The following is a 72,089-nucleotide window of genomic DNA, read 5'->3' as shown; positions in this document are numbered from 1 at the left end:
CTGTTTGGTCATTTAGGCTACGTGATTCAATTTGAAAAAATTACTTTCTGGGAAAGTGTAATTAGAAGTTGATAGGCACAGTTATGGGAGACCAGTACTGGATATTCCCCTTTGTGGCTTCATAATATAAAGTCAGCATGTAAGCCTTTTCAAAACCTCTCCTCTTCGTCCCCCCTCCCCCCGGGGGGAACAAAGGCACAGAATGACAATCAGACAGCAATATTTTATCAAAATGTTAGATAAAAGCATTATTATGCAAAACTTTGGATAATCTTATTAGGCAGTGTTTGAAGAATAAACTTATCCCAATATGAGCTGCCAACTAGTCTGATAAATTGGATCAAGTTCACTAGATGACTGAATTGACTGCACAGTGGATATACCTACTGAATGTCCCATAAGAAATTATTGCATTAGACTCTATTCTCCGATGCTCAAACTTTGCAACCAACATCATGGAGGTCTCCTGGTCCCTTTTATCAATTATTGAGTTCCTAAGATGAACTGAAGTATAGATCACTGCTGGCTTTATGCATTCCCATTTTCAAAATTATGAATCCATCATAGATCCTTGACTATTTTGTTAACTTGCTATTGCATGAATATAATAGCTCCAGCTATCCTTATGAGTGTCCAGAATTCTTGTGCTACAATGGAGTTTCCAGGACAGCTAGTAATATTCTCTGTACTGTTACTCACGATTGAGTTATCTTGACATGGCTGCAATACTACTCACAACTCAGATTTCTCTCTTTCTCTTTCTCCCTCCATACGTACCTCTATGCCTTTTGGCCCTCTTACTGCAGTTGGTTTGAAGTTGTTTTTTCCCATGGATAATTCAACAGACCACATATTGGTAAAACAAGAATGTTGAGGCTGCTATGCATTCAATGCAGGATATCTTTTCCGAGAGGGAGGGAGGGAGGGAAGGAGGGAGTGGGAGTTAAACGAACTTGATAACCTTGGTGTTTTACCAAATGCTTGTTTGTTAAACAGTCGTTACTAATTATTACTAGGATGTTCACATTCACATGATTAAGTTCTGTACTTGAATTGGTTCTTTGTTCTTTCTTATCATTAATGGATACTTTCTTGTTGAACTATTATAATACAGTGCATATCTATGTGTACTTGGTTTGTTGGATGTTGAGCTTAAAAATGCTGCACTATAACCAACATATGTATTTATCTTTTTGATATTTACAGGGTTTTAGTATTATTTGCTTTGGCATTCACTGGAATCCTCTATCCCCAGAGTCGTGGAGCTCTTTCTACTTCTATTATCATAGTTTATACTCTTACATCTGCAGTTGCTGGCTATACCTCTGCTTCTTTCTATAGTCAATTCGCTAAAACTGGATGGGTAAGGGGCCCCTACTATTTGCTCTGCTTCATGAATTTAATTGTTGTCTTGTTACTCTTGATGGAAATGTCAACTTTTCAGGAACGGAGTGTTTTTCTTGCTGGAACGCTTTTCCTTGGTCCATTCATATTCATAGCCTTTACCCTTAATCTGGTGGCTGCATATTTTGGAACCACTGCAGCCCTTCCATTTGGCACTATTTTTGTTCTAGTTTTTGTGCATATGGTTATCGGGATTCCCTTACTTGCACTTGGTGGGTTGCGTGGCTGCAATTTTAGGCCTGAATTTCAAGAATCTCATACCAATAGGAAATTCTCCAGAGAAGTCCCTCCATCAATTTGGTACTGCAGAATCCCTGGTCAAATGTTTATTGCGGGTCTTTTACCTTTCAGTGCCATAGTTATGGAGTTACATCAATTGTATGCAAGCATCTGGGGATACAAAATCTTTACTCTTCCGGGCATCTTGTTTATCACATTCATGATTCTTGTTCTAGTCACTGCTGTCTTAAGTATCTTGTTGACATACTTTCAACTGACTGTGGAAGATCCTGACTGGTGGTGGCGGTATGTTTAAATACAATTACTTGTGCGCATTATTTTTGTGAGCATTTGTTTACTTTCTGTTGCATGTTGGCTTCTTTTTGACACTCTTGCCCATTTTATAGTTGTTTACCAGATTTGTGATTCTTGTGGGCTTAATACGAATTTTATGATAATAATCAGCTGTACCCATAATTTTAACAAGTTGAACCACATACTTATGATGCGGCAAAAAGCAAATGTTATCCCAGCAAACCTTGATTGGAGAAACGTTTCTGTGTCTCCTGATAAAGTTTTAGACATTGGAGAGGAACTCGCATATTGGATTTTGCCCCTATGCATGGCCTTTTGTTGTTCGTTCATTAACACGGTACTAGCATTCATTGTCCAGTTTTAGTACTAAATAAACTGGCTGAAGTTAACATGTCAAAAACTTTATTCTAAAAACAAAGTTTTCCACCATAGTTTTGGGGTCTGCATTATCTGCATTGGAAGACTTCCTGCTCACATTCATATTTTTTCTTCGCATGAACCCTTACTCCCAAGCACAGGCAATAATGTTTAGATGTTTATGTTCCTTCTGCAGTGTGTAGAAACTGAGTGAATAAGGCTATCATTCTAACTATAATTTGCTGTTCTAATTGAGCTTCAGCAATTGCTTTTATTATTGTCATACTCAGCTGTTAGAGCTTAAATTTCATTTGGATCTCTCTGGTATGATTTTCTTCTGCTTTGACATTTTTCCCCTTCACATTTTCATCATCTCTGCTTGTAGCCATACATGCGACCTTTCGTCTTCTTATGGTAAAGCTGTCCTTGTTTGATTCAGGTCTTTCTTGCGTGGGGGCAGCGTGGGGATATTCATGTTTCTGTACAGTTTCTACTTTTATTCCAAATCAAGTATGAGTGGTTTCATGCAAACAGTGTTCTATTTTGGCTATAGTGCTTCTATGTGCTATGCATTTTTCCTCATGCTCGGCACAGTCAGCTTTTATACTTCCTTGACATTTGTCCGCCGCATCTACCATACTGTCAAGAGTGAATGAGCTTGCTGTTATGTCTGGCCTTCGGCTACCTATTTTGCTATCTTTCTCCTTCAAAAGCATACACAGCACAAAGGCAATCATTGTTGCGCCAGTGGTAGTCTCCTCCGATGAGGGGTTGCGCAGCAGGAGGAGAATTGGTCGGAACCTGAAATCAAGTTGGAAAGACTAATTTCAATTTAAACTGTCTTTTTAGTATAGCGGGATCCGCTAGAAATGATGTTAAACTTGGATTCCCCTGCCTGCTTTTGTTCTTTACCCCAGGAAAAGGAAGGGGAAATACAGAGCAAAGAGCCTATGCTTGTAGCTTACAAATGTTGTTGGTTAAACTTATTGACACCCCGGAGCAGAGGCCACTGCCAAACATTGTCCTGTTATTCTGATTTAATACCATAACTTCAGGTACCTGTGAAGCATCGACTGGGCATTGCTTTCCCACGTTGCAAGATTTCTTGGCAGCGCCCATAATAACCACTATATCTTTAAGGTTCAAGAAGAGATATTTCGGGAGGGTCTCAGGGAACAGGATTCGGACTTAAATGTAACTTTATTCTTGGCAAACAAAGAAAATAGAAGAATACAATAATTGTTACATCATATGAGATCGATGTGGCATGCGAACCATGAGCAAGGGGCAAGAATGCTTGTTATGACAAGCGTTCCCGAACAGTATGATATTTTAATAACGGTATGATATTTTGTCACTGTTCATGTGGACGCCATTTTTATAAATTGTAAAATACGCTTAGTTACCTATACAACTTTACAATACTAGTGTAATATTCTATCACTGTTCACGTGGATTCCATACATGATAATTACGTCTATATTACAAATAGTTATGCATATCTTATAGTAATATGTTGATGAGCTGTTATACATCTTTACCCATTGAACGAACAACTTCAATTGCAATACGGTGAGAAAGATGCAAAAAAATGAAGATGATTATTATTATTTTTTTGAAATTAATGTCGTGGTATTATTTACTTAAATTTGTATTAAACAACACAAAAAAGCTTGTGCAAAGCCCTCTATCCTATAGCTTATAATTTAGTTCAAGGTGGTCCATACAGGTGTGGCCACACTTGAATTTGGTCTGCAGGAGATGGACCGACGATGCTTTAGGAATTTAAGGACAGGAGAGAGCTGGTGATGCCATCACCCTGAAACAAATATCTCTCATTCTTTTTCTTGCATAAACGTACGTCCACATCTTTGCCTCTTCAAGGTTAACTCTTCCTGTTCACTTTCCATTTCAGTACTACAGATTTTTATTGTTTTTTTTTTTCCTTGTTACAAACTTACGACGGTGCTGATCGAATTGTGTCATGATGTTTCAGTATTCATGTCAATTTACACTGCTACTCAAAATTGGAGACAAGTGTATTGTTAAGCAGCAATACCCAAAAACATATATATAAAGATTCAGTACATTATAATCAACACAGAACCAAAATACATAAATTTTAGCACGTCATTTGTTTATTTAAAATCCAACAAAAATAAGATACTCAATCAATTTGAAAATGCCAACTACTATTTTCTTTATCCCATTCACAGTTCATATTTCATCATCTTAAGGAGGAGTTCTACATTATGCTATTGGTTACAGATTCTGAAACTCCACATGAAGAATTTCTGAGTAACTGTTTTTAAATGGTATTAATACGATGCCTAATTTGATTAAAAACAAAAAAAGGATTTCAGTAGTAGCACAGACGTTAAAAGCTCCTTCAATCATTGATCTTTACTTGTATCGATTAATAATTTAAATAAATGTGAAAGTGTTGTTTAAAAATTAAAGATGCAAATTACTAAATGTAAGGATAACGATAGATTTGGAAAAAAAAAAAAATAATGTAGTACTTTGCCTAACATGGTTCCATTCCACCACACATTTGAACCAACAAAAAACTAGGAAAGACACGTTCTGACTTCAAAAGCCATAAAAGCAAACCCTACCTACGTGTAATGCAAATTCCCCACGCATTCCTCTATGCTCTCTTTGTATAAATCCTTGACTGCAGACCTTCTAGCATGCAATGCAAACATTGATCCAGATACTGTCATTGAGACCGTCAGTTATATCTTAGTAACCAATATCTATGGCCAACTGTTCTTCATCTATTGCTGCAGATACTAAAACAACCAATATGGCCGCTGATCATCTCTCTAAAACAAGCAAAACAAGTAAAGCCCATGAGGGTTCTTCAGATTTCGACAACTATCGACCAGTGATAGCGTCGCCTAGAGTCAGATGTCAAGATGCAAAGGCGAATGGCACATCATCATCATCAGTGCAGCAGGATGCTTTGCAACCGATGCCAAAGAGTCCAATTCAGCAAGAGGAATCTGGCCGAGAAAAACTGTTTCGGCATTGGAATGAAGTGGCTGGAAGGGTTTGCATACCCGAAATCTGGGGTCAGGAGGCTTCTCTGAATGATTGGATGGATTGTTCTTTGTTTGATTCGTTGCTTGCTCCCAAAGGAGCTGTTTCAGCTCGTGAAGCACTGATTGCCGAGAGAAAACGAGACAGCACGAGACACTTGATGAAAATGGAAAGTATGTACTGATCATTCCTACCTATTCATGACTAAGCTCTAATGGCGGTAGTAGTTTGTAGATCTCACGGGAGATGGCAAATTCTCCATGTTTTCTAGTGATACTCGATGCTAGCTTATTATATATAGGTTCCTTATGAATGTTAAATCTATCTGTACAAATTCAAGATGTCGGTGTTAATTAATCTTGCTGATGGTACTTTTTGATTAATTATGATGAATTAGGATGTATTAGTTGCATATCACATGTATTATTACCAATCTCTTGAAGCAATATGACCGAATCTAGAGATGATCGTCTGCTTATGTTGAGGAGAGCTTTCTTTCTTCTTCTCAAACAATTATATGTGCATCTCCGTCTAACTCAGTTTAAAGATATAGTAGCTATGCTTTATTTTCTTTTCTTGGTTTGCTTGCAGCCGGGGGGAACAATTCATCTGTAAGGCAGGGAAGTGGTCGATCTGGAGATCCTAAACCATCTATCGATGCATATATAAAATACTGAAGTATTTCTTTTCTTATCTTTTCTTTTGCCCTTTTCTTTGTTCTCAATTTGAAAGATGGTGTATCTAATTCGACTTCCAAGGGACTGATGCAGGAATGGTATTTATCTTGAAAATTATCAAATATTTAGCACAAATTTAAAGAGAGAGAGAGAAATAGCTGATTCTTCACTCTATCGGAAGAAAATCCAAAAAGTGCAGTGTCCCTTGTTTTTTTCTTTGAACAAAAAGGCAATCACTTTAATTTCTTTATATAACTTTAGATTGGTCTCCCTTTATCTTAATTAGGAAGTCGAAGTGGAGATCTTTAGATTTCAGAATGGAGTTTCATCCATTTTGTTGATCAATCTTCTACGTTCTAAGATCACACTTATGTTGGCATCCTTTCTTGGTGATTCTGAATTCATAGCTTCTCAAAGAAATCCGTTCATAGTCCAGTTTTCAAAATTTTTTGTTACACAGTTTCACTTTTTGCTTTGAATTATTTGTTAACCGTTTGCTTTAGCTTTTCCTACATGAAAAAGCTAAGAAAGAAATCACTCGGCAGGCAATATTTTGGCAATATCAAGTAGCATGAGAAATTTTGTGAAGTTACAGACGTATACAAAACTCACTTAATTGTTATTTCTATCGTTCGATATTTAAAATATTTGTGAAAGTGTCTAAAAGTCAGGACTGAAAATACTTGTAAAATCAAATCTAGCCTTTTGCTTTCTGATATTTTGCATACATTAAACGTATAATTTACGTATTTCTTATATTTATAAGATTCTCTTGTGTTCATTACAATTTTTTCTTTTACAATTTTATCCGGGAAAATGACGTTTCATCCTTTATATTTTGCAAAAATATTCTTTTCGTCCCTCACTTTTAAAATGAATCAAATTCGTCCCTGACATTTAAAAACTAAAGCTATTACATCCCTAAACATAATTTTCAATCTGAATCAAACCATTCAATAACCTAGTAATAAATTTCGGAAATAGAATTGATAAATTACTTGGTCAATTTCATCATATTCACATGACATTATTAAACCAAAAAAAAAATAAAAATTATAACATAAAAGGCCATTCTTTGTCTTGGAATAGTAGAGTTTTTTTTTTTTTTTGGATAAATCTTTTCATACACCGTTAGTATATCCGCTTGCGAATCTAGATTCGTATTATAAATATAAAATTTGGTCTTTAAATTTAAATTGAAATGATATGGCGGTACATAAAACCGTCAGTGTATACAATGATAATGTAGGAAAGATTAATCTTTCTTTTTTATGTTATAATTTTTTATTTTTTATTTTTGGGTTCATTAAATTTTACATGAATATCAAGTCGAGTTAACCAAGTGATCTATCAATTATACCCCCAAAATTTGTAATCAGGTGGATTGGTGGTTTGATTCAGATTGAAATTTGGGTTCAGAGATGTAAGAACTTCAGTTTTTAAATGTCAAGGACGAAATTGCTTCGTTTTTTAAGTGAGGGACGAAAAGAATATTTTTATAAAATATGAAGGATGAAATTGATCATTTTCTCATTTTATCCATATGAATCAATCAAATCCAGTCTTTTTTGGTATTTTGCATGAATTTAATTATTCTGTATTTGTTTTCGAATTTGCACGAGGGAGAGAAGAAACAAATTATTTGAGGACTCCTTAAATTTGTCAAACAAAGAATGTTATGGTGCATATAAGCACCACAAAAAAAAGGGCAAACTCCAATTTACCCCCCTATAGTTTAGTATTTTTTTACATAACCCCCCTATAATTTCAAAAGTTATACATAACTCCCTTATGGTTTGGATTAAAGTGTCAAAGTGACGGACATGATCATTTGTAACGGAGTCATCTTAAATATCAAAAATACCCTTATGTAAAGTTGAAAATTAGTTATTAACCAAAGGAGATTATGTATATATTTTGAAAACCATAAGGGAGTTATATGGTAAAATATCAAACCATAAAGGGGTTATGTGGTAAAACATAAAAATCATACAGGGTTAGTGGGTCATGTATTTATAAGGGTAATTTTGATATTTTCAAAAGTTCCGTTACGAATGACTATTTCCATTATTTTAACACTTTAATCCAAACCATAAGAGGATTATGTATAACTTTTGAAATCATAGGAAGGTTATGCAAAAAAACACTAAACCACAGGAGGGCAAATTATAATTTGCCCAAAAAAAATGTTTGAGTATGGTAAAGTTAAAAGATTCATTAAATTTGGACCAAAAGCTATGCGGGTTCGATGTTGATCAAGCATGCCATAGCTAATTATCAAGCTCAACAAGTTCTTTGTTCATTTTTTGAAGCGACATAAACGAAAGGAAAAAAAAAATGCTGCATACCGAAATTCAGTACTTTTGCTAGAAAAATTTACTGTAAAGTTGTATGAATTCCCTTTGTTTCTGAATTTATAGGACAAAAATATATGTTTGGCTTTCCTTTAATCTACTTAAAAATATGTCATCTTAAATCTTAATCTACCTAAATATTGTTTACGTATAATTGTTGGTATTGTTTAACAAACAAAATTAAATATTGCGTTGGACGGAGGCTCGAGGCCCAAACCAATGTGTTTTTACGCTGCTCTTCTATGATGGGCTGTGTGCAAAAGTGCTTCTGCAAACTACAAGGGCTAACTTCCTTCGATGAGACCAGCAAAACACAGGCCTAGGCTCCGTTTGATAACACTGAATCTGAATTCTGAATTTTGAATACTGAAATAATTAATTTGCTGAATTTTAAGGACTGAAAAGAGATATATGAATGTCTGAATCTTAATGCTGAATCTATTTATACTGTTTGATAAATATTCATAACTTAATGCTTAATAAGCTAAATTGTACAATTTTTCCCTTCTATCTTTTCATCCAAAAAGGAAATAGAACCTATGATTTAATTAGTTTAAAATTGTTAGGTATGAAAAAGATAATATTTATTTTTAAATCAAATTAATATAAAAGAAGAAATATATTATGCAAAACATTAAAAGAAACGTTACAATCCAATAATTCATATAACATATAAATTTGACCTAAAAAATTTAGAAATGACTGTTTGAATATAGAATATCAGATTGTTTTGTTTAATAAGATAAGGATTTCGAATAGAGAATATTAGGTTGTTTAATTAGATAAAGATTTTGAATGTAATTAACAAACATGGATAGATTTGGTAGATAAGATAAAGTAGTTGAAGTAAATCTCTTGATTCTTATCAAATTAAGCATTCAGTTACGATTCTTGTGCTGAAAAAAATACATACAAATTCAGCACCACTTAATAAGTTCAGCAGGTGAATTTTTATTTATCAAACACCCAAAATCTCTTAATGTCTGAATGAATTCAGTTTCAGCACTTTTTTATGTTATCAAACAGGCACCTAGTTTGGGAGTTTTGCAGAGAATTATAGAGGAGAAAGTTTAAATTACCGGAGAAAAGAAAAGAAGGGAAAGGAAGAGAATAGATTTTCAAGTTGTTTGGGAATTTAGGAAAGAAATGGAATAATTTTTGAATATGTTGGATATTAATAAATTTTTAATGGTATTTCAAATAAGTTTGGAAGCATTGCGGCCACTTTCCTTCAATTTCTGTTTATTGAGAAAGTTGTTTTAATTATTCAGCCACTATTTTCCTCTCTTTCTTCTCTTTTCCTTGAAGGTGTAAATGAGTCTAATTAAATCGAACACTCTAGTATTCAAATTTATTTAATTATTTTAATGAGTTTTAAATTTTTGTTCAAGTTTGATTTGTTTAGTTGCTAAACCGAATTTGAGCGAGTTTTTTTTATTGAATTTCAAAGTTATCAAACACAAAAAATTGTTCGAGTTTGGTTCGACTAGTTAGTGAATCAAGCAACCTCTTACAAAATCGAACTCGATTTAAGTGTCGAATAATGTAATTCATCTTTCAACTCTACATTCCTACCACTCAAAAACTTCGAAACAAAAGGAAGATGAGGTCATTCCTTCCTTCCTCTTCTCTTCTTTCCAAATCCCTCCACCCAAAATAGGCCTCACACTCCTCCTTGCAGACTTTGTGAAATGCCAAGAAGCCAAGCTGAAATTCCAAATAAAGATGCTATTATGTTCAAAGCTTTTGGAGTTTAAAGTTCCAACATCTATGGATCTATTATTACATTTCTGAAAACCAGCAAGTTCCAGGTTGAAAAGGCTAGTTTGGTTGGGCCGAAACCATTCATTCAATTTCGCCCTATAGAATTTAAAATGACCACATGATTACACCCCATGAGTCCATGTTTTGTCCTTTGCCTTCTTATGCTTCTATATAACATTAATCATGTCTCTTGTCTTCTTTTCTTTGTGTTTATGTGTCATTTTATGATATCAAACTTTGCAATACGAAAAATTAATCAACATTCACCACCTGAATAATTCACCATAAAAAAATAATGAGTGTGTTTGAATATAATATTATTTAAAATAATTACTGTAATATATATGAAATAAAAAGTAATTAAAAATATAAAAAAATGAATTGAAAAATATATTTATAATACAAATAAAATATCCTTTGGGATAAAATGCTCTATTTGGATCTAGGAGTTTTTCAAATACTATAAAATTTAGAATAAAATAATTATCCCCCTGTCCAACTTTCCCTTGTACTAAAAAATCCATTATTTGGCTGTCCAGTTCGAGTTGCCTTTTGAACCGGAGTCAAATATCTCCAGCCGGTTCAGTCACCCATCTAACCCGCTCCGTTGGAAAAATTCCCAAAACCAATAAAATCTCAACTCCCCAGCATTTGTTTTTTCTTTATTGACGCCGGCTGCTGAGAATCCAAGAAAGGAAAAGCTAAACCCATCTGAAATCAGAAGGTTAAAAAAGGGAGAATTTGGTCGAAAATTTCCAGAATGGCTTCCCCAGCTGCAGCTCGAAGAAATGGAGGGGGCGTTCTTGAAGGCCTCTACAAAGTTGTTATGCGCCGCACTCCTGTTTACGTCACCTTCGTCATCGTCGGAGCTTTCGTCGGTGAACGGGTCTCTGCCTTTTTTTGCTTCATCATTCACCTTAGATCTGAAAAAAAGAAAGAAAGAAAGAAATATAATTTCTGGGTTTTTTGCATAAAATCACAGAAAGGAAAAAGTTTGCGCCTTTATGTGATAATTAGTTAAAATTTGTCTATTTAAGTAATGGGTTCGATTCAATTTGACCTAATGGATTAAGGGATTTTTTTTTGAATTTTTTAATTGGCTGCAGGTGGTGGACTATGGGGTTCATAAGCTCTGGGAGCATAATAACATTGGGGTACGACAATTTTACTCTTTTATTTCTTGTATTGTTTGCAAGTTTTATGTTGTTTCAATATTCTTAAGGTGCACAATCGGTTCTTGGGTTGCTGAATTTTCTTTTTGGGCGTTAAAAGTAGTTTGATTGGTTTATTTGATTTGAAAGATTTGACGTTAGTAAAAGACATTGCGGAGCCTTGAAATGTGCTGCTCTACATTGTTGTTCACTTTATAGTTGAACACAAATGTGAAAAATTCTATGTATATGGTTATTTCACCCTTTGATATGCGAATGATACGATATGACTTAGCACTGAAAATGCTTGGATCGAATGATGCTGATTACTGTTGAGAGCTGCATTGTTGCACAGGTTTCTGAACTTCATTTCCTTCATGTAAGAGATACATTTTTTGGTGCATATACATGGGGTTTAATTTTTTTAGGCTTGGTTCTTTTGAATGTGTTGTTCACCTTATTTTTGTGCATTGAGAGTTAAAAGCTCACCCCAATAATGTACCTTCTTCTGTTTTACATGGACTATTCTTGTCCCCATCCATATATGTGTTGCAAATGAGATGACCCTGGTTAAGGTATGCGATGTTTGTCCAACACTTCAGACACCATAAAGTTAATGAACACAAGAACAAAAATAGAAAAAAAAATCAAGGTGCAAAGATTGTAAATTGGTTGTGTGTGCAAGAGTTAGGTTGGAATTCCACGTATAATGTTTATTTTCTCCTCCTCTTATAAGTTTTGTGTGGTTTTTTGGCAACAGTGGAGATAATTTTGAGACACATACACGCAGAAATTTTCTTTTAAGCATGAGCCATTTCATAATTTAAGATGTATTTCAGTCATTACATTTTCTTAATACGCTACTTACAGATAGGATACAGGACAGACCCCCTCTAGCCGATTCTAGATCTTTGGCCATGTACCGATACCCTAGTTTTGAAAAATTCAAAATCACCTAGATACATAGACTGAATATGACATCTGTACGGTCTGGGCACTGATGGTAACATTTTCAGACAGAAGAGAGGAGATTTGGGGTAAAGGATTTAGGGAAACCGTAAGAATAATCTGAACGGGTAGTTGCTAGATATGCTTTCCTGGCAGTTTTTTTTTTTTTTTTAAATCTCCAATGACCTTGAGTGCTTTTTTGTTTCTATTCTTCTATGTTGACTCCTTTATAGCTTGATATCCTTTATAGGGCAATAAAGAATGTCTTGTTAGTTATATTTGGTTTCTGATGGGTCATGAGCTATTGGAAGGAAATGATTTTCTTTAGCATTTTTGTTGTGATGCAGCTATTGGGATGGATCCCTGAATCTTTGGTACATATAATTTTTGGGTTCTTACAGGATGTGGATAGTTCCTTTTTCTGTACTTGTTTTCCAGCTAAATTTAAAGATAGTACTGTTGGTGGTCTTGGCCCTTCTTCCCTTGATCTAACATGTTGGCCACGCTAGTTTTTAGAATCTTCCTGGGACCTGTTATAAGGTTGATAAATTCGGGAAAAAATAAAATAAAATCATGGTTGCAGAATGGCTTTGATACTAGAGGTACAAGGTATATAAATAAGGGATGAAGCATGCTGGGAGAGGTATATTTCTTTGGCAGAGATAGACATTAATTGAAGATGTCCTATAGTTAAGTGATGTATGGTACTTAGCCATGTAAGTGGATTTTGATTGTCATAAGGAATTAGGAAAGATTGTTGCTTGGAAGTTTGATCAGTTCTATTTTTTTCCCCTTCTAGGTGATTGTCTAATGTTCCTTTGCTTTATTTACTTCAAATAATGCTAATCGAGACATTGTCAATTGGGGAAGGGATGTTTTCCTTTAATTATTCATTGCATTTTCTCTTTGAGAAAAGGAAAGTGAGAGTTGAAAATGAGGTGGAAATACAGTGGAGATTAAAACTTGTATTTTCTCCTGGGGAAAAGGAAAGTTTTTAGGGGCTGTTGGAAATTGAGAAGGACGAGTTAAATATGATGTGAATAGTCACTTAATTTTTGATCATTTTAGAGGTTTCTGCAATTTCTTTTTGCAAGATTGTAGCATGCTATATAAACAAGACACTGGACAATAAACCCAGCCAACTGATTCAAGTTAGATAGCACTAGCTGAAATGCCTAGGCTCAACTTCCTGTTGTGTTAGGAAATAGAGAGAGAAGAAAATAGTCATTGTGGTAATTCTGAACTGATGCTTGAAGTGTGTTTTGTGCACGCTTCTCATGATAGATGTTGGATAGTGTATGTTTAACTCGATGCAGCTGAAATTCATTTGAGATACTGTACAGCATAGCTCTGACAGGCTCAAACATGTATCATATACAAACAAAGGAATTCTATTATTTAGTCTTTCTTGTGCCTCGTATTGTCTACAGTTTTGGCATATTGTTTAGTAGTTATCTGCTTAAATTCACCCTTTTGATGATTTAAGATGCTTGTCACTCTTCTCATGACTACGATGTTATCCAGTGTGACACCAAATGATGATTTACCATGTGTTCCTTGACCTTAGACTTGTACCATAGCTTGATTGATATATGGGAACCTTTGAATTTAGATCCATCTTTTCAAAGATTTATTTTCTGATTTTAGTTAGCTATTTGACTAATTGAACATTCATGAACACTTAAAAGACCAAGTCAAAATGTTGATTACTAAAGAACATGCAGTGAATCAGCTGAATTAGATTGAACTCTAATTTTCTATGGTTGCTTCTTAGTAAGAATTGTTCGGATAAGTTATTTATTAGATCACGCAAAACAGCATTAAGATTCTTATGTGTGATGCTATAGCTGAAATGCTTATGATGTCATGCTAATTATTATTTTCAAAATCTGCCATCGAAGTTTCTATTGAGTGATCATAGGTACTTGCCGGATTAAAGTAAGCTTTGAAAATTGTGTCTAGAACTGTATTTGGTACCCTATTTGAGTGCGGTTGGTCAGTATCATGATTGAGTGAGCATTTGAAATTAAACCTGCGTGTTATTTGGCTTGTGTTCTGCAAATTGTGTCTTTTATAGTCAATATTCTTCTCTGCTTCTAGAAATGGATGCTTCTAGTCTTTTACTTTCCTGCTTTATGTAATAATAGATATGTCTGCTTTACCTTCGTCGTGGTCTTCATGGATGTCTAACTGAAATTCATAAATATTGCATTACAGAAGCGTTACGAAGATATTCCAGTTTTGGGTCAGAGGCAGAGTGAATGAATCAGCTTTTGTACTTGATAGTTTTGGTCGTCCATCATCATTTCAGGTCAAAATCAGACTTCTTGCAATGATCCATTAATAATTAGTTCCTTAATTGGACTATGCAGATTGGAGACTTGAGGTTTCTTTGAACTGTTAGAATACCTTTTATCTGTCAAGATATATTTTTCCCTTGTGTGGAAGTTCATCTGATAACCCGATGTGCTTTTGAACATTGATTTTCACGAGAAGTAGAAGTTTATTTGATTAGGTGTTACTGAAGCTACTCCTTGGAGGCTAAGTCAATGGTAAAACTAACATGGTTCCAATTTTAACTACTACATTTTATTCACTTCTCCACTAATCATATCTCCATAAGAAGGCAATCCATTGGAGACTTGGGAGTAGAAGCGTCTCATGACCCAAAGTTACAAATAATATATATTTAAGAGTGGCACATTTGATGCGCAGAAGTGATCAAAGATGTCCATAATCCATATGCCAACTGATTAGAGAGGCTGATGCGATATCCATCTCTCAAGCATAGTTCTGCATTCGGCAGGCTTCAACTCATAAGCAACATGGCCTCCTCCCTTCACCCAAAAAAAAGAAAAAGAAAAAAGGGGTGCTAGTTAGTCCCAAGAATGTTCTAACCTTGTTGTTAGTCGTTACCATGTGAACAAATCTTGCACTGAAGCAATAGAAACAGGAATTTCTTGCCTTCACTGTTGCAAATGTCATCTTATTTGTGTAAGTCCTTGTGTAACTGGAGGCAGGAAAACAGAACAAATTTAGATGAGTCGGGTAAAGTCATCTTTTTATCTCGTGCTAATGGTGGTGTAATCAAGAAAAGAAACATTGTTCAATTTTGAACCAAACCCGGCAACTTGGCCTTCATGAATCCACTGTCTCCAATCGTCAATAATTGGGTAATGTAGAGATCTTATCCACGCTTGAGTTTCAATGTGCGGTACCATCAGATCATGGTCACCACTGAATCACAAAGTACTCCACTTTCAATACTTAAAATCACTGCTGTTAACCTACATGCATCAAGATTCAGAGTTAGGTACCAAACCTGTATATAAGGGATCTATAACCTTTAGTGCTAAGGTTTGCGTGATATGGTACAACACTCTCTGCATTTTTTGTGTATGGCAAGGTATCGTTGCATCTTAACCACTGTCCGATAGTTTCCTGCAATGTGATTACAGAAATCAGTTCAGGCTTGCTTCGGCATTCTTCAAATGCTACATACCATAGTGCTCGATTTAGACATACCCTTCGCACATGGAGGGCCTCTTGGACGCTCTTGTTGTTAGCCCAGTGCTCAACGAGCTTAACCCATTCCATCTACGATTGCCAGTGAACAGAAGAAACGGCGATCAGTTGTGCTACCAAGAACTGATGCTCTTATTTCCCAAGTTTACATAGAACGATACTAGTAGTATCTTACTCGACATTTGACTGGAGTAGATTCCCGAACGTCTAGCTCTTCAAACTTCTTATACAACATTTGTATAATGGATCTCCCACCAGTAAATAATTTATTTGGCTCTCGTGAAAGAGGAGGACATACGGGCATCAAGATCTGTTCATCGTCAATATTACGAACCAACTGCAGAAGAAAATTATTTACACCATCATTCTTGTTGCCTGTTCCTTTATTCTGATTCTTCCCACCTTTTGTAGCCCTCAAATTAAAGGGAAGGGGTAGGAACCAATTGTCAGTACAACCGTTTCTGGAAAGTGTGTTATTGTTTGAATAAATCAGAGTAATTCATTGTTAACTTCTACAATTTCGCAACAGAAATATGATGTTCGATCAGTGCTCGTGTAAGCCCCTAACATTAACTGCAACTCTGTTACGAAATTGTACGAGTAAGTTACAATGAATTACTGCTTCTTCAAATAATATTACACTATTCAGAAACGGTTATACTGACAATCCTTTAACTCTATCCCTCTTTCTTGAGTTTAGGAGGCGCTTTAAGTAAATCCATTAGGCCTTGCCAAATTTTTGAAAATATAGTCACATAAAAATTGCATAGATATGGTTGCTTGCCTCATTGTATGCCTGCATATTTTTCAAACACACTGCATTACTGGGATCTATGATTTCATATTCCCCTTTACAGCTAACTTTCAAGGACTGCATTGTAAATATACAGGTCAATTAGAAAATCACGGGTAATTTTACATTGTAAAAATGCATGTGACAAATGACAGTGTTCTAAGATATCAATAGGTAACAAACAAAAGAAATAAGTTACCTCATAGAGTTCATCAGAAATCAGCCCCATCCCATAAGCAAACGGAACCCTATAGTTCAGAATTTCTGAAACCTTCGTTATTGGATTTCCGAGTATGTATCCCTGAAGCCATAAATGGAAACGTCTCAGTTTTAAACTCAGGATGGTAAATTTTTCTCCAAATAATATGTAATCAATCAAGATTAGGTAGACTAGAAAAGAGAAGATCATCAAAGGTATACACCTTAAGATCAATACGTGGTTCAATGCCGTCCTCGTTTCCTGGAATAACTCCAAAATACATGTAAGTTTTAGGTCTTAATAGTCATAGAGCAACAAAGCATTGATCCTATACTCTCTGTATTTAGCAAACTTCAACTGATCATCTTGTGGCAGGAGATAATGTAAAACTCTGAACTGGTCAAAGAAACATTTTCTTGCTTTGTTCTGGAGCGTTTTATAACTTAACATATGGACAGAAAAGAATAAAAGGCCTGCAAATTTCTGAGGGAACTTTTAACCTTTTTTCCCCCCTCATAAAGCTCTGCATTATGTTAACAAAACCCATTTAGCTTAAGGTGGCAACTATATTCCTACCTAAAGAGACTTCGCATATACAACAAGCTTACAGAGAGCATTTATAGTATATTCACATCTCTTACAATGCCTATGTATCTGCATGACAATTTCAATAATCAGATTGTAACACAACCAAAAAACTTCCCCAAGGCAAAGAGCCACATTGAAAAAATCTTACCATTTGATATAAGTTGAGTTAATATTGGAACAGGAATGCCTCCATACGAGATTCCACCAACATAGAATGGATTCGACTTGTACTCTGGGTGATCATGTAGCCACTGCAGTATAATCAACTATCAAAAGCAATCTTGTAAAAGGTAAACATCTTTTTAACTATAATTTCTTTCCCATTTCAAGGGAAATTAAGCTTTTAACTCGAGGTTCAAATGGGTAAAAACGCATCAAATATCGCCTGCCCAAGCCTTTATAAATGGCAGTTGTAATTGCACTGTGTACCATAGGCACTAGCAAACCAATTGTAGACATTAAGATACAACAACATGCAAAAAGACAACAAATTGCCTCGCTTATTGAAATTTGTACCCAAAATTGAATTGTAAGCCTCAAATTCAAAATTAGTCATCTTCCACTATCTTTTCAAGGTAAAATTGTAAGTTTACCGATATGGGACAAGTTTGTACAAGAGATATAATATCTCATTATACATGTTAAGCTAATTATCATAGGAGCCTGTATCACAACATTTCACTAACTAAACACTGTGAATGGGATATTCTACTCTAGAGATTGCCGCCTTTCACGAGACTTTGGGATCTTTCCCCATGCAAGAGCCACATGCCTGACCTCCTCCTCTACTATAGCTCCCATGATGCTAACTGCCGAAACTACTGTTACGTTCATGAGTAAAAGATTACGTCCCACAATGATTCGAGAGATGGAGAAAGAGCGGTTAATATATAAGTAATGGCCCGACATCCAATGACTTAAATTTTTGGGTCAGAGTTAGATTTCTGATTTATATATTGGGCTCTTTGATGGGTTCTTTCGAGATGTTTCACCCTATCAACTACCATAGCCAATTATTATTGATGTCACTTTTATTCATCTTCCACTGTCAACTGTTCTATACAATCAAAACCGTGTTCATTGAGAACTTGAATCCAATGGAGGCAATTTTGGGCAGAGCCATGCAGGATTCCACTATTCAGAAGGAAAATAATTAAATGATGGTACACTGGTCTTTTTGCATAATAAAGGGTCTAGAGACAAATATGGCATTTTCCTGATTAGTAATTGTCCAACGTTCCGTGAAGCCTTACGATTCATTAATTAGCTGAGTGATGGGCGTGTACCTTCCTGATAAATTCGTAAGCTTGATCAGAGGCTAGAAAATCTGAAGATTGAGAAGCTTGTGCAGTCTTAGCATAAGAAAAACCAGTTCCTGCTGGCGAATCCAGAAAGATGATGCTTACAACCTAACAAGTAACAAGAAATGATTCTCAACCTTGCAGTCAACTCGAATTCTTAATCTTCAGAATTAGGTTTGTTTGGATAAAGATTATTTGAACATTATTTCAAAAAAAAAGAAAAAAGAAAAAATTTGGAATCTTATTTATATATGGATCTCAATAACCTTTTCATGTAACACTTCTATGAGTCTAAGATATACGCATCAACTTAAATCTCTTTTTCTCTCACAAGAAAATAAAAGAAAAGAAAAGAGAAACTCAATTCTTGAGTTTACCTTGGTCCAAGTAGAGGGATTTAATACCAACTTGGGCACAGTGCCATCGAACGACAATGGCTCCAAAATTACTGGTCCTGCAACAGGAAATCACGGGCCAGTGACTTGATCAAATGCTGGCACTCCAGTTTATCAGTCATCATCACTTGAACATTAAAGACAAATAAAGATTATGGCTCCATTTGAATTAGTTGTTTTTAGAAATGTTTTCTAAAAGCTTTATTGTAGCAATGCATATGAAAAAATATTTAGGTGCGTGTTTTTGGAGCTTAATTTAAATTTTGGGCTTTTTAATTTGATGTGAATGTGTAGTTAGTTATTGTACAGATGTTTGTAGCAGTTGCTACTGGCGACAAATGGATGCTATTCAATAAAATTAATACTTTTACCCAAAAAAACAAAACAAAACAAAAGACCTTACATAAAGCTTCGTCAACCAGACAAAGTCTTTTGTCTTTTTTGCAGAGTTTCAACCAGAAAAGCTGTTTGCAGAGTTTCAAGATTATACAAAATCAAGATCAAAATAGTGGCGCAATTGTTCTGTTTTTTTTGGTGACACCTAATGCAAAGTGTAAGGCATTAGAATTGACCTGTCCCAAAGAAAAGTGAACTAAATGAACTGCAGCCAGGGCCTCCATCTAACCAAAGGATAAGAGGATCCGATTGAGGATTTGACTCTGACTTGATAAAGGCGTAGAAGAGCTGCCCATCCGCTGATTCACCAATTCCAATATACCTGATAATATCAGAAAACGGATCAAATGTTAATTTCTAGTGTTATTATATATATGTTATGCTTAGTGGCTCACCCGGTTTCGAGTTCAAAGGGGAGGGGTCCTTCAAATCCTGGAAGAAACTTAACTATGGAACCAGCCATAGCAAGGTTTGAACATGCTTGAACATAAACTAGCAGCAAGAACAGGTTGCAGAAGATAGGATGCCTTAGGAGCACCTGCAACTTCTCCATAGAGCTTGGCCTATCTCTCGTTTTGGGCACTAGGCAGAGCAACTTTAGACTGCAGACACTTGGATAGAGTTCTTCGGCGAACTCTATCTACGGATTGGGTGTCATGGGAGGTATAATATCTCCCATGACACGGGCCGTGTAATGAGTCATTACACATTTACACGCATCATAATAATGATGCGTGTAATGTTGAAAAATGGTGGGCTCGACTAGGGCAACGGATAAGTCTTTAGGCTGTGGTTTCTGTGGATTAAGGTTAGTAAACTACCCTAAAAGTCTTTGGGCTTTGGTCAAAAAAGACGGGAGCAACGGATCAATTTGGTTTGGCATGACAATGACCGGAGCAACGGAGTTCAATTAATTAAATAAAAAATTATTAATTAAGTATGAATTATTAGCTTATTTTCACATGGGTTTTTAGTCTAATTTTTAATAGACAATTTTTTTTTACTATTTTGTTTACAGTAATCCTCTATAAACATCTCAAAATATTTAATGTACACGTCCCTTTAACATTTAAAAACAAACAAATTTTTCACCTTTTTTCATCATTTTCTTCCTTCTCCCCCACCTCAACCCGCCACCAGCTTGCCGATCTCACTAGCCTGCAACCTCCTCTTCCGCCCCACATCCCTCCCATAGTACATCAGAATTTCACATAGCGGTCATCACAAATCAGGCCCATCCTATAAGCAAACGGGGCTAGATAGTTAAGAATTCCTTGGACTTTAGTCGCTGGATGTCCAAGTATGTATCCCTGAAGCTATAAAGGGAAATGTCTCAGTTTTAACTTTGGGATGGTAAATTTTTCTCCAAATAGTATGTAATCAATCTAGCTTATGTAAACTAGAAAAGAGAAGATCATCAAAGGTATAGACCTTTGATAGGGTGCAATTTCATCATTTATTTTATTATTAATTTTTCCTATTATTTGACCGGATGTAGATTAATTAGTAGATTCTACTCACTTTTCGTAATTCGTATTTATTTCAGAGAGTAGAACAAAAATACCACAATCAGTGCCAATTTGACATTCATCAGGAAAGAGCTCAGTAGCAGTCATCCAGGTGCATTTTGGGAACGAAAACAGATGGGAGCCCTTCTTGGGTAATTTGGGCCGAAGTCCTCTTTTCTCCTGTGGGCCGCCGCACGTCTGAGAGAAACGGAGGATAAAAACCAAAAAAATAGCATAGGAAGGGACGTTCTGGCTTGTCCCGTTAGTTTTTCCGTTTCTTTAGTTTTGGCTCAGGATTTTGACTTTTCTTTCCTTAGGAGTTTTGGTAGCTTCTTTACCCACTGTATGTCAGACAAAGAAAAAGCTATCAATTACTTCTTGTGGCTTGCTACTTGGACGATTTGAATTCTTCAAATCTCAAAGGATCTCTTCAACTGTGTGTGGGTTTTTCGCGTCAAATATGAACTAATCTTTCCACTCTAGTCAAGGAAAAATAGAGGCTTTGGTTCACCTAAAACTTGTGAGATCGATTTAATTTTATCTTTTTCATTTTATTTATTAGTATTCACATATTCTCTGATTACAGTGATTATAATTGTCCAATTAATTAATTGTCTTGGATCCGGATAATTAGTTGATTGGGTAATCTATTGTCAATTAGGGCACTAAATCCGTAATTGTTTAATTACTCTAAAATAGTGACAACTGGCATGATTGACTTTGTGTCAGGAGAATACGCGGGCTAACCTAAAATAACCCTGGTAGTGTGTTATTTGGTTAGAATAGGGCTCCTCTAACATGTAAGGCAATTAGGAAATTAAATCTTACGGGCGTACCTAAAATTATTTCCTAATTAGAGCAGTGATTAACGGGCGTACCTTAATCACCGACACAGTAAGGAGGGGTTGACTGCCATCACTTGTTTGGTAGTTATAACCTATTTATTGATAAATAATTGGAATTGCCTTTGCTTCGATGATCAATTAGGTGAACCATTGCTAAAGTTATTTCTTGGTTAGATCTTTAATTAATATTATCTTGATTTTAGTACATTGCCATTTGATTTCTAGTTGCCTATTTTATTTTATTTTTAGTTGTTTTCTTATTTTAATTATTTTAGATCTTTAATTATTGTTACTCTAAGTTTAGTGAATTGTTATTTATTTTCTAGTTAGTTAATTATTTTTATTTTCTTATTTGAATTTCTTTAATTGTCGTCGTTCATACAAAATCACCCCCTGTGTTACTTTGGATTTCTAAAGAGACAAATATCCCCAATCCCTGAGGATACGACCCTACTTGCCCTATCTATAAGTTCATAATTATTTGTGAGAAAAAGTCATCCCATTCGGGTATATCAGATCAAGCAAACTCTTCGGGAACAGGGTGAATCAAGTAACCCATTGCACACCTAGAGTCCCTGCTCTAGTACTTGGAATCGGGTTTTGGTTATTTCAACTGGCAATTAGGTTTAATTTTATTATTGTACAGGTTTCGACAACCTGTCAATCTTAAAGATCAATACGTGGTTCAATGCTGACCTCTTTTCCTAGAATAACACCAAAATACAAGTAAGTTTTAGGGCCTTAATAATTAATCTTATACTCATAGAGCAATAAATTGTTGATCCTATACACTTTGTATTTAGCAAACTTCAACTAATCATCTTGTGGCAAGAGATAATATAGATTTATGAGCTATTGAGTCCAACACGAAAGAGTACTAATGCAATTAATGAAGGTATAAAGGATCCCATAAACTCGTATCCTAAGTATTTCCTAAATAGAAGTTTTCAAAGAAACATTTTCTGTCTTCATCCAGAGCGTCTTATAACTTAACATATTGATAGAAAAGAGTAAAACGCAGGAAAATGTCCCTAAACTTTAGGTCATAGATACATTTCGTTCTCAAACTTTTTAACATGACACATTTAGTATTTAAACTGTCAATTGCTGACCAATTTCATCTTCAAATGAAAAATTAATCAATTTAAACACTTGAATGAAATGTTGCTTGTCAAATGAAAGGTTGGTGTTTTCCCAACTTGCACCCATTGAATGAAAGGTTGATGCTATTCCAACCTCGGGCCTGATGTGAATGGGGAATTTTCAGTTTATTCTGCATCAACTGTGGAAGGGAAAGGATATTTGGTAATACGTGTGAGGGAAAACTTTAACTTTTGAGATAGCTTTTGTGATAAAAAGGCCCAATAATATGTAACACTAGTGATGGCAATAAGGGACACCTGCCCCCCCATGGGTTGATATGTTGAATTTTTGTTAGTTATTATGGAAGCAAATAACTACAGGATCAAATTTTTATCATTCCCCTGCAAACTCCATGAGGGGAGCTAGGAGGGGTAAGGGCAGGAGTAAAGGATGGAGTGGGTGTATGGGGAGATATTTGGCACCAAGACGGGAGAGGGATCTCCCATCTCGTTGCCTTCCCTACCCAGCATTGTTATCGGAGCATAGTAATGGCAACTCTTCCCACTAGACACTCAAATGCAATGTTGTCCGTCGAATGAAAGGTTGATAGTATTCCAACTTAAAGACCCGATATGTGAGGAGGAGACAATTGTGAAAGGTGCAGGATGCCTAGTTCTAATGTGTGAGGGGAAAATAACACCTAACAGATTTTATTTTATTTTTATGGGAGAGGGATCCCCTGTCCCATTGCCATCCCTACCCAGTATTGTTATCGGAGCGTAGCAATGGCAACTCCTCCCACTAGAACCTTGAATGCAATGTTGTCCGTCGAATGAAAGGTTGATACTATTCCAACTTAAAGACATGATGTGTGAGAGGAGACAGTAGTGAAAGGTGCAGGATGCCCGGTAATAAAGTGTGAGGGGAAAATAGCACCTAAGAGATTTTAACTATATCTATGATTGAACTAGCATGTACTGAGATTTAAGAGTACAATTCCTTCTGCTCCATTGGTACGTTAGACCCACAAATTTTAAGTTTCTTGTGTAATTGTTCAATCATATCAACCAGACTCTTTTTTTTTGACAAATTGGACCCACAATTTTAAGTTTCTCGTGTAATTGGACCCACAAATTTTAAGTTTCTTGTGTAATTGTTCAATCATCTCAACCAAACTCATTTTTTTTGACAAATTGGACCCACAATTTTAAGTTTCTTGTGTAATTGGACCCACAAATAGTAAGTTTCTTGTGTAATTGTTCAATCATCTCAACCAAAGTCTTTTTTTTTGACAAATTGAACCACACAGGTCGGTTCAACCGATTGAAACAGAAGCAAATATGGGACGAATCTAGTTGAAAGGATATAAAATAGGTTAAAATCGGATCAATCCTAAGCTTGCTGGAGATTGAAATATAAATTAGACTAATGTACATAATCTTCTTTATCTTGCTGAAAAATTGTCCACGGTTTCATTGTATGGTTGACTCCTAGTTACAGTTCGTCCTTGTTTTCACCGTAAGATTGGCTTTCTATTATAATTCGTCAACGTTTTCATTGCATGGTTAATATAGATAGGTTGTATTTTTGTCATTAATTCTATGATTATTTTCCTCTTTTATTATACCAAATATTGTATTAATTGATAGATTCTACTTATATTTGGTACTTGGTACTAATTGTAGGGAGGTGGAGTAAAAAGAGATAAAAGATGTGATTTTTCAAGAGTTTCCCAATTTAAAATGGAGTCTACGTGGATTATTGACGGAAGATTAGGAAGGGGTCTATTTGGTTTCAAAAAGCTAAAAATTAGGAAAATGATAGGATGGCCGGCCCGTGTGATTAATACTGGAAGGAGTCAGCAGTTTGAGTGACTCTTTGGTGGGCCTGGCCGCACAAGAGACGGAAAAGAGAAAGCCAGATTCACGTTTGATTAGGAGTTTGGCAAGCAACAAATTGGAGGAGAGTTTTGTTCTCCGGAGGAAGCAAAAACAAATAGGAATTGAGAAGAGGGCCATGACTTAGGTCTTTGTATTCTTTTCTTTTTTAGCCGACTTTTGGGAGGAAAAACAAAAAGGAAAAAGCTTGGAACAATTATTTGCATGGCTTGTTCTCCATTAATGGAGAACTAGCATCTTGTTTTTAGTCAAGGAGGCAACTGAAGATTTGGTTCAACAATTACTGTGAGATCTAAATCGTTTTTAATTATTTCCTTCATTTATTGGTATTTATATGTTTCCTGCTTTTAATTGTTATAGCCCTTATGTATGATTGATTAGTGCGCAATAATTAATTATTCATATATGCTATTTTGCTAAATAGGGGTAATTGAATCCGTAATTGTTTGTTATCTCTATCTCAGTAGCAACTGGCGTAATTGGGTTTATGTCAGGGGAACATACGATCTAGTTTAAACAAACCCTTGTAGCGTGTTTGTTAGTTAGGATTGGATCTTTCTAATTATTAATACAATCTAGAAATTAAATCATATGGTCGTACCTAGGGTTGTTTCCGGGTTAGAGAAATAGTTAACGGTCGTACCTTAATTATCGAGAAATTAAGGAAAGGTTGGTTGTTTATCGCATGTATGATAATTATAACTAATCTATTAATAAATGTTGGAATTATTTGTAAATCGATGATTAGTGAATGAACCATTTCTGAAGTATACCCTTGATTATTAATTAAGTATGGATTATTAGCTTATTTTCACATGGGTTTTTAGTCTAATTTTTAAGAGACAATTTTTTTTTTTACTATTTTGTTTACAGTAATCCTTTATAAACATCTCAAAATATTTAATGTACACGTCCCTTAATGCCTAAAAACAAACAAAATTTTCACCTTTTTCCATCATTTTCCCTTAATATCTAAAAACAAACAAAATTTTCACCTTTTTCCATCATTTTCTTCCTTCTCCCCCACCTCAACCCGCCACCAGCTTGCTGACATCACCAGCCTGCAACCTCCTCTTCCGCCCATCCTCCCTCTCCTCTCCCTCCCCCCACGTCCCTCCCATAGTACATCAGAATTCCACATAGCGCTCATCAGAAATCAGGCCCATCCTATAAGCAAACGGGACTAGATAGTTAAGAATTCCTTGAACTTTAGTCGCTGGATGTCCAAGTATGTATCCCTGAAGCCATAAAGGGAAATGTCTCAGTTTTAACCTCGGGATGGTAAATTTTTCTCCAAATAGTATGTAATCAATCTAGCTTATGTAGACTAGAAAAGAGAAGATCATCAAAGGTATAGACCTTAAAGATCAATACGTGGTTCAATGCTGACCTCTTTTCCTGGAATAACACCAAAATACAAGTAAGTTTTAGGGCCTTAATAATTAATCTTATACTCATAGAGCAACAAATTGTTGATCCTATACACTTTGTATTTAGCAAACTTCAACTAATCATCTTGTGGCAGGAGATAATATAGATTTCTGAGCTATTGAGTCCAACACGAAAGAGTACTAATGCAATTAATGAAGGTATAAAGGATCCCATAAACTCGCATCCTAAGTATCTCCTAAATGGAAGTTTTCAAATAAACGTTTTCTGTCTTCATCCAGAGCGTCTTATAACTCAACATATTGACAGAAAATAGTAAAACGCAGGAAAATGTCCCTAAACTTTAGGTCATAGATACATTTCGTTCTCAAACTTTTTAGCATCACACATTTAGTATTTAAACTGTCAATTGCTGACCAATTTCATCTTCAAATGAAAAATTAATCAATTTAAACACTTGAATGAAATGTTGCTTGTCAGATGAAAGGTTGGTGTTTTCCCAACCGGCACCCATTGAATGAAAGGTTGATGCTATTCCAACCTCGGGCCTGATGTGAATGGGGAATTTTCAGTTTATTCTACATCAACTGTGGAAGGGATAGGATATTTGATTATATGTGTGAGGGAAAACTTTAACTTTTGAGATAGCTTTTGTGATAAAAAGGCCCAATAATATGTAACACTAGTGATGGCAATAAGGGACACCTGTCCCCCCATGGGTTGATATGTTGAATTTTTGTTAGTTATTATGGAAACAAATAGCTACAGGATCAAATTTTTATCATTCCCCTGCAAACTCCCTGAGGGGAGCTAGGCGGGGTAAGGGCAGGGGCAAAGGATGGAGTGGGTGTATGGGGAGATATTTGGCACCAGGACGGGAGACGGGAGAGGGATCTCCCATCCCGTTGCCTTCCCTACCCAGCATTGTTATCGGAGCATAGTAATGGCAACTCTTCCCACTAGACACTTAAATGCAATGTTGTCCTGTCAAATGAAAGGTTGATACTATTCCAACTTAAAGACCCGATATGTGAGGAGGAGACAATTGTGAAAGGTGCAGGATGCCTAGTTCTAATGTGTGAGGGGGAAATAACACCTAACAGATTTTATTTTATTTTTACGGGAGAGGGATCCCCTGTCCCGTTGCCATCCCTACCCAGTATTATTATCGGAGCGTAGCAATGGCAACTCCTCCCACTAGAACCTTGAATGCAATGTTGTCCGTCGAATGAAAGGTTGATACTATTCTAACTTAAAGATATGATGTGTGAGAGGAGACAGTAGTGAAAGGTGCAGGATGCCCGGTAATAAAGTGTGAGGGGAAAATAGCACCTAAGAGATTTTAACTATATCTATGATTGAACTAGCATGTACTAAGATTTAAGAGTACAATTCCTTCTGCTCCATTGGTACGTTGGACCCACAAATTTTAAGTTTCTTGTGTAATTGTTCAATCATCTCAACCAGACTCATTTTTTTTTAACAAATTGGACCCACAATTTTAAGTTTCTCGTGTAATTGGACCCATAAATTTTTAAGTTTCTTGTGTAATTGTTCAATCATCTCAAACAAACTCATTTTTTTGACAAATTGGACCCACAATTTTAAGTTTCTTGTGTAATTGGACCCACAAATAGTAAGTTTCTTGTGTAATTGTTCAATCATCTCAACCAAACTCAGTTTTTTGGACAAATTGAACCACACAGGTCGGTTCAACCGATTGAAACAGAAGCAAATATGGGACGAATCTAGTTGAAAGGATATAAAATAGGTTAAAATCGGATCAATCCCATGGTGGAACCTAAGCTTGCTGGAGATTGAAATATAAATTAGACTAACGTACATAATCTTCTTTATCTTGCTGAAAAATTGTCCACGGTTTCATTGTATGGTTGACTCCTAGTTACAGTTCGTCCTTGTTTTCACCGTAAGATTGGCTCTCTATTATAATCCGTCAACGTCTTGATTGCATGGTTAATATCATATTTTACGCCAACCACAACCTGCCAACTTTCCATGTCGTCCGTGTAGGACTTAGATCTTGTAGTATTTGTGATTGACCCTGTGTCTCAATCCATTAGATCTAATAACTTTGCCTCCACAATACTCTAAATTTTGTGTGAAATAAGTATGTGCTTATTTATTACCAACACTCTCAAAATTCTCAAAAACATATGTTTTCAGATCTTGATGTTAATAGTCTAGAACTACATCAATATCTGTTAGATCATTGTGAAATTTATTAAGAGGATATTGGAAAAGTAAAACTTAGATACTCCGAAGATTTTTCAAAAGTTATGAATCAATGCATAAGTACTCAATAAACCCTTATGAAGAATACGACATATGAAACAATACTACATAAAAGCTTGAAAAGTTTAATTAACTAAGATTAAGACTCTAAGAATTGGAGGACTTGGATTTAAATCCTTCTTTCCCCTTCCCTCTACTCGTTTCTTGCATTCCACCCCCTCTCTTGTCCAAAAACAATATTAATAATAATTAACTCGCCTACTAAAGAGTACAACATTTATATTCATTCCAACATAAAGGCATGTAAAGCCTAATTAACTTTAAAAAGTTAATTAAATCAATTAAGGGCAAAATTTGAAGAAAACTCTAAAGAGTTCGAGTCAAGGCAGGAATTTTCCTTAACTTTAGGGTTAATTTTTGTATAGAAAAGAAAATATGGAAAGTTGATGGGGTTAAAAAAAAAGGATGCGGTTCGGGGAGAGAAGAAGAAAGGGTCGCTTGAGCCTTCCTTGCTGCTAGGTCGCCGGTACAACATCGGTGACCTCTTGGCTAAACAAAGGCTGGCCTTTGGCCAGCCATTTGATAAGGAAGCCATGGCAGATCAAGACAGTAGCAGCGGAAACCACTGCTACTGCTGCACATGGTAGCAATGGCAGCGGCAACAATTTCAGAGAGAGAAAGAGAGCCGGCGGCTTTGGCCGCTAGCAAGGAAGAAGAAGGTGATGATTAATGATAGATTTTCCAAGGAAGTATCCCTAAAGCAATCAATTTAACAATGCCACGACATGTTACCAAGAAGTATAATTATGTAAAATCTAAGCCACTGGCAAGGAAGAAGAAGGCGATGATTAATGGTAGGTTTTCCAAGGAAGTATCCCTAAAGCAATCAATTTAACAACGCCACGACATGTTACCGAGAAGCATAATTATGTAAAATCTAGATAGTGAGTTTTGGAGCCGGAATAGAAGATGTAACTTTGTGCCTAAGTGTTTTTATCTTGCTACATAGATTAAGAAGAAAGAAGGTTATGACATATATAGACGTTAAGATCAATATGTGGCTCAATCCTAGCATCGTTACCTGCAATGACACCAAAATGAATCAAGTTTTATGAGATAATTTTTCATGTGTTCATGGAGTAATAATTTGTTGCTTCATTTTTGTTTTCAGCAACTTGAATGGATCATGCTGTGACAGGATATTAAATTTTCTGAATTATGAGATCCAACTTGAAAGAGTAATGCCAACAAGATATTAAAAAAATCCCAGAAAATTGCATCCCTAAGTTTTCTTCTTTACACTTCATGAGTACTTCGTCAAAGGTGAGGAGGAGAAGGAAAAGGGAAAGATACCAAGAGAAAAGAATAAAAAGCTTAAAAACTCCTTAGTAAAGTTTTTAATTCATTTTCCTCTTAAAACTCTGCTATCAGGTGCAAGCATGAAATGTCCCTAGCTAAGAGGCTTTTCGGATTCACAAGCTTGTAAAAGAGCATTAATAGTGAATTTGGATCTCTTTAGAAGGCTGTATATCTGCATAATTGCTACTCTCAGTTTGAAACTTAACCGTGAAACTTGCCAAAATCGAGAACAACATTTTAACTAGATGGAACTACATTTTAAATGGAGTCCTTATAGAAACGTCACTGATTTTGTTACTGAATTGACAGCCAAGTCAACCAACTTAACATGGACACAAAAATAAGTGGAGATTTTCGTTTGCATGCATGACAAATAGATTAGCGGTTAGGGTTTTTCTTATAGTGGTTGTCATTTTGTTGAAGCTCTCACGGCATCAATTTTCTTTTTCTCCACCAGAGGAAATTGTCATTAGCAAACTACATTGCACGTGGTTGGAATATCCCCACAGAGAGAGAGAGAGAGAGAGAGAGAGAGAAGATCTCAACCATGTACTTTAATTTCTCTTTCTTTCCTTTTTGGATTGATCATAACAGTTTAAATTTTGCCAACAAAATAAATATTCGAGAAGTAGGATTCAGATAATGTTACATAACAATAACATAACACATACTTTTAATTGTGAACAATCTTATTATTTCATGTCACTGTTATGAAATTATATAACTTGTGTCTTGTATACAATGAATTATAATTTGTCACTAAAGCTTTATACCATTTAGAAACTGGTTGCGCAATCATTTCTACCCCAAAATTTTCTTCTTCTTTATTTTAAGCTAATTTTCTTGTCTTCTTTTTTTTTGGATCATTTAGAAATTTTCTTTTAAGTATAAGCCATTTCATAATTTAAGTTGTATTTCATATGCTACTTACAGATAGGATACAAGATAGACCCCCTCTAGCCGATTCTAGATCTTTGGCCATGTACCGATACCCTAGTTTTGAAAAATTCAAAATCGCCCAGATGCATAGACTCATATGACATTGTACGGTCTGGGCACTGACGGTAACATTTTCAGACATAAGAGAGAAGATTTGGGGTAAAGGATATAGGGAAACTACTGATACCCTAGTTTTTTTTTTTTTTAAGTCTTCGATGACCTTGAGTGCTTTTTTGTTTCTATTTTTTTATGTTGACTCCTTTATAGCTTGATATCCTTTATAGGGCAATAAAGAATGTATTGTTAGTTATATTTGGTTTCTGAGGAGTCACGAGCTATTGGAAGGATATGATTTTCTTTAGCTATTGGGATGGTTCCCTGAATCTTTGGTACATATAATTTTTGGTATTTTACAGTATGTAGATAGTTCCTTTTTCTGTAATTGTTTTCCAGCTAAATTTAAAGATAGTACTGTTGGTGGCCTTGACCCTTCTTCCCTTAATCTAACACGTTGGCCACGCCAGTTTTTAGAATCTTCCTAGGACCAGTTATAAGGTTGATAAATTCTGGAAAAAAAAAAACAAAATCATGGTTGCAGGATGGCTTGGAGAGGTATATTTGTTTGACAGATGGCAGAGATAGACATTAAACGAAGATGTCCTATAGTCAAGTGATGTATGATATACAAGTTGACATTTTGACCAAAAAAAAAAAAGTGATGTATGATACTTAGCCTTAAAAGTGGATTTTGATTGTTATAAGTATAGGTAGCAAACAAACTCATTTAATTAAATTTATCCATATTCGTCCATGAATAAAAGGATACGAGTATCTTGAGTTTTTGTATATGGGTATAAATGGATTACCCAATAATACACATTTATTAAATGAGTATTATTGGGTAACGTATCAAATCCAATTAATCCATTTAGAATTGTCTTTCCCTAAACCCCCTCTCTTCCACCACCCCTTTTTTTTTTTTTTTTTTCAGATTCTTCATTTTGTCATGTTGTTAACTACTTTTGTTATTATTATTATTATTATTATTATTATTATTATTATTATTATTATTATTATTATTATTATTATTTATGAATTTTATCTTTTCATTTTATTTTCTCTTGGTTTGTTAATTTACTCATTTTTCACCATTATCAATTTATGATAATTTTTAACATCTTTTCCTACTTTTTCAAAATGAAATTTTAAATTTACACACAAAAAAAATATTAGGAGTTCAAAATTTTTGAATCAAGTTTTTATATTAACTTTTATAGTACTTAGATCAAAATTTTATATTCTTATTGTTCAATTATTAAATAGTATATAATTTTGCGACATAGAGTACGGATGAAAAAAAATTTGGTAATTAGGCTTATTGAACATTATAAGCAAATATTTAAAACTAATGATGGGTGCAAAGGGTGGTACAAATTCATAACATAGTTTACAAAAATGAATTTAAATGAGTTTATGAAAAGTTAAAATAAATGGGTTATAAATGGATAATTGGATTACCCAATTCATTTTTTGACTTACACATTTATATCCATCTAATTAAATGGATATAAATAGGTTGACTCGTTTATACCCATTACCCATTTTAACCAACCCAACCCACTCAAGTCACCCATTTTGGCACCTCTAGTTATAAGAAATTAGGAAAGATTGTTGCTTGGAAGTATTTGATCAGTTCTATTTTTTTCCCCTTCTAATTTACTGTCTAATGTTCCTTTGCTTTATTTACTTCAAAAAATGCTAATCGGTACATTGTCAATGAGGGAAGGGATGTTTTCCTTTAATTATTCATCGCATTTTCTCTCTGAGAAAAGTGAGAGTTGAATATGAGGTGGAAATACAGTGGAGATTAACCTTGGATTTTCTTCTAGGGAAAAAGAAAGTTTTTAGGGGCTGTTGGGAATTGAGAAGGACGAGTTAAATATGATGTGAATAGTCACTTAATTTTTTATCATTTTAGAGGTTTCTGCAATTTCTTTGTGCAAGATTGTAGCATGCTATATAAACAAGACTCTGGACAATAAGCCCAGCCAACTTTTACAAGTTAGATAGTACTAGCTGAAAAGCCTAGCTCAACTTCTTGTTGTTTTAGGAAATGGAGAGAGAAGAAAATAGTCATTGTGGTAATTCCAAACTGATGCTTGAAGTGTTTTTTGTGCACGCTTCTCATGATAGATGTTGGATAGTGTAGGATTATAACTTTTTGCAGCTGAAATTCATTTGAGATACTGTACAGCATAGCTCTTAGAGGCTCAAACAAGTATCGTATACAAACAAAGGAATTCTATTATTTAGTCTTTCTTGCGCCTCGTATTGTCTACAGTTTTGGCGTATTGTTTAGTAGTTATCTGATTAAATTCACGCTTTTGATGATTTAAGATGCTTGTCACTCTTCTCATGACTACGATGTTATCCAGAGTGGCACCAAATGATGATTTACCATGTGTTCCTTGTCCTTAGACTTGTACCATAGCTTGATTGATATATAGGAACCTTTGAATTTAGATCCATCTTTTCAAAGATTTATTTTGTGATTTTAGTTGGCTATTTGACTAATTGAACATTCATGGACACTTAAAGACCAAGTCAAACTGTTGATTACTAAAGAACATGCAGTGAATCAGCTGAATTAGATTGAACTCTAATTTTCTATGGTTGCTTCTTAGTAAGAATTGGTCAGATAAGTTATTTATTAGATCATGCAAAACAGCATTAAGATTTTTATGTGTGATGCTATAGCTGAAATGCTTATGATGTCATGCTAATTATTATTTTCAAAATCTGCCATCGAAGTTTCTATTATTTTCAAAGTAAGCTTTGAAAATTGTGTCTAGAACTGTATTCGAGTGGAGTTGGTAAGTATCATGATTGAGTGAGCATTTGAAATTAAACCTGCTCGTGTTCTGCAAATTGTGTCTTTTATAGTTCTTCTCTGCTTCTAGAAATGGATGCTTCTAGTCTTTTACTTTCCTGCTTTATGTAATAATAGATATGTCTGCTTTACCTTCCTCGTGGTCTTCATGGATGTCTAACTGAAATTCATAAATGTTGCATTACAGAAGCGTTACGAAGATGTTCCAGTTTTGGGTCAGAGGCAGACTGAATGAATCAGCTTTTGTACTTGATAGTTTTGGTCGTCCATCATCATTTCAGGTCAAAATCAGACTTCTTGCAATGATCCATTAATAATTAGTTCCTTAATTGGACCATGCAGATTGGAGACTTGAGGTTTCTTTGAACTGTTGGAATACCTTTTATCTGTCAAGATATATTTTACCCTTGTGTGGAAGTTCATCTGATAACCCGATGTGCTATTGATTTTCACGAGAAGTAGAAGTTTATTTGATTAGGTGATACTGAAGCTACTCCTTGGAGGCTAAGTCAATGGTAAAACTAATATGATTGTGCTTATGTTCAGTCCACTGAACAGAATTCTACAGAGAATTGACGAATTTCACAAACTGTAATGCGTGTAAAGTTCACTTACATAACTGTTTTTTGTTTTTTTTTTTCCTTTTTGTTGTAAATGTTTTCCTTCAAATAACGAAAAAAGAAAAGAAAAGAAAATGACTTGTTTAAAACATTGAAGGGTTATTTGCACTACCTCCTGTGAAGTTTGATCAAAGTACAGCTCAAGAGTTGAGGACCTTGAGGTCTAACCATGTTACGGTTGCCATCCGTTCTGTGTTTTCCTGCATCATACCTTGCCTTCTTTCTTTCATACGCTGAAAGAGTGCACCCAATACTTGATGAGAATGGTCAAACTCTATTCTCTGTTTTTCTCCGTCGCGCTTCACCTTCTATCTCTCCTCGAGGTTTTGTTGATTGGGCACGTCTCATCTTCCCATATTGATTGAGCCCGGCATTCCTCCTTCCCATATGAGTAGGCAAAAACTGGAGCCCATGCACCCATATGTGCCCCATTCCCAGTTAGCACCAGCAGGATTTGAAAGATGTTGCCGGGCTCATCATAAATAGAGAGATCTTGATACTCTGAATACGTTCAGCCAAAACTTTGAAAATGCGGTTTTAAAAAATTCAATAGTCCATATTAAGTCAGCATCATTTGGTAAGATGGATAGCACAATTTGATCTATTAAATTTCTCAAGTTCGGCTCTACTCAAGTGTGAGCTTTCGATGACTAGATCATACGTAATCACAAATACGTAATTTAGGGCTATCTAGAAAAAAAAAAAAAGGCTTTTAAGATACTTTTGAGTCACAGTTTTGCTTAAAAAGTGATTAGATTAGTCCTAGACATGAGGGATTTCTTCTTTTGATATTCTTTAGGTTTTAAAAGTGTTCTCAAGAAAATTGCTTTTCAATTATGAATAAGAAATTCCTTTTCCTACTCCTCTTCACCTTTTAAATGCTTTGGTAGATTCCCTCCATTCATGTTTAATGGAGTAACAATTTTTTTTAAAAAAATATTTGAATTCCTTGCCAAATCTGTACTTTCCTGTGAATTCAAAATTTTATTTATTGCAAAATTGAGGAAATTTAATTCAATGACACATTTTCAAAGTAAAAGCTTCAACAGTCATATAGAAAGGTTTGGAGGCGTAACGTGATTCCCATTTTAACTACTTCATTTTATTCACTTGGCAATCCATTGGAGACTTGGAGTAGAAGCGTCTCATGACCCAAAGTCACAATAATTTATATTTAACAGTGGAACATTTGATGCTCAGAAGTGATCAAAGCTGTTCATATCCACATGCCAACTGATTAGAGAGGCTGATACGATATCCATCTCTCAAGCATAGTTCTGCATTCGGCAGGCTTGAACTCATAAGCAACATGGCCTCCTCCCTTCACCCAAAAAAAGAAAAAGAAAAAGGGGTGCTAGTTAGTCCCAAGAATGTTCTAACCTTCTTGTTAGTCGTTACCATGTGAACAAATCTTGCACTGAAGCAATAGAAACAGGAATTTCTTGCCTTCACTGTTGCAAATGTCATCTTATTTGCGTAGGTCCTTGTATAGCTGGGAGCAGGAAAACAGAACAAATTTAGATGAGTTGGGTAAAGTTATCTTTTATCTCGTGTTAATGGTAATCAAGAAAGAAACATTTTCAATCTTGAACCAACCCGGCAACTTGGCCTTCATGAATCCACTGTCTCCAATCGTCAATAATTGGGTAATGTAGAGATCTTATCCATGCTTGAGTTTCAATGTGCGGGGCCAACAGATCATGGTCACCACAGCATCACAAAGTACTCCACTTTCAGTACTTAAAATCACTGCTGTTAACCTAAATGCATCAAGATTCAGAGTTAGGTACCAAACCTGTATACAAGGGATCTATAACCTTTAGAGCTAAGGTTTGCATGATATGGTACAACACTCGCTGCATTTTGTGTGTATGGCAAGAAATCATTGCATCTTAACCACTGTCCGATAGTTTCCTGCAATGTGATTACAGAAATCAGTTCAGGCTTGCTTCAGCATTCAAATGCTACATACCATAGTGCTCGATTTAGACATACCCTTCGCACATGGAGGGCCTCTTGGACACTCATGTTGTTAGCCCAGTGCTGAACGAGCATAATCAAATCCGTCTACGATTGCCAGTGAACAGAAGAAACGCCATCAGTTGTGCAACAAGAACTGATGCTCTTATCCGCGAGTTTACATAGAACGTTACAGTGGTATCTTACTAGGCATTTGACTGGAGTAGATTCCCGAACGTCTAGCTCTTCAAACTTCTTATACAACATTTGTATAATGGATCTCCCACCAGTGAATAATTTATTTGGCTCTCGTGAAAGGGAAGGACATACGGGAATCAAGATATGTTGTACCTCAATATTACGAACCAACTGCAGAAGCAAAATATTAACACCATCATTCTGGTTGCCCGTTCCTTTATTCTGATTCTTCCTACCTTTTCACCTCTGTGGCCAGCAAATTAAAGGGAAGGGCTAGCAACCAATTGTTAGTACAACCGTTTCTGGAAAGTGTGTTATTGTTTGAATAAATTATAATTCATTGTTAACTTCTACAATTTTGTAACAGAAGTATGATGTTCGATCACTGCTCGCGTAAGCCCCTAACATTAACTGCAACTCTGTTACGAAATTGTACGAGTAAGTTACAATGAATTACTGCTTCTTCAAATGATATTACACTATTCAGAAACGGTTATACTGACAATCCTCAACTCTGTCCCTCTTTCTTGAGTTTAGGGGGTGCTTTAAGTAAATCCATTAGGCCCTGCCTAATTTTTGAAAATAGAGTCACATAAAAATTGCATAGATATGGTTCCTTGCCTCATTGTATGCCTGCATATTTTTCAAACACACTGAATTACTGGGATCTATGATTTCATATTCCCCTTTACAGCTAACCTTCAAGGACTGCATTGTAAATATACAGGTCAATCAGAAAATCACGGATAATTTTACATTGTAAGAATGCATGTGACAAATGACAGTATTCTGAGATATCAATAGGTAACAAACAAAAGAAATAAGTTACCTCATAGAGTTCATCAGAAATCAGCCCCATCCCATAAGCAAACGGAACCCTATAGTTCAGAATTCCTGAAACCTTCGTTACTGGATTTCCGAGTATGTATCCCTGAAGCCATAAATGGAAACGTCTCAGTTTTAAACTTCAGGATGGTAAATTTTTCTCCAAATAGTATGTAATCAATCAAGATTAGGTAGACTAGAAAAGAGAAGATCATCAAAGGTATAGACCTTAAGATCAATACGCGGTTCAATGCCGTCCTTGTTTCCTGGAATAACTCCAAAATACATGTAAGTTTTAGGGCTTAATAGTCATAGAGCAACAAAGCATTGATCCTATACTCTCTGTATCTAGCAAACTTCAACTGATCATCTTGTAGCAGGAGATAATGTAGAAATCTGAACTGGTCAAAGAAACGTTTTCTTGCTTTGTTCTGGAGCGTCTTATAACTTAACATATGGACAGAAAAGAATAAAAAGCCCGCAAATTTCTGAGGGAACTTTTAACCATTTTTCCCCGTCTTAAAGCTCTGCATTATGTTAATAAAACCCATTTAGCTTAAGGTGGCAATTGTATGTAATTATCTTGTTCATCTTTTTTCCTGCCAAAACAAAATATAATTTGCGACCTACAACCACACTTTCACTTTCATCAACCTATTATAAACGCAAGAAAATACCTTCTCACGGATATAGAAGCCATCATTCCTCACAACCCAATTGCACTTGTTAAGCTTATATAAAAATTTGCCACAAAATTCACGAGCAAAGTCCCAAGTTAAAAACTGTAAAGTTTCTTTATTCTTTACCCCATTCGAAATGCTAGACGTACGAAGTTGTCCTGATAAAATCTAGACTGAACTCCCAATGGAAATCATTGTTCAAATGGAGTGTGTGACATCCAAGCTTCTTATCTTTGGATTGGCAACACATTTCTACTGGAATGGTATTTCTTTGGGAGGCAACTATATTCCTACCTAAAGAGACTTCGCATATACTACAAGCTTACAGAAAGCATTTATAGTATATTCAGATCTCTTACAACGCCTATGTATCTCTGTATAACAATTTCAATAATCAGATTGTAACACAACCAAAAAACTTCCCCAGGGTAAAGAGCCACATTGAAAAAATCTTACCATTTGATATAAGTTGAGTTAATATTGGAACAGGAATGCCCCCATACGAGATTCCACTAACATAGAATGGATTCGACTTGTACTCTGGGTGATCATGTAGCCACTGCAGTATAATCAAATATCAAAACCAATCTTGTAAAAGGTAAACATCTTTTTAACAATAATTTCTTTCCCATTTCAAGGGAAATCAAACTTTTAACTCAAGGTTCAAATGGATAAAAACGCAACAAATATCGCCCACCCGAGCCTCTATAATTGGCAGTTGTAATTGCACTGTGTACTATAGGCCCTAGCAAACCAATTGTACACATTAAGATATGATAGGTTGCAATTTTATCATTTATTTTATTATTAATTTTCCCTATTACTTGACCTGATGTGAATTAATTAGTAGATTCTACTCACTTTTCGTAATTTATATTTATTTCAGGGAGTAGAACAAAAATATCACAATCAAGGCCAATTTGACAGTTATCAAGAAAGAGTTCAAGTAGCAGGCATCTAGGGACATTTTTGGAATATCAAACCACAACCCTTCTTGGTAATTGGCCCGCAGACAGCATTAAAAGGAGGAGGCCGGAGTCTTCTTGAGCTCTCGAATTTTCCTCCTCTCGGAGGAGAGCCGCCGCACAATGGCGAGGCATTAGAGTAGAATGCTTCAGAGAGGAAAGGATGGCTGGCTTTGCTTAGTCTTTCGTCTGTAGCTTAGGAGCTTTATTGTTGACTTTTCCTGGAGCTTTGCTTTTTACTTTTCTTACGCATGGCAGGATAGCTTAGCTTACTCCTTCAAACGAATTGAACTTGGGCATTTGCCCAATTGATGGCTGCGTCTCTCTCTGCAATTCTGTTTGGGCTTTGTTCTGCAAACATGAACTAAATCCCTTTGTCTAGTCAAGGGACAACGGATGCTTTGGATCGCCTAAACTTGTGAGATCGATTTAATTTTATCTTTTCTTTTTATTCATTGGTATTCGCATATTCCCTAGTTGCAGTGCTTATGGTTGTTTAATTAATTGATTGTCTTGGATTCGGATAATTAGTTAATTTAATAATCTATTGTCAATTGAGGTGTTAAATCCATAATTGTTTAATTGCCTCAAAATAGTGACAACTGGCATAATTAGACTTGTGTCAGGGGGATATGCGGGCTAATCTAAAATAACCCTGGTAGTGCGTTATTTGGTTAGAATAGGGCTCCTCTAATACGTAAGGCAATTGGGGAATTAAATTATACGGGCGTACCTTGATTATTTCTCAATTAGAGCAGTGATTAACGGGCGTACCTTGATCACCGACATTGTAAGGAGGGGTTGACTGCCATCGCTTGTTTGGTAGTTATAACCTATTTATTAGTAAATAATTGGAATTGCCTTTGCTTATCGATGATCAATTAGGTGAACCATTGCTGAAGTTATTCCTTGGCTAGATCCTTAATTATCATTCATTTGATTTTGGTAATTTGTTATTTAATTTTTAGTAGTTTCTTAGATTTTATTTGCATTTATTTGATTGTCACTTTCTACATAAAAACACCCCCTTGTCACTGTGAATTTGAGAAGAAACAATTACTCCCAGTCCCTGTGGATTCGACCCTGCTTACCATTATCTACAGAAATTACTTTTAGTTTGAGCAGGTATTTATTATTGCACAGGCTTCGACACCCTGTCAATTTTTGGCGCCGTTGTCGGGGACTGGTGCCAGATTAATTTGTTTCTTTTTGAGTTCATCTTATTTTTATTTATTTATTTTTATTTTTCTCTTATTTTTTTTATGGCTTCTAACACTTCGTATTTTGGTGAGATACTGGATTTTGTTTCCGGAAAATGCGATGTGACTAGTTTTTTCGCTAAGTCTGCATATGCAGAGGCAGTAAACTCTATTAGAAAAAGAATGGCTGCTGCAACTTGTAAAATTTGTTATGCCAGGGATCATTCAACAGGTATGTGCCCCGAATATCAAGATAATCTGAGTGTCCCATTCGATAATTATGGAGAATTTTCACCCTGGTCTCAAACGTGGTATGACCCTAATCCAAACGGGTATGATCAAAGATGGTGGGATAACTCCAATTATAATTATACAACGGGGCCAATGAATTTTCAGCAGTATGAGACTCATGTTTTTCCTAATGATCAATGGACTGTTGCAAATTGTGGAACTTATTTTGACTCAGGTTATTCAACTGACACATGCCCCGCATTTCAAGACAATCTAAGTGCTCCAATTGATACTTTTGGAGATTTTCCACCCCTATATCAAATGCAGTATGACCCTTATTCAAACGGGTATGATCAAGGATGGTGGGATAATTCCAATTTTGATTATGCGACCGGGCCAATGGATTTTCAACAGCAAGAGTCTCAACAACTATCGTCCCTGTCAGGTATGTCTTTTCAGGAATTGGGTGAGTTATTTATTAATACATACAAATCCCAACAGGAGACACAAATGAGGAATGAGATGATGAAGGATGCAATGAGTTATCTGGCGAATCAACTATGTCTATTGACATCCAGAATGAATCGATTGGCTTCTCAAATGGAAGAATTGCCCTCGAAAACCATTGTTGATCTAGAAGAAAATGAGAGTGCAATTTGCCTGACTAGTGATGAGGAGATGCAAGAGTGTCAAAATGAGAAATCTACAGATGCAGTTGAAAAAGAAGCCGAAAAGGAAGAAATGGAACCCCAACCGCAACCCATTCAAGTGAATGAATCCAGTGAACAATCTCCAAATGCGGTGACATCTCCTCCACTCCTTCATCAATATTCTCCTGACTCTTACTCTTCAATTCCTGTTAACGAAATTGACTTTATTATACCAGACAATTTTGAATTTCATGACAGGAATAAATTAAGAATGGCGATGGCAAGATATCTTGAACCAATAAATGCAAGTGAGGGAGGAGTGAATGGAGAATGCAAATTATCATCGACTCGTTTGGCGTCATTCACTAGTCCATGGAAGCCCGTAGCTCGTAAGCTCAAAGATTATTCTATTTACGAGGGTTATCAGGACTATATAGAGGATGAAGCATTAAGACGAGTCACACGATTTTATCCTCCATGAGTAAAACATAATAATGTCTAGCCAAAAACATTAAAGAAAAACGCTCCTTGGGAGGCAACCCAATTGTTCCTTTTAATTGTTTGTTCATTTTCGTGAGGTAGTTTAGATGTGCTCTCCTTGAATTCGACTGATTTTGGATTTCAGTTTTCGTTTTTGCTGATTTATAGGTGCCCTTCAGTCATGACGTGCCCGCGTGGTGATGTGCAGGACGCTCACGATCAGAAACTTCTGAAACTTCTGGGAGCTCTCTTGCCCTCATGACGTGCCCGCGTGGTGATGTGCAGGACGCTCACGATCAGAAACTTCTGAAACTTCTGGGAGTTCTCTTGCCCTCATGACGCGCTCGCGTCACGTTCGCGGGAAAGGTAAGTATTCAAAGAAACTCAAGAACGATTATTGATTTCCTGTTAATCTCTACTTTTGAATTCCAAAAATAAATTTTGTCAATAAAAAAAAAAGAAGATAATATATGAAAAAAATTTCAAAAAAAAAAATTAAAAAATTTTGTTTTCAAGTAAGTAACAAGGAGAAAAAAAAAGGGGGAGTCTTTCCCTGAAAAAAAAAAAAAACAAAAACTTTTCTTTTCCTTCTTTTTCTTTTCTTTCTTTTTCTTTCTTTCTTTCTTCTTCTTCCTTCTTTCTTTCCTCTCCCCTGTTCTCCTCTGGGTCGACCGAGACTCCCTCGCGGCCCTCACTCTGCCCACAGCTCCACCGTGAGCTACCGCCGCCACCTCCACCCGAGCTCTACCTCGCGCGCAACCCAGATGCTCTGCGCACGAAGCTCCACCACCGCACGCCAGATTGCGCCACCACCAGCTCGATTTCACCGCAGCAGCAGCGCCGCCTATCTCCCGCGCGCCGCCATCACAGCTCACCCACCTCTCCACCGCAGCCGCTGCTGAAGTTCCCTCCACTGTCTGCGCGCGCCACTCTAGCCCGCTGGTCCCTCTCTGCTCGCATAGCCAGCTTCGTCGCAGCTCCATCGCGAGCCAACGCCGCCACCGAAGCACTTGGACGCTGCCAACAGCCCCAGCCAACCTCGCACGCTACTCTCTTCGGTGGAGGTATTTGGAATTTATTCCCCAATTTCTTAATATTCATTGGTGCTGTCTGGTTTTTCAATAATTGGTATTGTTGGCCGTTGGGGGTTATTTCTTCAATTGTGTGGTAAACTAGTGGTACTGGTTGTGATATTTGACCCAGATCTTGTTCATTCCTAGTTTGCCATACTCTTGCGAATATTTGTTGAACTTTTGGGTACATTTGTCCAGTTTTTGGGTGGGCTGGATTTGTGAATTGTCATTTGCTAATTGGGAGGCAGCTTTGTTTGTGTTTTGATTGTTACGATTCTCAAGTGATGGCAGTGTTAGTTGTTATTTTGGTTTACCGGTGATTTGGTATTGGTCGTGTGCGATTCCTCTTCCATTATTTGCTACACCAGTGGTACTGGTGGAGTAACTGAAATTGAAATTTGGTACCTCCTCTCCTTAACACCCGCTTGCTTATTTGGAACGTATGTTGCTGGGATTGATGATTGGAATCAATTGAACTCTCTGTTGGGACTTTGAGTTGATTAATCCTGTTTTTTTTTTTTTTTTTTTTTTTTGCCTGTTGACTTGGGAAACCTGTGCCACTTGCTTTGCTTGTCAAGGTGGGTACATCCAGTTGAATTGTTGGGCTGCATTAATTCTGTATTTGAGTAAATTAGGACCACTACTGATTATTGATTGCAATCGCTGCTTTGTTGGGACATTTGTATAGACCTTGGGTGCCTCACATGTACATTTTGTTGATTGGGTTTGCCATTTAAGTTGCTTCATTATCTGTGGGGTGCACCAATGGTACTGGTTGGGGTATTTTGACTAGATTTGGTAATTCTATCTGATTGGCTGTCTAATTGACAGCCAAGAACTTGTGACTGAATTGTTATTGTCAAATACCTAAACTCTCAATGTTGAAATTGCTGATTCTGAGTTAAGGCATTAACTGGCCAACTGGAGCTATTTGTTGAGATTTTGGATAGACAGAGTTTTGCATTTGCTGGTTGAATTGAGTTGAGCTGTCTCAGACCTTGGCCGCGTACTTCTACCACATTGGTTTCCTCCACTGCCGCCGCCTACCTCTTGGCCACTCAAAGAGGGAAGTTTCGTTGTCCTCTTCACTTTCATTACTTTATTACCTCCATTGAGGACAATGTAGGATTTAGGTGTGGGGGGAGCAGTTATGGTGCTAGTGTCTTTCGTTCATTTTCTTTTTCTTCTTTTGTGATTGACTCGTAAGTGCATGCCAAGGTTTGATGTTGGATTATTGCCTCTATTTCTACTTTTGCCAAGTTTTAATAATAAAAGAGTATCAAGTTCATGTGGTTGAATCCAAAAACATCTCTTTGGTGAATATCAATGATTGTTTTACTCTTACAATTTTTGGTTAACTTTCCTAGGCATAGGGAATGATTATTGGCATTTTCATGTGAATTGGTCCGATTATTAACTTTAGTTCTCCATGTTTAAAAATAAGGCTAGCTGATGCAAGTTTTCTTTTGGTTCTTGTGTTATATTGAGTTTTTGTGATTTTTAGCTATGAATAAACTTGACTGTACTCCGCTATTAGTTACTACTGAGTAATCGGGGATCTGTACCTAAAAGTGTTGATTCTCGGGTCAAAAGGTAGTAATTCCTATGAGTACGTGGTCACGTGGCGATAGCAGCTGAGTAACCGGGCTCCTTCATCTGGCCAATGTTGGAGTTCGCGTCAAAAGGCTCAAATGGCTAGCGACTAAGTCTTTTGTTACTATTGAAAAAAAATCAAAATAAAAAAAAAAGAGAGAAAAGTAGAAAAAATGTGAAAAAAAAGTGAAGGTTGTATTAGTGTGTAATAAAAGTCAGCTTGCCGAATTATGGATTTAATGTTGAGATTTTGGTTAATAGTTGGACCATTTGCTGATAAATGTTATGCGTTATTCCTTTTTCTTAGATCAGTTAACTTAAAATTAGAGGAGTTTGTGGTTTAGAAGCTAACCGGAGTGATGTTTCTTGGACTTGACCATTGATGCTTGATTATTATTTTTCTTGGTACCTTGGCAATTTGTTGGATAGAGCAATGACCATTATCAAATTTTGGTGTCTGTGTACTTTTCTTATGCTTGAGGACAAGCATGGTTTAGGTGTGGGAGAAATTGATAGGTTGCAATTTTATCATTTATTTTATTATTAATTTTCCCTATTACTTGACCTGATGTGAATTAATTAGTAGATTCTACTCACTTTTCGTAATTTATATTTATTTCAGGGAGTAGAACAAAAATATCACAATCAAGGCCAATTTGACAGTTATCAAGAAAGAGTTCAAGTAGCAGGCATCTAGGGACATTTTTGGAATATCAAACCACAACCCTTCTTGGTAATTGGCCCGCAGACAGCATTAAAAGGAGGAGGCCGAAGTCTTCTTGGGCTCTCGAATTTTCCTCCTCTCGGAGGAGAGCCGCCGCACAATGGGGAGGCATTAGAGTAGAATGCTTCAGAGAGGAAAGGATGGCTGGCTTTGCTTAGTCTTTCGTCTGTAGCTTAGGAGCTTTATTGTTGACTTTTCCTGGAGCTTTGCTTTTTACTTTTCTTACGCATGGCAGGATAGCTTAGCTTACTCCTTCAAACGAATTGAACTTGGGCATTTGCCTGATTGATGGCTGCGTCTCTCTCTGCAATTCTGTTTGGGCTTTGTTCTGCAAACATGAACTAAATCCCTTTGTCTAGTCAAGGGACAACGGATGCTTTGGGTCGCCTAAACTTGTGAGATCGATTTAATTTTATCTTTTCTTTTTATTCATTGGTATTCGCATATTCCCTGGTTGCAGTGCTTATGGTTGTTTAATTAATTGATTGTCTTGGATCCGGATAATTAGTTAATTTAATAATCTATTGTCAATTGAGGTGTTAAATCTGTAATTGTTTAATTGCCTCAAAATAGTGACAACTGGCATAATTAGACTTGTGTCAGGGGGATACGCGGGCTAATCTAAAATAACCCTGGTAGTGCGTTATTTGGTTAGAATAGAGCTCCTCTAATACGTAAGGCAATTGGGGAATTAAATTCTACGGGCGTACCTTGATTATTTCTCAATTAGAGCAGTGATTAACGGGCGTATCTTGATCACCGACACAGTAAGGAGGGGTTGACTGCCATCGCTTGTTTGGTAGTTATAACCTATTTATTAGTAAATAATTGGAATTGCCTTTGCTTATCGATGATCAATTAGGTGAACCATTGCTGAAGTTATTCCTTGGCTAGATCCTTAATTATCATTCATTTGATTTTGGTAATTTGTTATTTAATTTTTAGTAGTTTCTTAGATTTTATTTGCATTTATTTGATTGTCACTTTCTGCATAAAAACACCCCATTGTCACTGTGAATTTGAGAAGAAACAATTACTCCCAATCCCTGTGGATTCGACCCTGCTTACCATTATCTACAGAAATTACTTTTAGTTTGAGCAGGTATTTATTATTGCACAAGCTTCGACACCCTGTCAAGATACAACAACATGCGAAAAGACAATAAATTGCCCCGCTTATTGAAATTTGTACCCAAAATTGAATTGTAAGCATCAAATTCAAAATTAGTCATCTTCCACTATGTTTTCAAGGTAAAACTGTAAGTTTATTGATATGGGACAAGTTTGTATAAGAGATAGAATATCTCATTATACATGTTAAACTAATTATCATAGGAGCCGGTATCAAAACATTTCGCTGACTAAACACTGTGAATGGGATATTCCATTCTAGAGATTGCCAAGTTTCATGAGACTTTGGGATCTTTCCCCATGCAAGAGCCACATGCCTGACCTCCTCCTCTACTATAGCTTCCACGACGCTAACTGCCAAAACTACTGTTAAATTCGTGAGTAAAAGATTACGTCCTACATTGATCCGAGAGATGAAGAAAGAGCGATTAATATGTAAATAAAGGCCCGAGATCTAATGACTTAAACTTTTGGGTCAGGATTGGCTTCCTGACTTACATATTGGGCTTTTTGATGAGCTTTCTTGAGGTGTTTCACCCTATCAACTACCTTAGCCAATTATTATTGATGCAACTTTTATTCATCTTCCACTGTCAACTGTTCTATACAATCAAAACTGTGTTCATAGAGAACTTGAATCCAATGGAGGCAATTTTGGGCGGAGCCATGCAGGATTCCACTATTCAGAAGGAAAATAATTAATGATAGTACACTGGTCTTTTTGCATAATAAAGGGTCTAGAGACAAATATGGCATTTTCCTGATTAGTAATTGTCCAAAGTTCCATGAAGCCTTACGATTCATTAATTAGCTGAGTGATGGGCGTGTACCTTCCTGATAAATTCATAAGCTTGATCAGAGGCTAGAAAATCTGAAGATTGAGAAGCTCGTGCAGTCTTAGCATAAGAAAAACCAGTTCCTACTGGCGAATCCAGAAAGATGATGCTTACAACCTAACAAGTAACAAGAAATGATTCTCAATCTTGCAGTCAACTCGAATTCTTAATCTTGAAAATTAGGTTTGTTTGGATAAAGATGATTTGAACATTATTTCAAAAAAAATATTTTGGAACCTTATTTATATATGTATCGCAGTAACCTTTTCATCTAGAATACATCACATAATAATAAATACTAAGTAACACTTCTATGAGTCTAAGATATAAAATAAAAGATAAGAGAAACTCAATTCTTGAGTTTACCTTGGTCCAAGTATAGGGATTTAATACCAACTTGGGCAGAGTGCCTTCAAACGACAATGGCTCGAAAGTTACTGGTCCTGCAACAGAAAATCACGAGCCAGTGACTTGATCAAATGCTGACACTCCAGTTTATCAGTCATCATCACTTGAACATTAAAGACAAATAAAGATTATGACTCCATTTGAATTAGCTGGTTTTAGAAATGTTTTTCAAAAATTTTATTATAGCAATACATATGAAAAATTATATAGGTGTGTGCTTTTGGAGCTTAGTTTATATTTTGGGCTTTTCTACGTGCATCTTTAATTTGATGTGAATGTGTAGTTAGTTATTGTATAGAGGTTTGTAGCAGTTGCTACTCGCGACAATTGGATGCTATTCAATAAAATTAATACTTTTACCCAAAAAACAAAACAAAAGACCTTACACAAAGCTTCATCAACGAGACAACGTCTTTTGTCTTTTTGCAGAGTTTCAAGTACGAAGTTTGAATCGGAATCGAAATCAGTAATTTGAAATTTTGAAATCGATATTTTTTTGGAATTTTGGCATCAAAATTTCTTATTCGAATTCAATTCGAGATTCGATAAATTCCAATTTCAATATAAAATTATTATTATTATTATGTAAATGTTATATTACATACACATGAAAAATAAATTTAAAATCGAAATAAGAATTTCGAATTTTGATTTGAAAAATTCTATTATTGAATTCGAACCAAATTTGCATAATTCAAAATCGAAAAACCGATTTTAGTTCCAAATTTTAAATTATCGATTTCAAAAATTTTGAATCCGACTCAACATTTTACAATTTTGCACCCTCCAGGTTTCAAGATTCTACAAAATCAAGAACAAAAAAGTGCCGCAATTTTTTTTTTTTTGGGTGACACCTAATGCAAAGTGTAAGGCATTAGAATTCACCTGTCCCAAAGAAAAGTGCAATAAATGAGCTGCAGCCAGGGCCTCCATCTAACCAAAGGATAAGAGGATCCGATTGAGGATTTGACTCTGACTTGATAAAAGCGTAGAAGAGCTGCACATCCTCTGATTCACCAACCCCAATATACCTGATAATATCAGAAAATGGATCAACTATTTCTTCTAAGTTTTGATCAATGTTAATTTCTAGTGTTATATATATATATATATATATATATATATATATATATGTTATACTTAGTGGCTCACCCGGTTTCGAGTTCAAAGGGGAGGGGTCCTTCAAATCCTGGAAGAAACTTAACTATGGAACCAGCCATAGCAAGGTTTGAACATGCTTGAACATAAACTAGCAGCAAGAACAGGTTGCAGAAGATAGGATGCCTTAGGAGCACCTGCAACTTCTCCATAGAGCTTGGCCTATCTCTCGTTTAGGGCACTAGGCAGAGCAACTTTAGACTCCAGACACTTGGATAGAGTTCTTGGAACTTTGGAACTCTAACCCATAAGCTGCTATGTCTACAGAGAATCGCCTTATCGGAGCCACAAATTTAACTGACTCTAGCAACACAAATGTCTTGTTTGCCAACTCATGCATTGCCGGATCGAACTATCATTCGAAATGATAGCTTTACTGTAAAGGGGCATGGAAAAGACTTAGCACCGGTTTTCAAAGATGGTAATTACGTTACATTGCTTGGTCAAATGGTGTGTAATACAATTTCAACTATTAAATTTTTGAAAACTAAGTTTACCTAAATTTTAACCGTACATAAATAACTGTCCAGATGTTTGCGAAAAGAAGAAATCTGCCAAGTACCAATGAATGATCGATCAAAACAAAGCAACTCATCAGAAGAATTTATCAAAAAAAAAACGAAGAAAAAGGTCTCCCTATCCTTTGAGCTCTCTCATTTTAACGACTTGAAATATGTTTCAAGCAAATTATAAATCATACAATGCTTGACATGTGTTAAAAAATTATACGAGTTTGGTTTATTAAAGAATTTTTTGAAGTTGCCACCCAACTTTCAAGTTACGTGCACTTTTCTTTACCAAGTGTCATACTTAAGCTTTTCTTCTTAAAAGGTGGCGTAAGGACGGAATAAAATTTACCTTGTTATGAAAATTGCCTTATTTTTGTTTTAAGTAGTAGCATGTAATGAGAATGAGGGCAGAGCTCCCTGCTACGTGAGAAATGTCATAGTACGGTTGCATCGGAATTCAAATTAGATTTTTGTATTTTTCTCACATATCGAGTTTTGTCTTTATAGATATAGATTTAATAATTGAATCAAACTACATTAATTTTGTATTTGCTCGAAGTTTCATGTTTTTTATTTGCTTCCTTTAAATTGTCATGCACTTAATTTTTCAATGATTCTTCGTTTGCTCTTGGATCTCAGCATCTGGTATAATATCATAGCTAGGTTTTGGTTAATTATTGATATTAAGTGAGTTGCGGTAATTTTCAATTTAATAATTTAATAGAAAAAGAATGTTCATGTCATAAAGTCTTGGCATTGAAGGGAAAGGATCGAAAGACAACAAACATAGAGGATATTTGACAGTAAAGTTGGGCAAGTGATTTAGAGGACACGGAAAAACATAGAGTCCAATGTTAAATTAGGATGTAATTTAGTGGAAATGTTCTTAACAATTTCGAATGGTGTGTACTTGATGTTGGATGTGTTTCAGCTTTGTTGTTTGAGCGGTATGACACGTGTATCAAAAAAATCAAAAAAAAAAAAAAAATCTAACTCTTATGCATCCCGAGACTCTCAAAGTTACGAGGTTTTCATTAATGGTGGGATTTTAAAAGGCACACATGGGTGCGACAATATTGTGAAGGTAAGAAGTATGGTGATTATTTAAAAAAAAAAAAATTTGTTACTTGATTACCTCAATAGTTGAGAGTAGAATTAAAAAAGGGATCCAAGATTACTTTCAAGTTGTAAGTGCTGCTGAAAAGGAAAATCCTACAAACTTAAGTCAGCTAAAGGTTGGACTCGGATTAGCTATGTATGGACGTTGCAACAACGTAATAATTCGGTATGTATAACTACATATCAAGCTTTTTGGTGGAGATTATTAGGAAATTACTTATATTGTTTAGGCAATTTTTATTTTGTGTGACAAGTAAATAGTTTCTAGTAATTTATATGTATTTATATACGTTTGGAAATCAGGTAAGTTATTTTTTTTATTATTATTGAAATATTTGTCAAGTAATATATCCTTTAAATTGAAGGGGACTGTCATATCATAAATTAAAGTACACAAAAAGGAGTCATGTGTTATAGATGAGAGTGAGAAAAAGGACTTTGGTATATGAGAAATATTACACAAGGTTTGGGTTTAGAATTCAAATTGTATTTTTATATGAACTTTTTTCATAATAAAGAATGGGTTATTACTATGAACATGTTAAATCTTTCCTGTCAATTGTATTTTCTTGTTTTTGACTCATTTCTTTGAATTGTTATTAACTTGATGTTTTATTAGTTGTTTATTTCGTGCTTGGATTCCAATAATAGGTTAGTCGATTTCAATTTTCTTTTTCGGTAAGATAAAAGTTTAATCATTGCTCATTGCAGATTTGGGGACCAACAATGAAGACTTTCCTAGTTTTTGTCAAAATATTTCTTTGACGTTAATTGGCAAAATCGGTTTTAATCTTTTCGTCCTTTGTTTTCGTTTTGCTTCAAATTATCGTGGGCCAATTGCTGTTCATGTACGAGGAACGCGAAACTCCGTGCAATTATAGTATAGTTCTACGTGAGGTCCAAATCCAATACCATAATTGTGGCCTTACAACTGTAGTACAATTCTCGGTCAGTTCCCGAACCTGTCTCGCATGCAAGTTTTTAGTCTAATTTTTAATGGACAAGTTTTTTAACTATTTTGTTTACGGTAATCCTCTATAAACATCTTAAAATTTTTAATGTACACGTCCCGTAATATCGAAGAACACTCAAATTTTTCACTTTTTCCATCATTTTCTTCCTTCTCCCCCACCTCAACCCGCCACTGTCGGCCAGCCGATGCCGACGTCACTAGCTTGCAACCTTCTCGTCCGCCCATCTTCCCTATTCTCTCCCTCCCCCCACGTCCCTCCCATAGTTCATCAGAATTCCTCGTAGAGTTCATAAAAAATCAGGCCCATACAATAAGCAAACAGGACTACATAGTAAAAAATTTCATGAACTTTAGTCGCTGGGTGTCCAAGTATGTATCCCTCATAAATGGAAATGTCTCAGTTTTAACCTCAGGATGGTAAAATTTTCTCCAAATAACATGTAATCAATCTAGCTTATGTAGAGTAGAAAAAAGAAGATCATCAAAGGTAAGTTTTAGGGCCTAAATAATTAATCTTATAGTCATAGAGCTACAAATTGTTGATCTTATGCTCTTTGTATTTAGCAAACTTCAACTGATCATCTCGTGGCAGGAGATAACATAGAACTTTGAACTATTGAGGTCCAACACGAAAGAGTACAAACACAATGAAGGTATAAAGGATCCCATAAACTCGCATCCTAAGTATCTCCTAAATGAAAGTTTTCAAAGAAACATTTTCCTTTTTTATCCCAGAGCGTCTTATAACTTAACATATTGACAGAAAAGCGAGAAAATGACAGTTTTCATCCCTAAAATTGATGTCATAGATATATTTCGTTCTCAAACTTTTTAACATAACACATTAGTATTTAAACTATCAATTATTGACCAATTTCATCTTCAAATGAAAAATTAATCAATTTAAACACTTGAATGAAATGTTGCTTGTCGGATGAAAGGTTGAAGTTATTCCAACCTCGGCCCGATGTGAATGGTAAATTTTGAGTTTATTTTGTAATGATTGTGGAAGCGATAGAATATTTGGTTATAAGTGTGAGAGAAACCTTAACTTTTGGCATAGCTTTTGTGTGAGGGAAACCTTAACTTTTGGCACTTGGGAAGGCAATGAGGAACACCCCCCCCCCAATGGGTTGATATGTTGAATTTTTGTTAGTTATTGTGGAAGCAAATAGCGACAAGATCAATTTTTTATCATTCTCCAGCAAACATCCCGGGGAGAGCTAGCAGAAGTAGGAGCAAGGGAGAGAGGAGCAAGGGCAAAGGATGGGGTGGGTGTAGGGGGAGATGTTTGGCAACAGGGTAGGAGACGGGAGAGGGATCCCCCAGTCCCATTGCCATCCCTATCCAGCATTGTTATCGGAGCATAGTAATGGCAACTCCTCCTACTAGACAATTAAATGCAATGTTGTCCATCGAATAAAAGGTTGATATTGTTCTAACTTAAGACCCAATGTGTGAGGGGGAGATAGTTGTGAAAGGGTGCAGGAAACATGGTTAATGTGTGAGGGGGAAACAACACCTAACAAATTTTAACTATATCTATGATTGAACTAACATGTATTGAGATTTAAGAGTACAATTCCTTCTACCCCATTGGTACGCTGGACCTACAAATTTTAAGTTTCTTGTGTAATTTTTCAATCATATCTCATCCAAACTCAATTTTTGGACAAATTGGACCACACAGGTCGGTTCAACCGACTAAAGCAGAAGCAAATATGGGACCAATCTAGTTGAAAGGATATAAAATAGGTTAAAATCGAATAAATCCCATGGTGGAACTTAAGCTTGCTAGAGATTGAAATATAAATTAGACTAACGTACATAATCTTCTTTATCTTGCTGAAAAATTGTCCACGGTTTCATTGTATGTTTGACTCCCAGTTACAATTCGTCCATGTTTTCACTATAAGATTGGCTCTCTATTATAATTCGTCAACGTCTTCATTGCACGGTTAATATCATATTTTAAGCCAATCATTGCCCGCCAACTTTCCATGTCTTCCGTGTAGGACTCAGATCTTGTAGTATTTGTGATTGACCCTATGTCTCAATCCATTAGATCAAATAACTTTGTAACATCCCGAATATTAGGAGGTTGTTTGTGAAGAAAATATTAAAGTGTATTTCTTTGGGGTTTGATTTAAAACCTTATTTTGTTTTAAAAGACTAGAAACCCTAAAATTTTAGTCAAAACCCTAGTTTACTTGTAACTAACCGGTTTTCCTAAATCTTTCCTATTTTAATTGAAACTCTAATTTTAATTACTGGAATTGGAAAAATTCCTCACGTTTTCTTAAAAATTTCCTTTTATTTGAAAATTATCATTTATTAAAGCCCTACTATCCAATTATTCCATAATAAGTGCAAATGAATCTAGAAAGTAGGGTTTTATTCTTCGTTTTCAAGATTTGAGCAAATTAGGGTTTTCGCGATTGTTTTTTGCCGGATGAATTTTTGGTACTGACCAAGGATCAATTTGGTGATTAAAAGTGACTTTTAAGTGAGAAATAATATGTGAATAGGAGCAATGATATAAGGTTAGTAAATGGGAAGAAAAAACCCTAGTACGTGTGTTTTTAAGAAAAACGGCGCGAACCGGCGGGTCCCGCGCACTACCGATTGAACGCACCACTTGACCACCATTTTTCTTACCAAACAAGCTTATTGACTTTTGAGCAAAATGTCTTCTTACTTGGCAGCTGGTTTGACCAAATCCTAAGGCTAGAAATGCAAGGAAAAGAAAGAGAAAAATGAAAGGTGGTGACTTGTCGCCACCTAAAGGCTTCTTGACCAAGACAAGGACTTTCTATTTATTATCAAAATTTCACAACTTTCCTCTTCATTTCTGCACCCTTTGGCCGAGAGAAAGAAGGAAGAAAACACCAAGGGAAATCTCTCCATTTCTTCTTGAATCAAACTACTAAGTGAGAAAACAAAAGAAATAAACCGATTAAACTTACCTTTGAGTGATTAGTTAGTGATTGTTGGTGAGATTTTGGAAAGGGGAAGCTAGGGATATACTTGGTGAACTCTAATCAAGGTAAGGAAGATGATCTCTCTAATTTTTTACTTTCAATCTTGTTTAAATTAAGCTTAGTAACTTAATTTGTGGTGAATCATGGATGTTATCATGTTTTGGAGGTTTTCCCCTTTTTGATTTGATGAACTAGGGTTTGAGGACTTGCTGCCAATTTGATGTATGATGCATACATGTTGTAACTAAGGTTGTATAAGGGGTTTTGGTAGTGATTGAAGTAAGAATTTGAGGAAGGTTGCATTAAAAATTAAAAATTCCAGATTTCTGGAAAATTTTGCTTCCTTTCTGTCCGGTTTTGTAGCCCTATGTTAGAGGCCGAATTGGCCTTAGGTCAAAGCATAAAAGTTGTAGAGAATGGTATTTTATAGGTGCCTACAAAATTTCAACTCAATCGGAGTAACGTAGGTCATGAAAAGACCAAAATACCCTTACTATTTTAAGTTTTTTCCCAGCAGTCCGTTTGGTCAATTTATCCAGTTTATCACGTTTTTCCACTAGGATCCGTACTGATTTAGCTTTTACCAAAACATGAAAGTTGTAGTGTTCTGACTTAGCTTTCAAACGCCTCTAAGAACACCTGAATCGGACTTTTGTAACCTGAGATATGACCATTACAGTACAATGCGGTTAGATAGCCGACGAGTTAGATTTTAGTTCTGTAAATTGAGGATTTGACTAAGTTGCATTGGAAACTGGACTAAGTGACCTTCATGAACATTGTAGCCCTGTGTCTTAGCTTCGAAATAGCATAAGTTGCGCCTCAATCCGATAAGCGTAGCCTCGGATATGTTATTTCCGCATCCAGACGTCAAATCTGTCTTGTGCTAGATTGTATTTCTGCACTTGTTATTATTGTGATTCTTATTCTTATGATATGATGAGCCTATGGAACGGCTTTTGACTTGAATTATGATATGTGTGACTTTGGGTTGTGGCTGAGGAAAAATAATGAAGCCTAAATGGCTGGAAAATTAGGTAAACACAAAGGGCATGCTGCCCGAATTTATGCTCGAGGACTAGAAAACTATACTTGCAACGTGAGTAAGGGTTAAGCGATTATCACTTGAACTAGCGAGGACCTTTGCTACTTTGTTTATCGAGGGTTATACGTTAGGATTTGGCCGAACTTGTACCCTTGAGGAAAAGATGTTGATCTTGATCCCTATCTTTTGATGTTTACAAAACAAATGGATGATACTAATATTTCTTCAAGATATATTTTCAGTTATGAAATTATTTGATTCCATGAACAAGTGCAATTGGAAGAAGACAAAGTATGCTGAAGCTGTCGGACGCTCAAAAAGACTGCATCGGACGTCCGACAACCATTGAGTATCTTCGGACGCAGAAAACCAGTCTATCGGACGTCCTAAGGAATTGAAGAAAAATTCTCAGTTTTACATCATACCTTCGGACGCAGAAAACCAGCCTATCGGACGTCCGAAAGAATTGAAGAAAATTTCTCAAACTCACTGCCTGCTGTCGGACGCATAAAACAGTGCTATCGGATGTCCGACACTACCAACGGCTAGTTGACTGTTCAGCTACTTTCTATCCGTTGGAAGCTTTAATGAGGCTCTTTCTTGGTCCTATATAAATAGTGGTTGGTCAGATACTTCAAACAACTTTGGCACACTGAAGATACAAAAGATCTAGAGAGATTTTAGTGAGAAAATACTCCAAAAAGAATATTTGTAGTCTTAGTGGTGTGAGGTTCATTGTAAGCTTTTCATTTGTGAGTGAATCTTTCATGAGTGTAGCTCTGTGAGGGTTGTCCTGAGGGATAGTAAAACGTCCTGGCTTGACCAAGTGCTGCTTGGGGTAAGGAGGAGGTGAACCTTCCTTTGTACACAAGAGTGATTGTAATTCATCAACTTGAAGTAGCTTGTTTCAATTAATCTACAAGCTCAAGAGGAGTTGGGTAGTTAATTGGTTTGCAATCCTTTCCTTTTTATTTACTTATTGTTTCGTTTGTGATCTTTCCATTGTTTATGTTTGTCTCATTGGTTGTTTTCGGGCCTTACAAAAGACATAATGACCAATGTAAACTTGTATTTCCTTATACTTTCAACTTAAGTGTTATTTCCAAGTATCTATGCTACAAAACCTTATGATTTGAAAAGCGAGCAAGTGTTTCACGAGTGTCTTTCAAATGAATTTCAATTGGTCGATTCTTAATGAACGGAACGTTTAAGTTTCGAATCCTACTCGTGTTTCAAAGTTCTCAAACTGAATTTTTATCGCAGATCTGGACTCCAAGCCTGGAGTATAATTGAACGTGAATACTTGAAGCACCATATTTTGGTGAGTGCTTCCAAATATCCGATTGTACTTGGTACATATGTTTCTTACTTGACTTACATGATTACATGATGAATGAATGATAGGGCAAGGGTGTACTTTACCGCACTTGCCCTAATATGACTTGTTCTTGCTATTGATTACACTTGACTTGCTTTACCTGTACTTGAGATATGTCCTGCCTGGAATTCCAGAAACCCTGTGCCTAGTTAATCGAATCGAGCCGGCAAGGGCCTGGTCGATTAGATAACGAACCCTGAGTCACTTGTAATGTCGAGTGGAGTGTTATCTCCTTGACTAAACGGTATACTCGAGTATTACCACCCATGTTTTGTATGCCGTGCGGGCCCGGAAAAAGGGGGTTGATTGGTGGACGGAGATTGGCGTGTAGTGGAGTTTTATTTTGGACTTGTTATGACTTGAAAGTTGACGGAGTGTCAACTACCACTTGACCAAGCTGGAATGGAGCCGTGACATGGGTTACTGTATCCTTACATGTGAATGTGAACCTGATATTACCTGGCTAGCTGAAGTACTATTTTCCTGATTTGACTTGTTTGCTCGCTATTTCACTATTACTTTGTTATCACTTGATTTGTTGACCAATTTGATATTTGGGAACTTCACTGAGTTTTGGCTCACCCCGTTAGTTTGTTTTCCTTACAGGGGTACGAGCGAGGCGTGAGACTTGAGAAAGACTAGCGTAGCCTTTTGTTTTTGAACTTTGACTTTTGGGCCTGTACTCGCGCTATTCTTCGAATGAAACATTTTGTACTTAGATTCTATACGTTTTGCACTAGTTTGAGTATCGAGACTTTGTACCCTGATTCCTATCCTTGTATGTTATAAGCTTGAATTGAGAATGTTATTTATGGTTCATGATGGATGTGTATGTATGTGATTCGCGTGAGCTAGTGAGTGAGTCCTGGCAAGAGCTGGGCAGGCGGTCCGCTGAACCCTTTGGTACGCCTTAGGGGGAGGTGGGGTCGTCACAAACTTTGCCTCCACAATACTCTAAATTTTGTGAACTAAGTATGTGCTTATTTATTACCAACACTCTCAAAATTCTCAAAAGCATATGTTTTCAGATCTTGATGTTAATAGTCTGGAACTACATCAATATCTGTTAGATCATTGTGAAATTTATTAAAAGGATATTGGAAAAGTAAAAATTAGATACTCGGAAGATTTTCCAAAAGTTATGAATCAACGCATAAGTACTCAGTAGACCCTAATGAAGAGTATGACATATGAAACAATACTGCATAAAAGTTTAATAGTTTAATTAACTAAGATTAAGACTCTAAGAATTGGAGGACTTGGATTTAAATCCTTCTTTCCTCTTTCCCTACTCGTTTCTTACATTCCACCCCATCTCTTGTCCAAAAAAAAAAAAAATAATAATAATTAACTTGCCTACTAAAGAATACAACATTCATATTCGCTCCAACATAAAAGCGTGTAATTAAATCAATTAAGGGCAAAATTTGAAGAAAAATCTAAAGAGTTCGGGTCAAGGCAGGAATCTTCCTTAATTTTAGGGTTAGTTTTTGTATAGAAAGGAAAATATGGAAAGCTGATGGGGTTAAAAAAAAAGGTGCGGTTCGGGGAGAGAACAAGAAAGGGTCGCATGACCCTTCCTTGCTGCTAGGTCGCCGGTACAACCTCGGCCACCTCTTGGCTAAACAAAGGCCGGCCTTTGGCCCGCCATTTGATAGGGAAGCCGCGGTAGATCAAGACAGTAGCAGCAGCAACCGCTGCTACTGTTGCACATGGCAGCGGCAATAATATCAGAGAGAGAAAGAGAAGCCGCTAGTAAGGAAGAAGAAGGTGATGATAGTGATGATTAATGGTGGGTTTCCAAGGAAGTATCCCTAAAGCATCAATTTAACAACGCCGCGACATGTTAGCAAGAAGTATAATTATGTAAAATCTAGATAGTGATTTTTGGAGCCAGAATAGAAGATGTAACTTTGTGCCTAAGTGTTTTTATCTTGCTACATAGATTAAGGAGAAAGAAGGTTATGACGTATATAGACGTTAAGATCAATATGTGGCTCAATCCTAGCATCTTTACCTGCAATGACACCAAAATGAATCAAAATTTATGAGATAATTTTTCATGTATTCATGAAGCAATAATTTGTTGCTTCTATTTTTGTTTTCAGCAACTTGAACGGATCATCTTGTGATTGGAGATTAAATTATCTGAATTATGAGATCCAACTAGAAGGAGTAATGCCATCAAGATATAAAAAAAAAATCCCAGAAAATTGCACCCCCAAGTATCTCCTAATTAGATGAAAGTTTTCTTCTTTACACTTCATGACTACTTCTTCATCAAAGGTGAGGAGGAGAAGGAAAAGGGAAAGATACCAAGAGAAAAGAATGAAAAGCTTAAAAACTCCTTAGTTGCCTTTTGAACCAGAGTGAAATAGCTCCAGCCGGTTCAGCTACCCATCTTACCCGCTCCGTTGGAAAAATTCCCAAAACCAATAAAATCTCAACTCCCCAGCATTTGTTTTTCTTTATTGACGCCGGCTGCTGAGAATCCAAGAAAGGAAAAGGCTAAACCCATCAGAATTGCGATGTTTGTCCAACACTTAAGACACCATAAAGTTAATGAACACAAGAACAAAAATAGAAAAGAAAATCAAGGTGCAAAGATTGTACATTGGAATTCTTTTAAGCATGAGCCATTTCATCATTTAAGTCATTACATTTTCATAATACGCTACTTACAGAAAGGACACAAGACAGCACCCCTCTAGCCGATTCTAGATCATTGGCCATGTACCGATACCCTAGTTTTGAAAAATTCAAAATCGCCTAGATGCATAGACTGAATATGGCATCTGTACGGTCTGGGCACTGTTGGTAACATTTTCAGACAGGAGAGAGGAGATTTGGGGTAAAGGATTTAGGGAAACCGTAAGAATAATCTGAACGGGTAGTTGCTAGATATGCTTTCCTGGCATTTTTTTTTAAAAAAAATCTCCAATGACCTTGAGTGCCTTTTTGTTTCTATTCTTCTATGTTGACTCCTTCATAGCTTGATATCCTTTATAGGGCAATAAAGAATGTATTGTTAGTTATATTTGGTTTCTGAGGGGTCATGAGCTATTGGTAGGGAATGATTTTCTTTAGCATTTTTGTTGTGATGCAGCCATTGGGATGGATCCCTGAATCTTTGGTACATATGATTTTTGGGTTCTTACAGGATGTAGGTAGTTCCTTTTTCTGTAATTGTTTTCCAGCTAAATTTAAAGATAGTACTGTTGGTGGCCTTGACCCTTCTTCCCTTAATCTAACACGTTGGCCACGCCAGCTTTTAGAATCTTCCGAGGACCAGTTATAAGGTTGATAAATTCCGGAAAAAAAAAAAAACAAAATCATGGTTGCAGGATGGCTTGGAGAGGTATATTTGTTTGACAGATGGCAGAGATAGACATTAAACGAAGATGTCCTATAGTCAAGTGATGTATGATATACAAGTTGACATTTTCACCAAAAAAAAGAAAAGAAAAAGTGATGTATGATACTTAGCCTTAAAAGTGGATTTTGATTGTCATAAGTATAGGTAGCAAACAAACTCATTTAATTAAATTTATCCATATTCGTCCATGAATAGAAGGATATGAGTATCTTAAGTTTTTGTATATAGGTATAAATGGATTACCCAATAATACTCATATAATAAATGTGTATTATTAGGTAACGTGTCAAATCCAATTAATCCATTTAAAATTGTCTTTCCCTAAACCCCCTCTCTTCCACCACCCATTTTTTTTTCAGATTCTTCATTTTATCATATTGTTAACTACTTTTGTTTTATTATTATTATTATTATTATTATTTATGAATTTTATCTTTTCATTTTATTTTCTCTTGGTTTGTTAATTTACTCATTTTTCACCATTATCAATTTATGACAAGTTTTAACATCTTTTTCTACTTTTTCAAAATGAAATTTTAAATTTACACACGAAAAAAATATTAGGAGTTCAAAATTTTTGAATCAAGTTTTTATATTAAATTTTATAGTACTTAGATCAAAATTTTATATTCTTATTGTTCAATTATTAAATAGTATATAATTTTGCGACATAGAGTACGGATGAAAAAAAATTTGGTAATTAGACTTATTGAACATTATAAGTAAATATTTAAAACTAATGATGGGTGCAAAGGGTGGTACAAATTCATAACATAGTTTACAAAAATGAATTTAAATGAGTTTATGAAAAGTTAAAATAAATGGGTTATAAATGGATAATTGGGTTATCCAATTCATTTTTTGACTTACCCATTTATATTCATCTAATTAAATGGGTATAAATGGGTTGACTCGCTTATACTTATTACCCATTTTAACCAATCCAACCCACTCAAATCACCCATTTTGGTACCTCTAGTTATAAGAAATTAGGAAAGATTGTTTACTGTCTAATGCTCCTTTGCTTTATTTACTTCAAAAAATGCTAATCGATACATTGTCAATGAGGGAAGGAATGTTTTCCTTTAATTATTCATTGCATTTTCTCCTTGAGAAAAGTGAGAGTTGAATATGAGGTGGAAATACAGTGGAGATTAAACTTGGATTTTCTTCTAGGGAAAAAGAAAGTTTTTAGGGGCTGTTGGGAATTGAGCAGGACGACTTCAATATGATGTGAATAGTCACTTAATTTTTTATCGTTTTAGAGGTTTCTGCAATTTCTTTGTTCAAGATTGTAGCATGCTATAAAAGCAAGACGTTGGACAATAAGCCCATCCAACTGATACAAGTTAGATAGTACTAGCTGAAAAGCCTAGGCTCAACTTCTTGTTGTTTTAGGAAATGGAGAGAGAAGAAAATAGTCATTGTGGTAATTCCAAACTGATGCTTGATGTGTTTTTTGTGCACGCTTCTCATGATAGATGTTGGATAGTGTAGGATTATAACTTTTTGCAGCTGAAATTCATTTGAGATACTGTACAGCATAGCTCTTACAGGCTCAAACGAGTATCGTATACAAACAAAGGAATTCTATTATTTAGTCTTTCTTGCGCCTCGTATTGTCTACAGTTTTGGCGTATTGTTTAGTAGTTATCTGATTAAATTCACCCTTTTGATGATTTAAGATGCCTGTCACTCTTCTCATGACTACGATGTTATCCAGTGTGGCACCAAATGTTGATTTACCATGTGTTCCTTGTCCTTAGACTTGTACCATAGCTTGATTGATAAATATAGGAACCTTTGAATTTAGATCCATCTTTTCAAAGACTTATTTTCTGATTTTAGTTGGCTATTTGACTAATTGAACATTCATGGACACTTAAAGACCAAGTCAAACTGTTGATTACTAAAGAACATGCAGTGAATCAGCTGAATGAGATTGAACTCTAATTTTCTATGGTTGCTTCTTAGTAAGAATTGTTCAGATAAGTTTTTTGTTAGATCATGCAAAACAGGATTAAGATTTTTATGTGTGATGCTATAGCTGAAATGCTTATGATGTCATGCTAATTATTATTTTCAAAATCTGCCATCGAAGTTTCTATTATTTTCAAAGTAAGCTTTGAAAATTGTGTCTGGAACTGTATTCGAGTGGGGTTGGCAAGTATCATGATTGAGTGAGCATTTGAAATTAAACCTACGTGTTATTTGGCTCGTGTTCTGCAAATTGTGTCTTTTATAGTCAATATTCTTCTCTGCTTCTAGCATTTTACTTTCCTGCTTTATGTAATAATAGATATGTCTGCTTTACCTTCGTCGTGGCTTTCATGGATGTCTAACTGAAATTCATAAATATTGCATTACAGAAGCGTTACGAAGATATTCCAGTTTTGGGTCAGAGGCAGAGTGAATGAATCAGCTTTTGTACTTGATAGTTTTGGTCATCCATCATCATTTCAGGTCAAAATCAGACTTCTTGCAATGATCCATTAATAATTAGTTCCTTAATTGGACTATGCAGATTGGAGACTTGAGGTTTCTTTGAACTGTTAGAATACCTTTTATCTGTCAAGATATATTTTACCCTTGTGTGGAAGTTCATCTGATAACCCGATGTGCTTTTTGAACATTGATTTTCACAAGAAGTAGAAGTTTATTTGATTAGGTGTTACTGAAGCTACTCTTTGGAGGCTAAGTCAATGGTAAAACTAATATGGTTCTTACAAAGATGATGTTGTGGAATATTACGCTTATGTTTCAGTACACTAAACAGAATTCTACAAAGAATTGACGAATTTCACAAACTGACAGGGTGCCAGACTGTGCAATAATAAAAACCTGCTCAAACTAAAAGTAATTTTAATAGATAGCGGTGAGTAGGGTCGAATCCACAGGGACTGGGAGTAATTATTTCTTTTCAAGTTTACAGTGACAAGAGGGGTGTTTTTGTGCAAAAGGTGACAATCAAAGAAATTCAACTAAAATCTAAGAAGCTACTAAAGATTAAATAACAAATTACTAAAATCAAATGGGTGACAATTAAGGATCTAGCTAAGAAATAACTTCAGCAATGGTTCACCTAATTGATCATCGATGCAGAGCCAATTCCAATTATTTACTAATAAATAAGTTATAATTGCCAAACAAACGCTGACAGTCAGCCCCTCCTTACTGTGTCGGTGATTAAGGTACGCCCGTTAACCACTACTCTAATTGAGAAATAATCCTAAGTACGCCCGTAAGATTTAATTCTTCAATTGCCTTGCATATTAGAGGAGCCCTATTCTAACCAAATAACGCACTACCAGGGTTATTTTAGGTTAGCCCCCGTATTTCCCTGACACAAAGCCAATCATGCCAGTTGTCACTATTTTAGAGCAATTAAACAATTACGGATTTAATACCCTAATTGACAATAGATTACCCAATCAACTAATTATCCGGATCCAAGATAATCAATTAATTAAATAACCATAAGTACTAAAATCAAAGAATATGCGAATACCAATAAATAAAGGAAAAGATAAAATTAAATCGATCTCACAATTTTAGATAACCCAAAGCATCCGTTGTCCCTTGACTAGATAAAGGGGTTTAGCTCATTGTTGATGGGAAAAACCCATACAAAACTGACGCAAAAGCTGCGGCCATCTTGCGGCAACCACAAAGGACGAAAAGCCAACGTCCAAGAGAAAAGCTACAGGGAAATCATTCAATTGTGCCTAATTGACATACGAGAGTTAAAGCTAAGCAAAAGCCAACGAAAGAAAAGTCAACCAAAAGCAATTCCTAGAGTAGTACTCCCTGTTTTCTACTTTATTTCCTATCTAAAAACCTACTCTAATGCCTTTCTCCTGTTTTGCGGCTGCCCCCTTTTATTGATATCATTTGCGGCGGCTCTCCCCTTCCAGGAAGACTTCGGCCAAAATGACTAAAAAGGCCTTGCGTCTCTTTTGTTCCAAAAATGTCCCTGAGTGTCTTCTTTTTGAATTCTTTTCTGATGACTGTCAAATTGACATTAGTTGTGGCATTTTCATTCTACTCCCTGAAATAAATGTAAATTACGAAAAGTGAGTAGAATCTAATAATTAATCAATATTGGGTCAGGTAATAGGGAAAATTAGTAATAAAATAAATGATAAAATTGCACCCTATCAATTCCCCCTACACCTAAATCATGCTTGTTCTCAAGCATGAGAACAACAAACAAACACCAATATTTTATAGTGGCTATTGCTCTATCCAACAAATTGCCAAGATACCAATAAAAAATAATAATCAAGCATCAATGGTCAAATCCAAGAAACATCACTCCGGTTAGTTTCTAAACCATAAACTCCTCTAATTTCATGTTAACTAATCTGAGAATGAGGAATGACACACAACATTTATCAACAAATGGTCCAACTATTAACCAAAATCTCAACATTAAATCCATAAATCGACAAGTTGACTTTTATTATATACTAACACAACTTTCACTTTTCTATTACATATTTCTACTTTTCTCTTTTTTTTCTCTTTTTTTGTTTTTTGCTTTTCTCAATAGTAACAAAAGACTTAGTCGCTAGCCATTAGAGTCTTTTGACGCGAACTCCAACATTTGCCAGATGAAGGAGTCCGGTTACTCAGTTTCTATCGTCACGTGACCACGTACTCATAGCAATTACTACTTTTTGACGCGAGAATCGACACTTTTGGCGAAGATCCCCGGTTACTCGGTAGTAAATACTATCGGAGTATAGTCAACTCTTATTCACAGCCAAATAATACAAAAAATTCAAAATAACACAAAAATCAAAAGAAAATTTGCAGCCGCTAGCCTCATTTTCAAATATGGAGAACTTAGATTAATAACCGGACCAATTCATATGAAAATGCCAACAATCATTTCCTATGTCTAGAAAAGTTAATCAAAAATTACGAGAGTAAAACAATCGCCAAAATTGACTAAAGAGATATTCTTGGATTCAACCACATTAACTTGATACACTTTTATTATTAAAACTTGGCAATAGCAGAATTAGAGTCAACAATCCAACATCAAACTTTGGTATTCATTAAAAAAAAAGTAAACGAAAACTAGACAAATGACAAACTAGAAATAAAAGAAGGACATCTGAAAACTAAAAACTGGCATAGTTATCCCTCCCCCCACACCTAGATCCTACATTGTCCTTAATGGAGGAAGTAAAATAATTAAAGCGAAGAGGATAACGAAACTTCCCTCTCGGGTGATTAAGGGGTATTTGGCAACTACGGAGGCAAACCAACGTGGTGAAGGTATGAGGCCACGTTCTAAGACATCCTTTCCCCTTGGCGGGCGATGTTCGTTATTCGCTTATCTACGTTGTGAATCTCCGCTTTGTCAATTGGAATACCTCCACGTCGGCAGAATGGTGGTTGCGGCCAGGGAGAGGGAAAGAGATGGCTTTGGCTGGGCAAGGTGGCAAGATGGCCGTCCGTGGGCTGCGGGCAGAGTGAGAGCCGCGAGGAGAGAGAGAGAGATAGGAGGGGCGGAGCTGGTGGTGGCGTGCGAAGTGGGAGGAAAGAGAAGGCGGTGGCCGGCGAGTGTGCAGGCGAGGGTGATAGGTTTCGGACGGTGTGCATCAGCGCTGAACTGGTGAGGAGGGGCGGCGACGAGAGCGAGAGGCAGCGGCTTACCACGGTGGCTGCTGGGGTTGCTGCAAAGAGGAGAGAGGACGCGCGAGATGGTGGTGGAAAGCAGCGGTGGACACAAGAGCAGCGGCGGTGGTAGCGGGTAAAGGAGATGGTGGCGGGCATGAGGTGTGCTCGGCCGAAAGAGAAGAAGAAACAGGGAAGAAGAAAGAAAGAAAAGAGAAAGAAAGAAGAAGAAAGAAATGAAAGAAAGAAAAAGAAAAGGAAAGAAAGGAAAAGAAAAAGAAAATAGTATTTATGTTTTTTTTCTTTTTTCTTTTGCTTTTTCATTTTAGAAAAAATTTTTTTTTCACGGAAAGACTCCTCTTTTTTTTTCTTCTTGTTACTTACTTGAAATTTAAAAATTTTTTTTTTTTTACATATATCATCTTTTTTTTTATTATTATTAACAAAATTTATTTTCGGAATTCAAAAGTAGAGTTTAACAGAAAATCAATAATTGTTCTTGAGCTTTTTTGAATACTTACCTTTCCCGCGATTGTGACGTGGGCACGTGACGAAGGCACGGAATAAAGAGCTCTCCAGGTTACTTGACGCGGGCACGTCATGAGGACAAGAATCTCTTCTGACGATTCTGACCATGACCTCTCCCTACGTCATGACGCAGGCACGGCATAAAGGCAAGAATCCCTTTCAGACGATTCTGATCATGACCTCTCCCTACGTCATGATGCGGGCACGGCATGAGGGCAAGAATTCCTTTCAGACGATTCTGGCCGTGAGCTCTCCCTACGTCATGACGAGGGCGCGTCATGACAGAAGGACACCTACAAATCATCAAAAACGAAAATTGAATCCACAAATCAGTCAAATCCAAGGAAAAACATATTTAAACTAACAAACAAAAATGAACAAACAACTAAAAGGAATTGGGTTGCCTCCCAATGAGCGCCTTTCTTTAATGTCTTTGGCTAGACATTATCATGTTTTGTTCATGCAGGATAAAATCTTGTGGCTTGTTTCAATGCTTCATCCGTTATATAGTCCTGATAACCCTCGTAAATAGAGTAATCCTTGAGTACACGAGCTATGGTCTTCCATGGATTAGTTGATGGCGCCAAATAATCAAGCAGTGATCTCCATTTTTCATCCACTCCTCCATCAAGAGCATTCAACGGTTCAAGATATTTGACCATAACTACTCTTAAATCATTTCTGCAATGAGACTCAAACACTTCCGGTATAACAAAATCAATCTCATTAACAGAAGTTATAGAGTAAGAGTCTGGGGAATATAGATTAAGGGATGGAGTGGGTGTCATCGCATTTAGTAATTGCTCACTGGATTCGTTCACTAGGGTAATTTGATGTTGGAGTCTCATGTCTTCCACTTCAACTTCCTTTTCAACTTCATCTTTGGATCCTCCTTCTTGAGACTCTTGCAGTTCCATATCACTTGTCAGGATAATTGCACTCTCACCTTCCTTAGAGTCATTGATGGTCTGTGAGGGCAATTCTGACATAAATGACGATTGTTGAGATTCTTGCTGTTGAAAACTCATTGGCCCCTCTTCATAATTAACGTTGGAGTTATCCCATCATCCTTGATCATACCGGTTTGAATAAGGGTCATACCACGTTTGAGATCGAGGTGAAGAATCTCCAAATTTTTTTTTGAGATAGTCACTCAGGTAGTCTTGATATTCGGGGCACAAACTGATTGAATGATCCCTGACATAACAAATTTCACAGGTTGCAGCAGCCATTCTTTCTCTAAGAAAGTTTAGTGTCTCTGAATATGCAAACTTAGAAAAAAAAAAGCCTTATTGACTTCCTTGGAAACAAAATCCAGTCTATCACCAAAATACGGAGTGTTAGAAGCCATAAACTATATAAAAAAATAAGAGAAAAATAAATAAAAAAATAAAATAAAAACAAGATGAACTCAAAAAGAAATAAATTAATCTGGCATCAGTCCCTGGCAACGGCGCCAAAAATTGACAGGGTGTCAGCCTGTGCAATAATAAAAACTGCTCAAACTAAAAGTAATTTCAGTAGATAGCGGTGAGTAGGGTCGAATCCACAGGGACTGGAAGTAATTATTTCTTTTCAGGTTTACAGTGACAAGAGGGGTGTTTTTGTATAGAAGGTGACAATCAAAGAAATTCAACTAAAATCTAAGAAACTACTAAAGATTAAATAACAAATTACTAAAATCAAATGAGTGATAATTAAGGATCTAGTCAAGAAATAATTTCAGCAATGGTTCACCTAATTGATCATCGATGCAGAGCCAATTCTAATTATTTACTAATAAATAAGTTATAACTGCCAAACAAACGATGACAATCAACCCCTCCTTACTTAGGGGTGAGCATCGAATTCGAAGTTGGTAATTCGGTAGGTTGAAATCGGTAATTTTCGGTAAATGATTCTGGAAATATTCGACCTAATTCGCATTCGAAATAGGAAATATCGAATTTGAATTCAATCCGAATTGAATTCGGTAACGAAAATTTACCGATTTAATCGAATTCGTGAAAACTGCTTCTTAGGGCATCGAACCAGTCGGATGGATCTGTTAACTACTTTGGAGATTATGACAGTGATATCATGTGCAGCAAGAAGAAGAGGTGCAGACACTCCTACGATCTGAATTGCTCTGCTCTGCAATTTAACAGCAGCGGCAATGGATTTTGTAGCAATTCATGGGACAGACTGCAATGTCTTTCACTCTGGATTGGCGTGGGTGAGCAGTGAGCTTCTAACCCCATTGACTGCTGCTGGTCTTGAGGATTGTCCCAACCTGGAGGAGATCCAAATCAAGGTTGAAAGAGATTGCAGGGAATGGTCAAAACATGCACAGTACCCCTTTGGGTTGAGCACTCTGGTGCGGTATCCTCGCTTAACCAAGATGCATTTGGATTGTGGAGACACCATAGGTTATGCACAGACTGCACCGTCTGGGCAGATGGATTTGAGCCAATGGGAACGATTTTACCTGATGGGAACGAATGCTAATTTAGGGCAAAAGTCTGAAATTGGAACATCTGGACATAAGGATATTATTTCCTATTTAACTTAATTCGGAATTTTGAAATTGAAAACGGTAATAATTTACCGGTTTACCGAAATAAATTCGAATTCGGTAAATTCAAATTCAAAAACTATAAAACCATTTTCGACCCTAATTCGATTCTAATTAATTCGATACCACCGATTTACTGACCGAATTACCTAATTACCGAATTCGAATTACCAAATTCAAATCGAATTTGGTCGGTAATTCGGTAATTACCGTAATTGCTCACCCCTATCCTTACTGTGTCGGAGATTAAGGTACGTCCGTTAACCACTATTCTAATTGAGAAATAATCCTAAGTACGCCCGTAAGATTTAATTCCTCAATTGCCTTACATATTAGAGGAGCCCTATTCTAACCAAATAATGCACTACCAGAGTTATTTTAGGTTAGCCCGCGTATTCCCCTGACACAAAACCAATCATGCCAGTTGTCACTATTTTAGAGCAATTAAACAATTACGAATTTAATGCCCTAATTGACAATAGATTACCCAATCAACTAATTATCCGAATCCAAAACAATCAATTAATTAAATAACCATAAGTACTAAAATCAAAGAATATGCGAATACCAATAAATAAAGGAAAAGATAAAATTAAATCGATCTCACAATTTTAGATGACTCAAAGCATCCGTTGTCCCTTGACTAGATAAAGGGGTTTAGCTCATTGTTGATGAGAAAAACCCATACAAAACTGACGCAAAAGCTACGGCCATCTTTAAGCAACCACAAAGGACGAAAAGCCAGCGTCCAAGAGAAAAGCTACAGGGAATCATTCAATTGTGCCTAATTGACATACGAGAGTTAAAGCTAAGCAAAAGCCAACAAAAGAAAAGTCAACCAGAAGCAATTCCTAGAGTAGTCCTCCCTGTTTTCTACTTTATTTCCTATCTAAAAACCTACTCTAATGCCTCTCTCCTGTTTTGCGGCTGCCCCCTTTTATTGATATCCTTTGCGGCGGCTCTCCCATTCCAGGAAGACTTCGGCCAAAATGAATAAAAAGGCCTCGCGTCTCTTTTGTTCCAAAATTGTCCCTGAGTGTCTTCTTTTTGAATTCTTTCCTGATGACTGTCAAATTGGCATTAGTTGTGGCATTTTCATTTTACTCCCTGAAATAAATGTAAGGAAAAATGATCGGTTTCATCTTTCACATTTCACAAAAATATTCTTTTCGTCCCTTACTTTTAAAACGAAGCAATTTCGTCATTGACATTTAAAAACTGAAATTCTTACATCCCTGAACCCAAATTTCAATCTGAATCAAATTACCAATCAACCTGATTACAAATTTTGGGGGTGTAATTGGTAGATCACTTGGTTAACTCAACTTGATATTCATGTAAAATTTAACGAATCCAAAAATAAAAAATTATAATATAAAAAAGAAAGATTAATCTTTTTTACATTATCATTGTATACACTGACAGTTTTATGTACCGTCATATCATTTCAATTTAAATTTAAACACCAAATTTTATATTTATGACACACATCTAGATTCGCAAGCGAATATACTAACGGTATATGAAAAGATTTACCAAAAAAAAAAAACTCTACTATTCCAGAACAAAGAATGGTCTTTTATGTTATAATTTTTATTTTTTTGGTTGAATAAATGTCATGTGAATATGATGAAATTAATCGAGTGATCTATCAATTCTATTTCCGAAATTTATTACTAGGTTATTGAATGGTTTGATTCAGATTGAAAATTAGATTCAGGGATGTAATAACTTTAATTCTTAGATGTCAAGGACGAATTTGTTTCATTTTAAAAGTGAGGGATGAAAAGAATATTTTTACGAAATGTGAAGGATGAAACATGTCATTTTCCCTAAATGTAAATTACGAAAAGTGACTAGAATCTAATAATTAATCCACATTGGGTCAGGTAATAGGGAAAATTAATAATAAAATAAATGATAAAATTGTACCTTATCACAAACTGTAATGCATGTAAAGTTCACTTACATAACTGTTTTTTGTTTTTGTTTTTTTTCCTTTTTGTTGTAAATGTTTTCCTTCAAATAACGAAAAAAAGAAAAGAAAAGAAAATGACTTGTTTAAACCATTAAAGGGTTATTTGCACTACCTCCTTTGAAGTTTGATCAAAGTACAAATCAATAGTTGAGGACCTTGAAATAGTCCACGCAATACTTGATAAGAATGTCCAAACTCTATTCTCTGTTTTTTTTCTCCGTCACGCTTCACCTTCTCTCTCCTCGAGGTTTCTGTTGATTGGGCACGTCTCGTCTTCCCATATGAGCCTTGCATTCGTCCTTTCCATATGAGTAGGCAAAAACGTGAGCCCATGCACCCATATGTGCGCCCCGTTCTCCTTAGCACCAGCAGGATTTGAATGATGTCGCCGGGCTCATCATTAATAGAGAGACCTTGATACCCTTAACAAGTTCAGCAAAACATGGAAGATCCGGTTGTGAAAAATTCAGTAGTCCAAATTAAGTCGCATCACTTGGTGAGGTGGGTAGCACAATTTGACCTATTGAATTTCTAAAGATCGAATTTACTCAAGTATGAGTCAAGTGTAAGCCTTCGATGACCAGATTATCCATGACCATAAACATGTAATTTAGGACTATCTAAAAAAAAAGGGGGATTTTAAGGTACTTTTGAGCATAGTTTGTTTAAAAAATGATTAGATCAGTCCTAGACATGATTTGAACGTTGTTGCCGGGCTCATCATAAATGGAGAGATCTTTATATCCTTAATATGTTCAGCCCAAATTTGATAGATTCGATTTTCAAAAACTCAATAGTCAGATTAAGTCGCACCACTTGGTGAGATGCGTAACACAATTTGATCCATTAAATTTCTGACAATCGAATCTAGCCAATTAAATTTCTAAAAATCGAATCTAGCTAAGTGTAAGGTTTCGATGACCAGATCATCCATGGCAACAAACACGTAGTTTAGGACTACAAAAAAAAGGCTTTTAAATTACTTTTGAGTCACAGTTTTGCTTAAAAAGTGATTAGATCAGTCCCAGACATAAGAGATTTTTTTTTTTTATCTTCTTTTGGTTTTAAAGTATTCTCAAGAAAATTGCTTTTCCATTATTTATAAGAAATTCCTTTTCCTACTCCACTTCATCTTTTAAAAGCTTTGGTAGATTCCCTCCATTCATGTTTAATGGAGTAACAATTTTTTTTAATATTTGAATTCCTTGGCAAACGGTACTTTCCTGTGAATTCAAAATTTTATTTATTGCAAAATAGAGGAAATTTAATTCAATGACATATCTTCAAAGTAAAAGCTTCAGCAGTCATATAGAAATGTTTGGAGGCGTAACGTGATTCCCATTTTAAATACTACATTTTATTCACTTCTCCACTAATCATATCTCCATAAGAAGGCAATCCATTGGAGACTTGGGAGTAGAAGCGTCTCATGACCCAAAGTTACAAATAATATATATTTAAGAGTGGCACATTTGATGCGCAGAAGTGATCAAAGATGTCCATAATCCATATGCCAACTGATTAGAGAGGCTGATGCGATATCCATCTCTCAAGCATAGTTCTGCATTCGGCAGGCTTCAACTCATAAGCAACATGGCCTCCTCCCTTCACCCAAAAAAAAGAAAAAGAAAAAAGGGGTGCTAGTTAGTCCCAAGAATGTTCTAACCTTGTTGTTAGTCGTTACCATGTGAACAA

At 35.9% G+C, this 72,089-nt stretch overlaps 5 protein-coding genes across 10 annotated transcripts in view; 2 read left to right on the top strand and 3 right to left on the bottom strand.

Moving 5' to 3' along the window:
- LOC113741989 (transmembrane 9 superfamily member 5-like) overlaps positions 1–3,364 on the top strand; it is a 6,445-nt gene extending 3,081 nt beyond the window's left edge. For all 3 annotated transcript variants that reach the window (XM_072075845.1, XM_072075851.1, XM_072075857.1), the window contains exons 5-7: positions 1,207–1,363; positions 1,445–1,929; positions 2,735–3,364. In XM_072075845.1, coding sequence (XP_071931946.1) covers positions 1,207–1,363; positions 1,445–1,929; positions 2,735–2,951 — 859 coding nt within the window. In that variant the 3' untranslated portion in view covers positions 2,952–3,364. The remainder of the gene's footprint in view (positions 1–1,206; positions 1,364–1,444; positions 1,930–2,734) is intronic.
- A 1,609-nt stretch (positions 3,365–4,973) lies between these two features.
- On the top strand, positions 4,974–6,152 carry LOC113725935 (uncharacterized). Its single transcript, XM_027249418.2, has 2 exons — positions 4,974–5,513; positions 5,932–6,152. The coding sequence occupies exons 1-2, from the start codon at positions 5,057–5,059 to the stop codon at positions 6,015–6,017; spliced, it is 543 nt and encodes a 180-aa protein (XP_027105219.2). The 5' UTR covers positions 4,974–5,056; the 3' UTR covers positions 6,018–6,152.
- Positions 6,153–14,798: 8,646 nt separating this feature from the next.
- On the bottom strand, positions 14,799–20,127 carry LOC113726499 (serine carboxypeptidase-like 2). Of its 3 annotated transcripts, XM_072075823.1 has the most exons (14): positions 19,827–20,126; positions 19,608–19,753; positions 19,018–19,094; positions 18,626–18,748; positions 17,488–17,590; positions 16,975–17,012; positions 16,752–16,853; positions 16,544–16,630; positions 15,935–16,096; positions 15,760–15,831; positions 15,557–15,675; positions 15,358–15,471; positions 15,199–15,244; positions 14,799–15,071 (listed from the first exon to the last, which is right to left on the bottom strand). In XM_072075823.1, exons 1-14 carry the CDS (start codon positions 19,982–19,984, stop codon positions 14,988–14,990), a joined length of 1,431 nt encoding a protein of 476 aa, XP_071931924.1. In that variant the 5' UTR covers positions 19,985–20,126; the 3' UTR covers positions 14,799–14,987. The 3 variants fall into 3 exon arrangements, with proteins under 3 accessions (XP_071931924.1, XP_071931934.1, XP_071931926.1); XM_072075833.1 differs by lacking the exon at positions 18,626–18,748 and having other exon boundaries at positions 19,827–20,127; XM_072075825.1 differs by lacking the exon at positions 16,544–16,630.
- Positions 20,128–35,179: 15,052 nt separating this feature from the next.
- On the bottom strand, positions 35,180–48,651 carry LOC113741981 (serine carboxypeptidase-like 2). The gene is made up of 14 exons (XM_072047209.1): positions 48,320–48,651; positions 48,053–48,198; positions 47,126–47,202; positions 46,754–46,876; positions 38,334–38,436; positions 37,426–37,463; positions 37,202–37,303; positions 36,994–37,080; positions 36,382–36,543; positions 36,211–36,282; positions 36,011–36,129; positions 35,812–35,928; positions 35,662–35,707; positions 35,180–35,536 (listed from the first exon to the last, which is right to left on the bottom strand). The coding sequence occupies exons 1-14, from the start codon at positions 48,475–48,477 to the stop codon at positions 35,453–35,455; spliced, it is 1,434 nt and encodes a 477-aa protein (XP_071903310.1). The 5' UTR covers positions 48,478–48,651; the 3' UTR covers positions 35,180–35,452.
- A 23,060-nt stretch (positions 48,652–71,711) lies between these two features.
- Positions 71,712–72,089, bottom strand: part of LOC113726572 (serine carboxypeptidase-like 2) — a 5,323-nt gene continuing 4,945 nt past the window's right edge. For both annotated transcript variants that reach the window (XM_072075745.1, XM_072075750.1), the window contains one exon: positions 71,712–71,999. In XM_072075745.1, the coding sequence (XP_071931846.1) occupies positions 71,916–71,999 (84 nt within the window). In that variant the 3' untranslated portion in view covers positions 71,712–71,915. The remainder of the gene's footprint in view (positions 72,000–72,089) is intronic.

Source organism: Coffea arabica, chromosome 1c (genome assembly GCF_036785885.1).
Source record: "Coffea arabica cultivar ET-39 chromosome 1c, Coffea Arabica ET-39 HiFi, whole genome shotgun sequence".
NCBI classification, from domain to species: Eukaryota; Viridiplantae; Streptophyta; class Magnoliopsida; order Gentianales; family Rubiaceae; genus Coffea; species Coffea arabica.
The sequence above is the reverse complement of the archived record's forward strand: the minus strand, read 5'-3'. Positions and strand labels throughout refer to the sequence as shown.

Coding starts and splice junctions, on each gene's coding strand:
- LOC113726499 (XM_072075823.1), bottom strand. CDS start 19,984: ATGGAGAAGTTGCAGGTGCTCCTAAGGCATCCTATCTTCTGCAACCTG. Junction 19,095..19,607: donor TTCACTTTTCTTTGGGACAG/GTCAATTCTAAT, acceptor TTCCTGTTGCAG/GACCAGTAATTTTGGAGCCA. Junction 16,854..16,974: donor AACCACGTATTGATCTTAAG/GTGTATACCTTT, acceptor TTATGGCTTCAG/GGATACATACTCGGAAATCC.
- LOC113725935 (XM_027249418.2), top strand. CDS start 5,057: ATGGCCAACTGTTCTTCATCTATTGCTGCAGATACTAAAACAACCAAT. Junction 5,514..5,931: donor ACACTTGATGAAAATGGAAA/GTATGTACTGAT, acceptor GTTTGCTTGCAG/CCGGGGGGAACAATTCATCT.
- LOC113741981 (XM_072047209.1), bottom strand. CDS start 48,477: ATGGAGAAGTTGCAGGTGCTCCTAAGGCATCCTATCTTCTGCAACCTG. Junction 46,877..47,125: donor ATCCCTATACTTGGACCAAG/GTAAACTCAAGA, acceptor GTTACTTGTTAG/GTTGTAAGCATCATCTTTCT. Junction 38,437..46,753: donor CTTATGAATTTATCAGGAAG/GTACACGCCCAT, acceptor ATTATACTGCAG/TGGCTACATGATCACCCAGA.